The 72089-nt window shown below is 35.5% G+C and overlaps 5 protein-coding genes across 7 annotated transcripts; 2 read left to right on the top strand and 3 right to left on the bottom strand.

Annotated features, from left to right (window-relative positions):
• The first annotated feature begins 242 nt into the window (after window positions 1-242).
• On the top strand, window positions 243-953 carry LOC137966054 (eukaryotic translation initiation factor 1A-like). Its single transcript, XM_068812514.1, has one exon. The coding sequence runs from the start codon at window positions 405-407 to the stop codon at window positions 840-842; it is 438 nt and encodes a 145-aa protein (XP_068668615.1). The 5' UTR covers window positions 243-404; the 3' UTR covers window positions 843-953.
• A 15265-nt stretch (window positions 954-16218) lies between these two features.
• On the top strand, window positions 16219-18826 carry LOC137965792 (small ribosomal subunit protein eS26x). Its single transcript, XM_068812139.1, has 5 exons — window positions 16219-16332; window positions 16427-16519; window positions 16945-17029; window positions 17109-17239; window positions 18520-18826. Exons 1-5 carry the CDS (start codon window positions 16330-16332, stop codon window positions 18583-18585), a joined length of 378 nt encoding a protein of 125 aa, XP_068668240.1. The 5' UTR covers window positions 16219-16329; the 3' UTR covers window positions 18586-18826.
• A 10480-nt stretch (window positions 18827-29306) lies between these two features.
• LOC137966617 (uncharacterized) lies at window positions 29307-32697 on the bottom strand. Of its 2 annotated transcripts, none has more exons than XM_068813296.1 (3): window positions 32393-32697; window positions 31236-31409; window positions 29307-29882 (listed from the first exon to the last, which is right to left on the bottom strand). In XM_068813296.1, exons 2-3 carry the CDS (start codon window positions 31341-31343, stop codon window positions 29430-29432), a joined length of 561 nt encoding a protein of 186 aa, XP_068669397.1. In that variant the 5' UTR covers window positions 31344-31409; window positions 32393-32697; the 3' UTR covers window positions 29307-29429. The 2 variants fall into 2 exon arrangements, with proteins under 2 accessions (XP_068669397.1, XP_068669398.1); XM_068813297.1 differs by having other exon boundaries at window positions 32398-32697.
• Window positions 32698-42886: 10189 nt separating this feature from the next.
• LOC137966427 (uncharacterized) lies at window positions 42887-46150 on the bottom strand. 2 transcript variants are annotated; one of them, XM_068813030.1, is made up of 6 exons: window positions 45512-46150; window positions 44601-44798; window positions 44420-44519; window positions 43984-44196; window positions 43746-43808; window positions 42887-43123 (listed from the first exon to the last, which is right to left on the bottom strand). In XM_068813030.1, exons 1-6 carry the CDS (start codon window positions 46123-46125, stop codon window positions 43019-43021), a joined length of 1293 nt encoding a protein of 430 aa, XP_068669131.1. In that variant the 5' UTR covers window positions 46126-46150; the 3' UTR covers window positions 42887-43018. The 2 variants fall into 2 exon arrangements, with proteins under 2 accessions (XP_068669131.1, XP_068669132.1); XM_068813031.1 differs by having other exon boundaries at window positions 42887-43119.
• A 5385-nt stretch (window positions 46151-51535) lies between these two features.
• LOC137966261 (uncharacterized) lies at window positions 51536-67380 on the bottom strand. The gene is made up of 9 exons (XM_068812832.1): window positions 66671-67380; window positions 55709-55894; window positions 55315-55407; window positions 54938-55120; window positions 54753-54855; window positions 54493-54678; window positions 52999-54275; window positions 52397-52866; window positions 51536-52022 (listed from the first exon to the last, which is right to left on the bottom strand). Exons 1-9 carry the CDS (start codon window positions 66926-66928, stop codon window positions 51965-51967), a joined length of 2814 nt encoding a protein of 937 aa, XP_068668933.1. The 5' UTR covers window positions 66929-67380; the 3' UTR covers window positions 51536-51964.
• Between the last annotated feature and the right edge of the window lie 4709 nt (window positions 67381-72089).

The raw sequence follows: 72089 nt of genomic DNA, 5'->3' as shown, positions 1-72089 counted from the left end.
GATCAACTCTGACTGAGACCAGTCTCATCAAATTCATCTGGAGCTTCTTTGTGATTGAATTCATGAGTCCTGACCTGGGTTTTTGGCCTTTGGGTCTACAAATTTGCCAGCTTCTCATATGATTCTCACTTTAGTGTTTCTCACCAGATTGCATCCGATATTTGGTGTGGCAGCAGTGCATCTCCCACGGAATCCCCCCAACTCAAAAAGAAAACGATAAATACTCCCGATTCGTCACTGTGGGACATCTGATCAACATCGCCCACAGTCGAAGCATTTCGAGAGGGTTAGGGTTTTTTTTCATTATTCTACCTCATTTCCTACATAGCGGTGGAGGAAAGAGGAACAAGTAATCGCACAGGAAAGGGAAAGACTTAGGGTTACGGTTCTTATCTTCTTTTGCCATGCCGAAGAATAAGGGAAAGGGAGGTAAGAACCGGAAGAGGGGAAAGAATGAGGCCGACGATGAAAAGAGAGAGCTAGTCTTTAAAGAAGACGGGCAAGAGTACGCCCAGGTCCTTCGGATGCTCGGTAACGGACGCTGCGAGTCGATGTGCATCGACGGTGTCAAGCGCCTCTGCCACATCCGTGGGAAGATGCACAAGAAGGTCTGGATCGCCGCCGGGGACATCATTCTTGTTGGTCTACGGGATTACCAGGACGATAAGGCTGATGTCATTTTGAAGTACATGCCGGACGAGGCGAGGTTGCTCAAAGCCTACGGGGAGCTGCCGGAGAACACGAGGCTGAACGAGGGTATTGCAGGAGGGCTGGACGAGGAGGACGACGGGGCCAGTGACGATTATATTGAGTTTGAGGACGAGGATATTGACAAAATCTAGGGGTTTGATTTTCATTAATCTCTCTTTTATTTTGACAAACTCGGAAAGAAGAAATTTTATCTTTGGGAAATGCTCGGATTTCATCATGAAATAATCACGAATTCTATCAAACTCTTGCTTTTTCTTGCAGATTATGTGTTGATTTGGTGTAGTAATTGTACCGATTGTGGGATACCAAGTAATTAGAAATATCCAATTTGGATAGAAAACAGTAAACGTTTTGTTGATGCTAGGTCTGCTTCTGTTCCTGCTGTCTTTGGAGAATTAGGATTAGGGTCTAGGTTTTGGGAGTTGTTAGATTCTAGGCTTGGGAGATTAACTATCGAAAACGGATTTTTTCTTTGGTTGGGCGTTTGAAATACGTTTATTTTTACAGTCCAAATTTGGGTTTTTGGGCTCTAACGGGATTGAGTTTAATTGAATGACAGTTGAGGACTTTGCATTTGATTTGACTGAATCGATGGAAATGTATGATTTATCATCTAAAAAGAAAAAAAACTGTTAACTTTTTCACTCTACATCCTCCTCCTTTTTCTCCTCTCCTCCCCTACAAGTGAGTTTTGCCTTAACTCTTTCTATGTTTAACCGAACCAGGTTAGTTGGTGTCATAGAGATAGCAAGAGGTTCAGAAGTCTCCTATCTCATGAAAAGCATAGAACTCAAGTTTATCCTCTGACATTTTCGAATTAAAGAAATTTAGAGAACGGAAGAGACAATTTAAAGGATGACTGTTTCCCTCGCCGTTCTTTTGACATTTTGTGAAGAGGGTAGGGGCTCTTTCCCTGTTGGCACCAAAAACCACTCTTTTTAGTCTTTATGGAGAAGCCATATTTCCTGAGACATAAGATTGACAGGGGAGGAGGAGGGGCCATATTTGTTATTCAGAAAGATAGTAGCTAGGGCAAAATCAAGCTCCTCCCCCATCCTTTCCAGGGGGAATCATCCCCACCCTCCCATCAAATATAAAGAGGTACATGGCCAAGGTTCTTCCTATGCTTAACACTTTCGTCTATGAGCCGCAGTGGGGCTTTGGATTATTCTATTTATGGATTTTTCTTAAAAAACATTTCTCATATGGGAGTAATAACTATGTTACATGCACTTGAATTAAAGAATGAAAAGACAGCTCACATCAATCAATCCCCTCTCTCTCCTCCTAAGCTCTCACAAAACATTATTTGCTCTCGAATGGTTAAGATAAAAAGGACAAAATGTTAAAGTATATCATATGTAATAAATTAATTAATAACTTAATTTATTATATTTGTTAATGTTATTTTAAATGTTATTTATTTATTTTTTATAATTAATCATGTGCACAGTTAATTGGCTCACATAATTACTGTATTAACAAACAATAAATTGTAATAATTAAATAATATAATATCTAATTTAATTAATTAGTATATTAATATATTTTAATTATACATTAAATTATTTATTCATGTAGTAATCATGTTTGTTTTACCTAATTTGGGGTTTGGGTATTATGTTTTAATTAAGTATATCATTACAAATTATTCATTCTCTTGGTTTTTATATTTTTCTCATTTTGGGGTGCTCAGAGGCGCCCAGGTCGTGCAGGCGCCTTTGAAACCCCACTTCGCGCGCCTCAGGATGCACTTGGGCGCAACCCCGCTTTGCGCGCCTACGGATGCGCCTGGAGTCCTGGTCGCGCGCACGCTTGGAGTTCTGGCCGCATGCAACCCCATTTTCGACCCACTTGCGTGCCTGCTAGCCGCAACCCCATTTCAACCCACTTGGGTGCTTGTTGGTCGGGCTGCTGGGGTAGTTGCACATTTTGCTGCTTAGCCATCCGTCTGGCAAGCTAAAGTATGTTTTCTTCCTCAGCAACTGTTGCCGAGCTGGCCATATGCGTGCGCCCCTCTGGGTTGTGCCACTACATTTGGCCTTGGTCGTCGCTGTTATTGTTGTGTACTGAACTTGCACAGTTTTCGGCCTTGATGTCTGGCCACACCATGGCTTCATCCTTTGTCTCATACTCTCACCGCCATTCTGTGTCCGCTGGTGATAGTGGGCCACCTCCTTCTCGAACTACCACAACTCGGCAGCGTCTTGCCATGTTGCCTCGCTTTTCGGGTGACCCTGCCATTTTGCCAAGTATTGCGTTCTCCGGGGTTTGCCCCTTTAGCACTCCTCTCGGCCTTTATGCGCTCTGTTTGGCTGTCAGTCTGAGGATGAAAACTAGTGGAAAATTTAGAGTAATTCCCAATAGTTGAAATAACTCGGTCCAAAATTTTCCAATAAACTTGGGCTCTTGATCACTTATGATCGTTGTGGGCATGCCCTAATGCTTCACCACCTGTGCCATGAATGCTCGAGTAGCCTCCTCTGCTGTACAATCACTTGGCATTGTTAATGTTCCATACTTCGTAACTGGTCCACCACTACCATGATAGACCCTAGCCCGTATTTCTTGCGCACCCCAGAAAGGAAGTCCATTGAACTAGACTCCCACAGCCGTTTTGGAATGGGCCAAGGCTATAACAAGCCTCTCGGCTTTCTTTGTTCGATCTTATCTTGTTGACAGATAAAACATGTACGCACAAATTCCTCCACATCGCTCTCCAATTTTGGTCAATAATACTGGCCAGAGAGCAAGGCCAACGTCCTTCTTTGACCTGGATGTCTTGCCCACAAGGTGTCATGGCATTCCCTCAAGAAGTCACGTCGTAGGTTATCATACTTAGGCACATAAAGTCGATTACCTTTGGTCTTGAGCAATCCGTCCTCAAACCAGAATCTTCTCGTCTCGCCCAAGGTTGCAGCTTGCACAATGTTGTAAGCCTGGGCGTCTTGGCGAAGACCAATGCCAAACCTGTCTAGCAACGAAACACTGACCTGTGTAATTGTTGCTGAGGCTCGTAATAGTAAAGTCGCATTTTCTGTTTCTGTGCCAAGATGGTCCTCTATGTGCACGCACACGCCTTGCGCAAAGCGCACATCTCCTACGCCTACGCACGCAATGCGCGCCTCTGCTTGTTCTGCTGCTACCGCACCGCTCGTGGTGCACGTGAAGCAAGTGTCGGCGTGTGCGCCGAGCGTATATCCGTCTCGCGCAGCCGCTACCTCATCGCGTGTGATGCGCGTGAAGGGTCTGCCGCTTGCCGCATCACACGTTGAGGTTGCTGAGCGTTGTTCGCATAGCGCCACGTGTGCCTCTGCCTCTGCCGTGCGTACACGTTCCATTTTTTAGCGTGTTTCAACAATGCATTCTGGTGTCGTGCGTTGTATGTGCGCCAATACCCTTTTGCCCTTTTCTCCATCAAAAGGCGTAGTAGAATCCATCTTTCTACTTAAGGCATCAGCAGTAGCATAGGCTTTCCCCACCTGTACATCTTCTCAAAGTCAAACTCGGCCAAGAAAACTTGCCACCAAGCTTGCTTCGGGCTGAGCTTGCTAGTGTGGAAGTATTGTTCCACTTGCCATAGAAAATTATCTATGACCTTCGCGTCTCTCTTTCCGTTAAAAGACTTTGGTTCAGACACTTTGATCTTTTCTTTTGCGTGAACAACCCTTCCATTTGCCAAGGCTTGTTCGCACAAGGAGAGTCTTGCACGCAACTCCCCAGAGAGGTCTTTGATATCCTTCCCCAATTGTTCCAACTCCACCCTCATGACGGCCATGGTTGAATGGACGTTTTCCTCAAATCCTCTCAGCTAATTCGGAGTTGGCTGGTGCTCCTCAATCGTCCTCTAAACGAACTCCTCCCAATTCGTACAAGATTTTCAACGTTGTCCAAACGATGCTCAAGAGTTATAAAACGAAAGTAAACATCAGTTACTTGTTCTTTGCCTCTTGAAGCATTTTCTCCACTTCCCCCCGGAAAAAAAAATCATGGTATAGACCCAAAATTGCATATTTTGCATTCATTAAGATCACTTGATTTCAAATACATTCTTTTATACTCTTAATAGGATTTTCTTTAAAAGAAAAACTTGGAATTTGGAGAAATTCTTTAACTTATAAATTTTATGTGGTCTTAAATTTGTATAATATAGTTAATCAATCTATGAAAGAATATAGGGGGGTTAGTCCACAATGAACTTGAATTGAAGTGAAGAATTGAATTAAACTGAAATGAATTGATTCAACTTCAACTCATGTTTGGGTGTTAGTGTAAACGAGTTCAAGTGGGGGGAAAACAAATTCCAATGTTAGTGCCCCCAAATGAAAAGTATGATATAAAGAAGAGAATGAGTAACCTTTTATAATATACTTAAATAGAACATATACCTTAACATATAATTAACCAAAATAAATATGGTTACTATACTTATAAGTGATTTAACGTGTAGTATTAGAGTATATTAATATCTTAATTAATAAAAAATAATATTATATTACTTAATGATTATAGTTTATTATAAATTAAAATAATAATTACATGCAACTAGAATAAATTATTTAAAATAAATAATTAAATTTTAAAATAATATTAGTGAATATAATAAATAAATAAATTATTTTTAATAACATAAGATATAGTTTAACATTAAAACTCACTATTTTAATACAAAATAAAAATACATAATAAATAAATAAATATATTAATTTATCAATAACATAATATATATTTTACATATTATTAATTAATAATATATTAACAAAAAATAAAAAACTAATGGTTTAATTAATTGGATAATTAAACCAATTATGACGATGGTTTAATTTTTCCTAACTTAGGAAAAATTAAAACATCGTCTTCCTTAGCGTGCGTCGTCTTCCTCAACAGCGGGGCGGGCAACGTCGACTCTCCGACGATACGCCGAGAGGGAGAAAAGAGGGAGGCCGAGAGAGAAGAGAAGTCGGGAGGCCAAGAGGCTTTATGTGCTCTGCGATGGAGGTCGAGAGGGAGAGGAGAGGGAGGAAGGCCGATGGGGGGGGGGGGGGGGAGAGAGAGTGGGAGGCTGAGAGAGAAGAGAAGTTGGGAGGTTGAGAGGCTCTGCGACAGAGGGTCGGCCTCCTGTGCTCTGCGACGGAGGTCGAGAGGGAGTAGAGAGAGCAAAGACGAGAGGAAGAAGATGGGGCGAAAAATCGTCGCGAGACGAAGGCCGAGGGAGAAAGAGAGGAAGAGGAGAACAACTAATGAAGAGAACTTTTTCCTTTCAGGGGGGGGGGGGGGGGGGAGAAGCAACGTGCGTCACGCGAGAAAAGTTGATGATTCACAAAATAGGTAGGAATCAACTTTCCCCTATTTTTGCCTGAGCGAATGAAACGGTGTAATCTCACTTCAATTCAATTTTTTCTACACTAACGCCATTTTTTTATGAACTAGGTAATGCGGGGGGAATTCATTCCACTTCATTGTGGACTAATCCCCCCTATAGTAATACTCAATGTGTTCATTAGAATTTACATTAATAACGATATGGCAATTCCAATAGTACATTATATGGAGAAATCACTCCCCTCCCCCGCCTCACACACACACACACTACTTTGTAATAGAGAGTCAAACAATAACTAAGATCTCTTGAAAAAACTTCCTCCTTGTTGTGAAAATGGATAAAAAAAAGAGACAAAACGCAAGATAAAACAATACATGTTGTTTTTTAATGTTCCCTAATCCATTCAATGAATACCTAGATTGACAGTTTGATATATTGAACAATAGTACAACTATACCATTGGGTTCTAACTAGTTCGGTCATGTTTACTATACAAATAAACCCAACCAATGTCCCACATATTGACATGGGTTGGGTAACTGATATATCAAAAGAAATATTTGTAAGTCTATTTTCTTATCGATTCAACCAATTCTCAATCTGAGGTTTTTGGTTGGAGATATCGATCACGAAATAGTCAATGGTCATGCTGGCCAAAGAAGAAAGAGTACTCAGTTCTGCCAGATTACAGAGTCTAAAATCTATCAAATTATTTATCTCAAAATAATTATTTTATAAAGATAATTTATACTTATATGAAATTTATTTAAGTCTAGTTTCAGAAGGAGAAAATTTCATATCAATCTGATTTATATTTAAGGAAATATTCATATTGGAAGAATAAAAGGTCAAGCTGGAATCACGTTGCATGCGAAGATTCGAATATCCGAATTTAAGCTGAAGTTTTTGCTTCATTTTTGAGTGGCTATTATTGATCAATAATATCAAGAAAGTATCTCATGATCTACCCTTGGAAAGTTTATGTTTGTTAACTAACAATATCTGGTTAAAATCTTTACAAGATCATCTTATTTTAAAAAAAAATCCTTTATTTATTTTTCAAAGAAAAGAAGTGTTTTTATTATGAATTATGGCAACTTCCAAAAAATGTAGTTACTTGATTTAATGATACAAATTATTGAAGTATCTATATAAGGAGATTCTGATCTAGGATCATATTAAAAACATGTGTTTCTTCTCTGGTTATGAGAAATCCTTGTAGTATATTAAAAGAATGTTGGAGAAACACTTAGTGTACTTATCCCCTTATGAAATGAGCAGCCTCACTCAGCTTATCACTCGGTGAAATCATTTCAAGTTATAACTGATCTAGCCTCAAGTTTTGCCATCGATTTTTTTATCTTGCCTTTCAAAATTGGTTTCATTTTGTAATTACATATCTAAGTGTGGACTATATTCAGAAATAGGACACTTATGTCATTAGCTACTAATTAGTTGGTTTAATATGGCTAGCCCTCAGTTTGGTGTCAGAATTAATCATTGATGTAGTAAGCATGGAAGCAACATGCATTACTATTTTATTGACTCTTCTCTATTTTTTAGAAGATCTTGTAGTTGCTCTTGGAACCAACAACACTCAGTTCAATTATTCTTTTTGAGAAGATTAACAACACTTGGTTCAACTTGGTTCAACTTATTGGCAACTTATTACTCAGTTTTGGCTTATTATTTGGTGCACATCTTCCTTATTCAAGGAGGGAGTTGTTATAGATTATCTCATGCGTCCTTATTACTTTTAAGGACTTTTACTATTTATCGATTATATGCTGCTATATAACAACATATTTGGTATGTGTTATTTGGGCTTTGGCTCATTACCTCAACTGTTATTGTGTTTCTTTGATTGAGACATTATTATTTAAGAATAACTCGGTTGCTTGCCTTTGGTTCATTATTTGCTGATGGTTGTCGGCATTGGTTCATATGGTGAAGAATTTGTATTAATTAAAAAAAAACACATGATGACGTCAAATTTTTCATCTTATCTTCCTATTGGTTGCCCATTACCCTTTTATTTGGTAGCCTTTTTACCATCCTTTATTTGACTCTCGTTTATCCCCTTTGGCCAACCCTTTCGGAGCGTTGCTATGGTTGGTCCTTTTTTATATATGGGTGTTTTTAAGTTCATTGAGACTTTTTCATTGGTACCTTCTTGTGAGTGACTAGTATTACCTGCTTTAGTGATTATTATCACTATACTTGTTTGAAATCATTTGACGTTGCTTTCGACTTATGTTTTTTTACCCATTCTACCATTTGAGAGTTTGTGCCCAGTTTCATACTTATCCTTGGGACACCGTGATGGAGGAGATTCTTACTGTATCTATGTTATTTGTTTCAAGTAGGGATCACTGCTATTACCTCCCAACTTGAGAGGGGAGTGTTGGAAGATATGAATATGTTATAGTATCATTGATATAATTCGTTTATGTTTTTTCTCTTCTTCACTCTTACTAGGGTGAAGGGTGTAATTGTAATATTGGTACTTTTTATCATTTATAAATAGAGCTTAATGAGGAGGGTTTGACTAAGCCCATTACTCCATTCTTCCTCCTCTATTCTCCAAATCCGTCACTCTTCCTCTTCTCCTCGTAAAACCTTTTCTCCAAAACTCTTTTTCTTCTCATCCCTTAATTCTCTTCTACTGTGATTATACATCATGGAATCCTAAGTTTCAACAACCTAACAAACTTCAAAAATTTTATGACATATTTTAGTAGATATGTAGGACAAACCATGAAGGAAATCTTCATAATTCTTTTTCCAAGTTCCGAGGTCAACTTCTAGAATGGATAGTTGCTCAGCCATATTCAACTAACATTGTAAATCAAACAAAATACATAGCAGATTTTGTATCTGCCATATGCCTTGCTAAATTGCAATCTAACTTAAAAACATAGGTACTCAGCTCTTCCGCCAGACCCTCCGTTAATGATGTGTGTGCAACAATGCTTAGGATACCATTTATGAATTTTACTCCTCCAGTTGATTAAGTTGAGAATTCAATATTGTTCTCCCAAGGGTGAGAGAGTAACAATTCTGGTGGAGGAAAAGGAAGAGGTGGCAGGTCATATGGTGAGATAGAGGAAGAGGAGATTGTGAAACCTGCCCTAACTCCTCTACCATTGGCCAACAAAGAAACTGTACTTTTTTTGGAGTTTACATGGAAAACCTGATTATTTTAAGGCCAATCAGGCCCCTACCACATCAACTCCCAGTGAAGTGTCTAGTGAACCCTCAAAAGGGAAGACACTGCTAGAAAAAGACTTTGTTTTATTTCAGAAGTTCAAGAATATGATAGTAGCCCCTCAGAATGCTACTACAACTATTGTAGCCACTACAAGTGCTTTCTCTTTGGATTCAAATTCTAGTGGTAACTCTTCATCTTGGATTATTAATTCCAGTGCCTCTGAACACCTCATTGGTCACATACATAAGTTATCAAATGTGTCTCCATGTGATATGAACTAGTTTGTACCCATTTTAGATGTTTCCCAAACCAAAATTCAAGGCACTGGTACATCAACTTTGTCTCCATCTCTATCACTTACTGGTGTTTTATTTGTACTTGTGTCTGTTAGTCAATTAACGAAATAACTTAATTGCTTTTCATCTCATTGTCTTTTTTGGGACATCAAGACGAAGTAGGTGATTCGTGGATGCCGTGAGAGAGGAGGTCTTTATTTATGGATTCTCCAAGCTTGATAGTGGTAGCTGCTACAAACACAGAGGTAACCAAATGACACAACAAGCTAGACCATCCTTCTTTCCCTTAATTCTCTTTCTACATTGTCATGTGACTTTTTGTGAGCTTGGAAAACATCACAGGACTACATTCCAACCCAAGAAAAACAATGTTGTTTCTAGTCCATTTGCTTTAATTCATTGTGATGTGCATGGGCTAGTTGATATCGCAAATATTTCTCAAACTAAGTATTTTGTGATTTTTGTTGATGACCATAAAAGAGTAACTTGATGAAAGATAGGTTTGAAGTATTCACTATATTTGATATGTTTTGTACTATGGTGGAAACTTAGTTTCATATAAAGGTCTGATAATGCAAAAGAGTATTTCTCCTCTCAGGTCCAATCCCTCTGAGAATTATCCACCAATCCTTATGTGATTACACCCTAAAATAGAATTAGGGGTGGCATCGAACCGAGCCGGTTCACGAGTAGCTCAAGCTTGACTCGATTTTGGCTCGATTTATCTCGATCTCAAATCAATTCCAGGTCAAGATCGGGCTCGTTTAAGTTAACGAGCTACGCTTGAGCGAACCATGGTTCAGTTCAGAAGCTCGCTAGCCGGCTCGTTACTTAATGAGGGCCCGAGGCTTCAGAGTAGTCAATATTTGGCAGCGGCAACAGGGAGTTCAAGGGATAAAAAAAATGGGGATTTGGGGCTCGGGAAGATCAAAAGAAAATCGGTTATTGGCAAGAAAAATTGGATTGCAATATGCTCCTTTAGGTAAGTGTTGGTTTTTATTTGATTTCATCTTCTTTTTCTTCAATGTTCCTCTCCGATCTTCGTCCCTCAATCAATCTTTGTAACAAAGCGTCGCTGAGTGAAGTGATGGAGCAAAGGTAAGTTCTTTGTCTTCTGGTATTCATGTTATATTTTTTTTTGTCATCGATGGAAAAATCGAATAGAGGTAAGCTAATCAATTTTTTGCATTTTTATTTGCTAGGTTTTGGATATGTTGTATTCCATTCTTCTTTTATCTCGCATTAAAATTTCTATGGACAAATGCCTCATGCTGTGTCAAGAGCTTATTCCTACTCATTTCTCGTAGGTAATGGCTTATCTCTTACCGTTCTATAGTTTTTTCAAATCTAATACTTGAAGCTTCATTTGAAGCCCATCCATAGTAAGAAGGAAAGGCCATTTACTTTGTTTCATTTGGAACATAACGTAAAAAAGATTCCTTGAATATTTGGAGTCATATAAGTGAATATTAGTTTCTTATCATTCAATGAGCATCTTGAATTTCATAGAAGTTGTGGGTAGATCCATTTTTTATTTCATAAATCTGTATATGTATGCTATCTTTTTTTAACTCACTTCATTCACAAAATTCACAAAGCATTTTGGTAGATATACCATATATTCAGAAATAGACCTATATCTATATCTATCTAGCTACATATCTACCTGGTTGACACAAATATAGAAGTCATGTTATAATGTTGAATAACAAGCCCTCCATTAGACTATCTATATATCCATTAATAGGTAATATGTGTGCTTGAAAGTCCCTGATAATTGAATAAACCAAGATTTTACCATGACTGCAATTTTAGAGAGATGCGAAAACATGTTCTTCTAGTTTTGACTCCATTTTTGAAAAAAAAATCTTTCATGGAGCTGATGTTGTTGCATAAAGCAAAATTTTGTCATTGGTATCATTGTTTATTGACTTGCTTTTTAAAATCCAAGAAACATGACAATTTTTTTGTTTTGATGGTGATGTTTTAGCTTTGGAGATATCAGGGCAGAGGTGGCGAAAGGCCGAAGTTTTAGTGTGTTTGAATTTGTTGGTTGAAGCTTCGAAGCTGAATTACCACTCACTTGAAGGTATTGATTAACTTTTTAAAAGGATCCTCATTTTGGTGATCAAGAATCAAGATTTAGGATCATGTGCACTTATGAATTTAAACCTTATGAATTTAAATTAGGAAGAATATTGAGTAGTTTTCAATACTGATTGATTTTTTTGTTTGTATCCGATTCAACTGGGGCTTAAACCCAGTTTGCATGGAACCACCCATCGTAGTCTATGACATTAAACCATTGGTGGATAAGTTCTTAATAATTTGGAGAAAAATAAACAACCAATTGGTGGATAAGTTCTTTAAAATTTGCATGGAGAAAAATAAGCATTGGACTAATGAACCAATGTTTCACTCCCTCTATATATTTTACATAATAGAAATTAGAAATTGTTTCTATATACTCTATCATCTATGTGTCTACATTTATTTGTTAATCTTTATTTTTTTTGGATAGCTTTTTTTTCTTTAAGTTTTTAATTTGTAATTTTTTTAATGGTCTCATGTATGGTTGGAATTCAAATGAGTCTCACTTATAAATGGTACACAAAAAGCTCAATGTATTCATTGTAAAACCAATTTGAGTAATATTAGCAGTGGAGTAACCATGCATATGAGTTGACATTTGAAATGTTGTCCTAGTAGAAAAGTGGTAATAAGAAAATAAAAAAACATAAACCTTTAACTAGTGGGGTCTAATGTTGATGAGAGTCCTCCTGGCCTTCCTTTATGGATTTTGGAGGTAAATATGATCAAGTTAGAAAGAGAGTACTCATTGTTCATTGTATTCTTATGGATGAATATCCATTCATGATAATAGAAGAGGAAGGATTTATTTTTTTAATGAAGATGGCAAATGTGAATTATGAAAAAATATCCCGTAAGACCATTAAGAAGGAATGCATGGAGGTGTACGAGGCAAAGAAAAATAAATTAAAAACTTTATTAAAATAAATTAACAAGATTAGTCTTACCATAAATCTTTGGAAGTCCCAAAATTAAAAGATTGAATACATGGTTATTACTGGGCATTCTATTAATTGTAGTTGAAAGCTACAAAAATGAGTCTTGAGTTTTGTGCATATTCCTCCTCCTCCTCATGGTGTTGACTTAGCAGATGTTATTTACAAGTGTTTGAAAATTTGAGAAATAAAAAATAAGTATTTAGTATCTCAATTGATAATGCTGCATATAATGATGTTTGTCTGAGAATTTTGAAAGATGATTTTTTTAAGAAATAGGAAATTAGTTTGTGGTGGAAAGTTATTTCATGTGCATTGTTGTGCTCATATTCTGAACTTATTAGTCCAAGATGATCTTGTTCAAATTAAAAATATCATTGAGAATGTATGTGAGAGTGTCAAATTCATAAATTTGTCTGAGGCTAGGTTTCTTACTTTTTTCTGAAATTTTACAACAACTACAACTAGGTAAAAAAAAATTGTTTATTAATTATCCAACCTATTGGAACTCCACTTATGACATGTTATCTTCAACATTAAAATTCAAATATGTATTTCCTAGATTGCAAGATAGAGAACCAACTTATGATTGTTTGTCAAGTCTTGATGAATGGGAAAAAGGTAGAAATGGTGTGTAGTCACTAATATAAATTTTGGGAGTGACTACCCTATTTCTAATTTGTACCTTAGTGAGGTATATAGGGTAAAAGAAGTTTTGAATTTTCATTAGGACAATGATTAAAAGAATGAATGAGAAATTTGAGAAGTATTGAGGAGAATGCAATTTGTTGATGTTGTTGCTTCAGTTTTGGATCTAAGGGTCAAATTAAGATTGATTGAAATATGTTTTCCAAATATATATTCTAAGGAGGAAGCTACAACGAATACAAACTTAGTTCAATAGACCTTATGTGAGATTTATGATGAATGTGTATCCATATATAATGTGGACATTAGTAATGAAGAGATTGCTTTCAAGTATTAGCTCTACTGGTGTTTCAACAAATCGTAGGTCACATTTTATCAAGTTCAGGTTGGTCAAAGTTAATGACTTATGTGAAACAAGTGGAAGTAGTGAATTCACCAAAGTCAGAATTGAAAAATTATCTTGAACAAAGTGTGTATATTTGTGAGAAAACTTCATAATATGATTTTGATGTTTTAGAATGGTGGAAAGTTAATAATTTAAAATTTTGGGTATTTTCTAAGATGGAAACAAATATTCTTATAATTCCCATATCCACAGTAGCTAAAGAGTTTACCTTTATTGTTGGTGGTAAAGTAATAGATCCATATCATTCTTCATTGCACCAAATACAATTCAAGCTTTGATTTGTGGCGGTGATTGGGTTCAGGCTCTTCACGGTGTCAAAAAAAATCAAAAGATGAACTACTTTTGAATAAATATTTATAATGATATTTTTTGAGTAATTATTTTAGTTTTATTTATTAAACTTTTGTTTGATAATTTCAACTTGAGAAGAAGATTGTAGAGATAATGCTACCAGTTACTTGATTTTTCGTCCTTTTCTCATCTTGGTAATTTTAATATTTTTCATTATATTTAGTAATTAGTAGTGGAAGAGTATTTTTTTATCAAACAATAAAAAAAATTATTCTTTTGTTTTTGTCATAGGTAGAGATTTTGCTCATTCAAACGGGGACTTGTTATATTGTTTTGTAGCACGAAGTGAAAAACCTAGAGTTTATAAATTTATTTTATATGTATTGTTTTTATTTGGGTGATTGTAAATTGATATTGATACTTCAATGATGTTTTTGTGTTTGATTATTAAATAAAGTTTATGCATAATATTATGCATGTCTATGAACATTTTTAGGCAGATTGTATTGACAATTTTATGCAGGGTTTATGTACATTTTATGCATATTTTTATATATATTTGACATGTATTGTATGCAAAGTTTTAAATATAGGATGGAGCTCAAACTCGGCTCGAGCTTGAACTCAATTTAAATTATTGGTCTCAAGCTTGAGCTCGATTAAAATTTTAGGCCTGAGACTGAGCTCGTCTCGAGCTTGAGTTCAAAATATTTAAATCAAAGCTAACTCGAACATAGGCAAGTTTGAGCTCGACTCGGTTAGATGCCACCCCTAAGCAGAATGGTGTGTCTGAAAGAAAAAAAAAACATCTGGTTGAAGTTGGTCGAACAATCATGCTCTCTATCAATGTCCCACAATTTTATTGGTCTAATACAAGTCTTACCCCGTCTTTTCTAATTAAGTAGATGTCCTCTAGTGTCCTACATGGTTAGACCCCTTTCTCTAAATTATTTCATGATGCATCGCCATTTTAATTGACACCACATGTGTTTGAGTTTACCTATAGAGCCTCACCAGAATAAATTTTCTCCTAGAACTATTAAGTGTGTTTTCTTGGGATACTCAAAAACTCAGAAAGGGTGTATGTTACTCACCACTAAAGAAAACATTCATTTTTTCTGATGTCACGCTCTTGGAGGACCAGTCATACTTCTCGGCTAGTTCTCCTCCCGGTTTTACACCTTCTATAGGTATGCCCAAGCCAAGTGTGCCTGTTGATCACCAACTTCTGCAAGATGAGCAGCCACATGAGGATATTCTCTCCCCTCCTGCCGACCTCTCACCTATACAATCTCCTAATGCTCCTAAGATAAGTTCTCCTCCATCCTCTCCATTTTGATTGAAAAATCTCACATGAAAAATTATACGATATTCTTGGTAAGAATTTTTAGCTAGAAAAATGTTTTCAAGAAACATGAGGTATTAATAGTCCTTGAAAACGTATTTTTACTAGAAATGCATTTTCAACGTTTCTTGGAAAAGTCACTAACAAAACCTTAATAGGAAGGAAGGTACAGGAAAATAAACAAAAAATCCCTAAATTGGTTTTTGTTCACTTTTCTCTTAATTTAATCTTATTTTTTATTATTTATAAAAAATAAATTTATTTCTAGTATAAACATATTTATCTCCTAATTTTTCCATTATTTTTTTTCAATGAAAAAATAAATTCCCACCTCAATTACCATCCACGAGGGAAGCTGTTTTTTTTTTTTTTGTCATACAGAGAGACAATTTTCCAACATCACTGTGAACCAACCGATCGAATTGAGTCATTATTGATTATTAGTTTTAAAATGAAACAAAATAAATTTCAAAGGAAGAAAAATGAAATGGCAAAAACGTAAAATAACTAAAAATTAAATCATGGAGAATTATAGCCTATCACTTTATAAGGTTAGTGCTTGGGTTGGGTTTAATAAAATTTATTTGGAAATTATAATAAAATTTATTAAAAGTAAATTTATTTTATTTCTCTTCACAATTTAATACCCAAATTTCATTCTAAATAATAAATAATTTCTTTTCTTATCTCTTTTAAATTTTATGAAATAATTAAAATTAGGGTAAAATTTTGCCTATCCTAAAACTTAAAAAACACCTGGAGATATTTATATTTTCTGTTTATTATTAGAATAAATTGCACCCTAGAAATAAAAAAAAGTTGGGCATAACTCAAATTTGATTAAGACCGAGGATTATTCTGTAAATTACCTATAAGTACAGAGTCCGACCCACCCTTCGAGTAAATCGCAATCGATCGGAATTGGCTGCAGTGGTCTGACCCCTATATATAAATCATCGCAGTCGACTCCTTTTGTTTCCCGCAAACCCTAGAAAGTTGAAGGCTTGAGGCAACCCCTTCGCACTAGGGTTAGGGTTTCGAAGCACAGTTCAGATTTCAGAAGCTAGCTCCAATGGTGATATTACTGTACTGAAGGCTGATCTCCATGTCTTTGGTTGTTGCCTTCTCTTTCTCCCTTACTGATTGATTTGTCGTATACTTGTGCGCAGACTTTCAAGCGCAGGAATGGTGGTCGCAACAAGCATGGCCGTGGCCATGTGAAGTTCATACGCTGCTCCAACTGCGGGAAATGCTGCCCGAAGGCATGGTTCTGATTTTTCGGGTTCAGTTTTTTTGTTTTCCTTTTTTTTTTTTTTTTAAGGAATTCTGCGTTGCTAGATCCGTCTATATTGAAATACTGTGACATGGGGAGAGCTTCATCTCGTATTTGCCAGAATTGTGGTTATCACCCTTGGGTTAAGTAGTTTTTTCGTCATGTTTTGGATCTATCATGTTTGCACTTCTGCTTTGGTTTTGAGTGGATAAGATTTGGAAGAAAGTTCTATTTGCGTATTCTCTTAGTCGCACCGCTCTCCCTCAATCTTGCTTCAGCTTCTTACCGTCATAATAGTATCCTAGTATTTTGTTTGAAGTCTCCTTTGTTTTTGTTTTCTGAATGAGGAAAAATGTATCATATCTGAGTTTTCCTTTTTTAGACTCCCTAAAATTTTCTTTTCTTGATTGATAGGACAAGGCTATCAAGAGATTCCTTGTCAGGAACATTGTTGAGCAAGCTGCAGTGAGAGATGTGCAGGAAGCCAGTGTTTATGATGGTAATTGTTTCTTTTTCTTTTATTGTTCCGTTTATAATTTCATTCCATGAGTCATCTGCTAACAAGCTGCGCATTGTAGGTTATACGCTTCCCAAGCTGTATGCTAAGATGCAATACTGCGTTTCATGTGCAATCCACTCTCATGTGGTGAGGGTCCGATCTCGTGAGGCTAGGAGGAACCGTGAGCCCCCTCAGAGATTCAGACGCAGGGTATTTCCTCAACTTTGTATCTCTTGATGTTTTTCTTTGCGTTCTGTGTGTTTTTTACTTTTGCAAGTTACCATGTGTAATAATATCCTAATTGATTGTTTAGCTGCCTATTCAAGCATTGGTTGTTTTCTTCACTTGTTATGTCTTAGAGTTTCTCAAACAGTGTCTTGTGAAATGTTTTATGTTAGGAAGTACTGTATTGTGATAAACTGTTTTAATATTTTTCTTTTTCACAATGGAATAGAACTATCCATGTACAATACACCTATAGCTGTCTTTCAAGTGGTAATTGAGGATATGGAATATGATAAAAAGATTACAAGGATTTCATAATAGAGTTAATTTAAATATAGATCCCAAATAAAAGATAACAAGTACTTCAATGTGGAAGTCTGACAAAGTTGGTTTCAAATTCACTAGACTTTATGAAAAATTGAATCTTTTTCCTCAGAACATTTAATGTTCAGGTTGTATTTCACCTTAATGTATATTGGTGTTGCATTTTTTCTTTATTCTTTTGCAGCCCTGACTAGTATAGCATTCCACTAATTAAGTGTAATATCAACATTCTTTTGGGTGATGAGAGGGAGGGCTCTAGGTGGAGTAGCTGTCGGGAAAATTCTATGCCTAACAGTCCATATGTCTGAAAATCAGAACCGTTCCTTAAAATTTGTTCTTTGAATTCTAGTGGACAAAAAACCCATATTTCATTTTTTTTTTTTTTTTTGTTTCTGTTAGATGTGGATGCATCTAGTGATAGTCTTATTGTATCTGAATTTGCAGGGTAGCCTTTGTCTCCTCTATTTAAGTGCTTTTTCCATGAAAAGCATTGTTAATCATCTACTATATACCTTAAAACAAAATGTCCATGTCTCTGAAAACTAGAACTGTGGCTTAAAGTTTGGTTTTTGAATTCTACTGGACAAGAAATCCATAGTTCTTTGATTTTTTTTTTATTTCAGTTAGATGTGGGTGCATCTAGTGATAGTCTCAGACACCTTGCAATATCTGGATAGTTGTTTTCCTTACATGCTCTATGAAAAATGTCCCTGTCTCTGAAAATCAGAACTGTGGCTTAAATTTTTTTTTTTTGAATTCAATTGGACAAAGAAACCCGTATTTCTTTGATTTTTTTTATTTTTTATTTGTTTCAGTTGGATGTGGATGCATCTAGTGATAGTCTCTTTTTTTTTTTTTTTTTATGAAAATTAGTAGTTCAAGTCTGGATGCTTTTCAAGCCAGTGTGGCAATTATTGAATATCATGTTTTTGTTACCGCAGGATGATATGCCCAAGCCTGGACAAGGACCCCGCCCAGCTGGAGCTGCGAATCCTGTGCGCCCATGATAATGGCTGTGCCACACTAATCTATCTTTATTTTGAAGTCAAAGTCTTCCTTAAAATTCTCTTCGGAGATTTTGTTTTTAACTCCAGTATTCTAAAGAAACTGAGCTTTTTGTTCAGCTTTTGTGCTCATACTCTTATGAATTTCTTTAGTCTGATAGAGAAGAATTGCTTATGCGTGGCATGTACGTATTACTCCCTTGCTATTTCATTTTACTTTTTACGAAGGTCAGGATTTGCTAAATTTCAGTTGCATCTCTACTTCTTTAGTTTTGTTCGTGCTGCAAGTCATACACAAAATGATGGAATTTGGAACGAGAACTAGATAGAGATGGACCATAGCAAACTTGTATGACTTTATACTTTTGTATTAAAAAGATATCTTTGAGATGATATACCTTGGTTGAGCAGAGCAATGACAACAATTCTAGAAAAGAGTAATGAGGCTACATTGGATTTCGGTTTGGAAATAATCTTGGTTGGATTTAGCCAAGTGATGCATTATGGAGACGACTTTGAGATGATACACCTTCGTTGAGCGGAGTACATACAAAAATTCTGGAAAAGACTATGTGGCTATATTGGATGTAGTTAGGAAGTAATTTGGGTTGGATTTACTAAAGTGATGTATTGCATTGTAAAGTTCAAGAATTTGCTTGACAATACTAATGGATATGAGAGAGATAATACACTTGTGTTTAAGAAAGAAAGAAGAGGTTCAGCTCAAATATAGGAGAAAAAAGAAGAAGCTCAATTTAAAGAGAGCCATTATTCTTATCTAGGTTCAGATTTCTAGAAAAAAAAGTCTTAGAAGCCAACTAGACACTCTAGCTTAGATCCTAACGAGGTTTATCAACAACCATTCAACAACCACAATAATTCTTTTTAACAAAGTGAGATGAAGGGAGGAGGTATTGCCTACACAAGATTTGACCAAACACTAGAAAATATTTTCATGCTTACACTAGCCTTAATTGCTTTGATTTATAAATTCACGGCTCAAAATAAATTTTGGATTGGTTGTCGAATGCAAGGGCATACTCAAAGTATATCAATTTAAAGAATGATTTCAAAATTTTTGCCCACAAGACATAATCTAAACTTTGTAAATGATTTCAAAATAGAAAATCCCTTGTTCAGTTCTCTTAACCGGGTTCAATCAAATTATTTCAAAGTAAATGAATATAGAACCTTCGATTCTAAATATGCAGCTCCGAATCATGAACAACTATTCAAATCCCACATCAATTTTTTTTTTCTAAAATGATTGATATGATTTCACAGTATTGACAAAAAGGTTCTAGGAAGGATAAAGCCATAATAAAATAAAATTTTCAAAGCAATAGTATACTCAGCTTCAAAGGAAAGTGGCTTGTAAGCTACCAAAATTTGAACTCTAAGTTGACTTAAAAGTGTTGGTGTATTTAGGAGTGGTCGATAAAGCCTTACAAATCAAGATCCATGTTCTCTGGGGGGGTGGGTGAAAACAATCTAAATAGACAAGTTCTCCATACCTTAAAAATGAATTGAGTTCAAAAAAGGACATTTTGTCTATTAACTTCGCGTTCCATAGCGTAACACCTTTAAGATCTTCTACTTTTACGTGTGAATGAAAGAAGGAAAGAAGATAAGAGAAGAGTTGATGAGAGAGGGGATGTGTTAGAACATAGGGGAGAAAGAGGGAAGAGTGGGAGAGAATGTGTGAGGGATGAGGGTTTGATTCTTAACTCGTCTCTTTCATCATAATTGTTTTTTATACTTCTCCACCTTCAAATTACAAGAATGCGCTTAGCATGGGCTAAAGTGAAGTATAGGTAAAAGCTTGAACATAGAGTTAGTAAGTGATCCCTACCAAGATTATCCTAATACTACCCCTCAAGTTGGTGCTATACACCATAAACTCCCAACTTGGAGCATGTAACATGAAGAGGACTAGCCGCAACAACCTTTGTCAAAATATCTACAACTTGACTTTTAATGGAGACATATTCCAAACTTAGGATTCTAGCTTGCAATTTTTTCAAACAAAATGACAATCCATTTCAATATGTTTTATTCTCTCATAGAAGATTGGATTTAAATAAATATGTATCACTGCTTGTTTTCACAATCAAAATTTAGAGGGTTGGTCATAGAGAAAGAGAGTTTAGACACTAGGGATTTTACCCATAATATTTCATTCACTGCCTATGTCATTGCACTACATCCTGCCAATGTACTAGACCGAACAACAATATTTTGATTCTTATCCAAGTGACAAGATCACCACCAACTTGGTACAATAGCATGAGGTAGACTTCCTTTTACTTGGTGAACTAACCTGATTAGCATCAACAAAACCTTCATATGTCCATGGCACTTATATAAAAGATCTTCTCTTAGGGCCTTCTTACGATACCTAACAATTCTTTCCAAGAAAAAAAAATTTAGCGACCTAAATGTGAGAAGAAACATGTTTCATGCTTATAATAATAATAACCCTTAATTTTTTTCGAATAAAATGACAATCAATCTCAATGTGCTTTGTTCTTGCATGAAATACTAAATTAGAGGCGATATAAATAGCTACTTTGTTGTTGAATTGGAGCTTCATAGGTGATTCCGTGAGGAACCCAAGTTCTAAAAGAAGAGACTGCACCCATAACAATTTTCTAACTACATGTGCCATAGCTTTGTACTCTACTTCTGCATTGGACATAGTAACCATATTGTGTTTTTTTTTATTTCCCCAAGTTACTAGATTGCCGCCTACTAAGGCACAATAGCATTTTTTGAGAGCCAACCCAATCCGCATAAAAAACTTCAATATCAATATACCCATGGCTTTTATACAAGAGATCTTGTCCAAGTGATTTCTTCAAATACTGAATTATTCTTTTCAAAACTTTCTGGTGAGAGACTTGAGGTCTATCATATGTTGTCAAACACTAAAGCAAATGAAATGTCAAGTTTGGTCACAGTGAGGTAAGTTAACTTAACCTACCAACGTCTCAAGCTTCCCAACATCCACTTCTTGTCCCAAACCAACACATAACATAAGTATCCATTGGAGTATCTACAAGTTGACATCCAAACATACTTATCACTTTGAGCAAATCAAGTATATACTTCCTTTAGATCATTCTAACGAGCCCTAATCTCACCCACCTTCTCCTCTATGTTCTCCTCCTCCCACACAAATTTGCATAAAATACCTTTAGGTGGTGAGAAACAAACCCTTTTTTTTAGCGTTTGGGACGAAGGGAAATGAAAAAAATAGTAGGAAGGGGTTTTGGGAGCAAAGATACTTAGGCAAGGCTTTGATAAGAGTTTGAAGGAGAAGAAATGAGGGAAAATCGCTTAAAACCATTCATATTCTTGTTTTTTGTCGTGAATGATCGATTAGTCTATTTTGATTAATCAATCAATCGCTTAAGTTGATTGATCAATCCCACGTATTGATCAAATATGATATTTAAGTTAACTGATTATTGCCAGGTAATGATCGATCATGCCTTATACAAAGTGAGTCAAAAGTGATCGTTTGGCTTTCATGTCACTCTCATAACATGAATTTATTATCAACTTATTTAGACGAAGGTGGGCAGCACATGCCTAATTGTCCTCGAAACTTAGATATCTGACAAAATCTGAATGGCTGTGTGAAAATATCTGCCAATTGATTTTCGGTAGAAACAAATTCGATTCTAATTACTTTGGTTTGAACAAATTTTTGGATGAAGTGCTGTTTGAATTCAATGTGTTTGAATCAAGAGTGGTGAACTGGGTTCTTACTTAGACTTATGGCACTCATGTTGTCACAATGGACTGGAATTTTGTTTTGCATTAAACCATAATCTTCTAGTTGTTGTTACATCCACATAAGTTGTACACAATAACTTCTAACCGCTATGTATTCAGCCTTGGTGGTAGAAAGGGCACTGCATGTTGCTTCTTGGAAAACCAAGAGACAAGCATATTTCCAAGTAATTGACAACTACCACTCATGCTATTTTTGTCAATTTTGCATCCGAAAAAATTGGCATTGGAGTAACCTTATAGATCTATGGTGGAAGAGCTTGAGGACTGAAGTCCTAAGTTCAGTGTTCCAAGTATATATCTGAAAATTCTTTTCACAACCTCTAAGTGAGATTCTCTAGGACCATATTAAAATCTAGCAGATAAGCATACAAAAAATATAATGTCTGGTCTTCTAGTCGATAAATAAGGTAGCAAGCGAATCATACTTCTATAAAGTTTATGATTTATGGCCTTACTTGAGTTGTTCGAGTCAAGTTTTTAAGATGAACTCATGGGTGTGGTAATTAACTTAAGATTTTCAATATTGAATCTCTTAAGCAATCCTCTAGTATACTTGGACTGATTTGTGAAAGTTCTATTTTCAGTTTGCATAACTTGAAGTCCAAGGAAAAATGTGAGTTCATCCATTAAACTCATTTCAAATTCATTCTTCATGACATTAGTAAATTCTTGATACGGTGATGGGTTTGGAGAATCGAAAATGATATCGTTCACATAAATTTGGACAATGATTAGGTTTTGATCATGGTTTTTGCTAAATAGATTTATCAACACCTCCTCTTTTATATCCATTTTTTTGTGAGAATTCACTGAGTCGTTCATACCATGCTCTAGGAGCTTGCTTTAATCTATATGATGATTTTTTAAATTTTTATACATGGTCAAGCTTACTCATGTCTTTAAAACCTTCGGGTTGCTCAACATACACTTCTTCCTCAAGTTACTTATTCAAAAATACACTCTTGACATTCATTTGGTACAATTTAATTTTCATGTGATAGGCATAGGCTAATAGGATTATAATTGCCTCTAGTGTTGCCACAGGTGCATAGGTTTCCTCAAAGTCAATACCTTCTTCTTGGTTGTAACCTTCAGAAACTAACCTAGCTTTGTTCTCAGATTCTGATTTTCCTCATTGGCTTTGTTCCTAAAACCCCATTTTATTCCTATCACTTGCTGGTTTTGGGGCCTAGGTACTAGAGTCCAAACTTTTTCCTTTCAAACTGATTTAGTTCTTCTTGCATTGCCATGATCCAAAAGTCATATTTTTTTAGCTTCGATAACACATCTGGACTCTATTTGAGAAATAAATACGCTATTCGCCATAGCTTCATGGATTATCCTTCTAGTTAAAATTTTGGCTCAAGGGTCACCAATTATTTGTTCTAGGGGTTAATCAGCTAATGAGTCTAAATTTATTTGGCTCCATAGGAGGTCCTTGTTGGTTATTCATGTCATTTAGTTTCTCATCAAGATTTTGGTCTTGGGGTTGTGATCCTCGGTTTGAATCGAAGGGGTTTCCCTCTTCTTCATAAAAAATCGAATTTGCGGTTGGATTTGGCAAGTTGGACTCATCAAATTCAACATGTACTGACTCCTCCTCAACTCTCATAGATGTTTTATTATAGATTCTATATTCCTTGCTATGAGATGAATAACCTAGAGATATTCCTATATTAGACCTAAAGTCAAACTTCTCTAATTTCTCCTTTGGTTTTTTTAATAAAAATACCTTGCATCCAAAGATTTGAAAATAGGTTATGTTGGGAAGGGTGCCCATATACAACTCATAAGGAGTATTGTTGAGAAGGGGCTTATGCTTACTCAGTCTATGATATAGCAAGCAATGTTTAAGGCTTCGACCCAAAATATGTGTAGCAAATTGTATGCATGTAGTAGAGTTCTTGCTATTTCAATTAATGTTTTATTTCTTCTCTTAATAACACCATTTTTTTGAGGAGTTTGAGGAGTTGAAAAGGTATGGTCTATGCCATGTCATGTAGAATATTCCTCGAAGTGTGAATTTTTAAATTCTCCTCCATGGTCATTCCTAATTTTGATAATGCTATACCCTTATTCTTTTGAACTTTCTCACATAGCTTTGTAAAGGCTGGAAAGCATCATTCTTGTGCATTAGGAAGATACCCATGTGAACCTGTATTAATCATCTACAAACACTAAGGTGAGAGGATTTCTATTTAAGCTTAAGGTTTGAGTAGGTCCAACTAAATCTATGTGGAGGTTGAGAGGTTGAAACTAAATTCTTAGCCTTGAATGAGCTTTTGTGTTGCTTTCCAAGTTGGCAAGTATCACAAGGTTTCTCTCTTACAATTTTTTGGTTAAGTAGTCCTTTCACTAGGTTTTTCTTCACTAATTTGTTTAAGGAATCTATTTTCTATATGTCTTAGCCTCTTATGCCATAACCAAGATTCTTCGTTATTTGCTCCAAATAGATGGCACTAGTTGAGGGTAAATCAACTATGTTCACAACATAGAGGTTTCTATTTATATGTCCCTCTAGAACTAGTTCATAATTTTCATTCTTCACTAAACATTTTTCCTTTTCAAATGAGACTTTGTTTCCTTTGTCAAAAAATTGACTAATGCTAAGTAAATCATGCATTGACCATTCAAAATAATAGACATCAGATATAAAAGAGTTGGAGGTACCTATTTTGCCAATTCCTTTGATGGTACCTTTGCTATTGTCTCCAAATGTTACATGACCATTGTCTTTCAGGTTAAGTTCAACAAACTTCTTCTTATCATTGGTCATGTTGCCTTGAGCACCCACTATCCAAAATCCATACATTCTTTGGTGCCTCGGCTCGGAGACAAACCTACATTATAAAAAGATCAACCCTTAGAGATCTCATTTAAGTTTGATCCCTTTGTGATAACATTTGACTCGCTAGGTGATTTGGGCGTCCAAATTTGTTTGCATGTGGTTTTGTGGGTTACCACAACCATATTGTTGCTTTGGGTACTGTTAAGAGACACTCATATGTGTAGGGTTGGCATGACTAGTAAATAAGGAAAACTTTCATAGAGTTGACATAGAATTGTATTTATACAAGCAATGTTGGGTATGTCCTCTTATGTCTTTTTTCTTGCAAAGCATGCAGCTCTAAGAGCAATGTCGTCATTGTAAACACCTTCACGCAAGTATAAATACAACCTCAAGGCATGTGTAGAGCATTAAAACCTCTTTCTCTTGGTTCAAATTCGTCCATATACCTCTCTCTCTTTTCTTCCTCTTTCTCTCCCTTGGTTTCTTCTTTCCTTTTTTCAAATGCTAGAATTCCTCTCTTCTCTCCTTCCCTTGAGAGCTTAGCGTTTATGTCTGGTCCCTAGAAATCAACACGGTATCAGAGTGGGGAAAGATCTGAGATGGAGAATGAGAAGAAAATGGAGAAGAAGGGGAAGAAGAAGAATTAAAAAAAAACAGAAAAGGGGAGCTTCTCGTTTTTCCTTAAGTTGTTCTTTCGAAATTCCTATTTTCCATTAGATGTTTTACCCTCTTACCATATATCTCATATAGAAAAATATATACCTTTAGAAAGATATTTGAGTCTAGTTTCCAAATCAAAATGAATCGTTGAAATCAGATTTTTATAGAAAGAGAAATTGACATATGAAGCAACAAAGGTTAAGCAGCAAAAAAGTTTCGTGTAGCTATAGAGAGCTTCAACTTTTTTAACCGGTCTATACCAATATGAATGAAAATTTATATTGAATATTATATCTCAAAAGAAATATAGGTGAGTCTACTTTCTATCCCAATAAATTGTTTTTTAATATGATCTTTTTAGATGGAGATACCCACATTGGAAGAATCAAAGGTCATGTTGGTATCTTGTTGCATGTGAGGTTCTGAATTTAAGCCAAATTTTTTGCTTCACTTTTTTAGTTGCTAATGTTGGATAAGTTTTCTATTTGTTTTCAAAATATGGTCAAGATTTTACCAACTTGAGTATATTTCCTTCCTTAAAATTTTCTTTTGTTTGATCTCACATTACATTAATTTCCTGAAGAGAAGTCTTTCCCATTTTGAGTTTAATTTCCTTTTTGACAAAGTTTGAAAATTTTGAATTAGAAAGTCTTTTTTTTTTATATTCTAAATTCCAAATACTAGTGTCCTAAATCTCCCTTATTCCAGAAATTATCTCTTGAATATTTTCTTTACAAATTGGTCAAGTTGTGCTAAGAAGTAATTGCCTTATATGAAAACGTTTAAAAAGTTTCCATTATCACGTTCCATCTAAAAACTTTCTTATTCGGTTTTTTTTAAAGATTCTGTCATCATCATGTTCATAGAGGAATTATTTTTTACCTCCCTCTTGAGTAAAACCTGGTCAATTTTTATCCATCTATTGGTATAAAAACGCATCCTTCTTACTTAGAAGTCTGAAGAACTACATTGTGCACCTCCATCATTTTGAAAGTATAAGAGATGTTATCTTTTTATTCACACCCTTAATTCCACAAAGTACTTTCTTTAATTTAGTTTTTTTAAATTTACTTCTGAGCAATGCCTATAGACCCACTATCTCAAGAAGTATAGGAGTGTGCCCAATATCCAGCTTAAGTCAACTATTTATATTCTTCACCCAAGAGGTGTTTTCTATTTAATCTACCCTTAGAAAGTGAATAATCTCTTTGTTGTGCCCTAAAGTTGGGCTATTTTTTCCACCTTTGAAATTAAGCGGAGTGTTTTACACTATGCCCATTTTAAATTGTGTACAGAGCTTTGTCGTACGGCTAGGAGTGATTTTTCTTCTCTCACCATTATGTTGTGCAAGTTAGGTCTCTTGGTAAAGAATAAAGAGACCCTAGCCTAAGGGGGAGAAGTAAAAGAAATAAAAGAAAGATCCAACAATGAAGAATTCCACATGTTGTGTAATCAAGTTTTATGTGGCTAGAATATCCAAGTAAGGGGGAGACAAGATGAGAACAAGATGAAGATTACAAGCAAGATGTGAACAATAATAAGATGAGTCAAAGCAAGGCAATCAAAATTTATTTTTCAAACACACAAGTTTCTTGACCAAGATTATTTGCAAGTGAAGTTACAAACACCACTTTGAGAGGAAGTGTTAAAAGACACCCACGTGTGTAGGGGTGGCATGGCTAGTAAATAAGGAGAACTTTCATAGAGATGGTATATACTTTTAATTATACAAACTGGTGTATGTCCTTTTTATGTTTTTTTTTATTTTGAATCATACAACCTTAAGGGCATTGTAGTCATTGTAAATATCTTCACACAAGTATAAATATTGCATCAAGGCATGGAATAGAGCATTCAAGCCTCTTCCTCTTGGCTCAAATTCGTCCATACACCTCTCTCTCTATATCTCTTTTCCTCCTCTTTCTCTCCCTTGGTTTTTTCTCCCATCTCTCCCTCCCTTGAGATCTCTTGTGTTTATGTCTAGTCCTTAGAAATCAATAGGTACCCAACTTTGTTTGATGCCTTTTGAATTTTTAACTTGACAAATGTGGGCATAATGTCTCGCCTTATTGCAGTGATGGCATTTGATGTCTAGAATGGGAGTGAGCCATTTTTTTTTCTGGTCCTTCCAAACTTTCATCACGGGTGTATTCTTACCGTGATAAAGCTTTGAGTTGTTGCTCATGTTCAATGCTCTTCTTCTCAAAGGTTAGTCTATCACACCACTTTGCCTTGAAGCATTAACCACATGCCTTTCATTTTCTTCCTTCAAGGCAACAAACTCACTCTTGAGCTTTGTGGTAAAAGACACCCAGGTGTGTAGGGGTAGTGTGGCTAGCAAATAAGGAGAACTTTCATAGAGATGACGTAAAATTATAATTATGCAAGTTGGTGAATGTCCTCTTCTATTTTTTTTTCTTTTGAATCATGTAGCCCTATGGGCATTGTAGTCATTGTAAACATTTCCACACAACTATAAATACAACCTCAAGGCTTAGGGTAGAGTATTCAAGCTTCTTCCTCTTGACTCAAATTCGTCCATTCACTTCTCTCTCTTTTCTTCTTATTTCTCTCCCATAGTTATTCTCTTCTCTCTCCTAAGAGCTAGAATTTCTCTCTTCTCTCCTTCCCTTGAGATATCTTGTGTTTATGTCTTGTCCCTAGAAATCAATACTTTTCAATTTCATGTCTTTGAGCATTGTTGTTTAGACTATGAATGATTTTTTCCACAAACAATTCTAATTCGCTTTCATATTCTGAGTCACTTACCTCTTCCAAAGTGGTGGACTCATCATCGTCTTTAATTATCTTGAGTTCTACATCACTTTTTTCCTCCTCAAAATGGTTGGATTCTTCTTCCATATCATCTCAAACAGTGATCAAAACTTTCTTCCTTTTGATCTTTGGATCCTTGTTTGTGGATGAGGTTTGCTGATTTCTGAGTCACTTACCTCTTCCTCCTTGTTTGGATCCTTACCCTTTCACAAAAATCTCGAAAAAACAACTAGTTTAAATACATGTTGTAACTTGGTTGACATAACTAGATGAAAGTATTTTAGCTCTGTAACTATTAATTTTGTAGTTGTGCTTTGACATACATCCATATCATGTAGGTGGAAGATTCATTGTAGAACACACGGACATAATTGAGCCTGGAGGCACACCCAGACATTCTTGACGAGTAATTACACATTATTTTCTACTTTGGCTGAGACATTCTATTCATGATTGTAATATTACAACCCTTATTATGAGCTGGACAAGTTTACTTTGCTCACCTTCCTCGTCTTAAGCTCAGCTTGTTTGGCTTTGAAGATGGGCAAAAACATGCTCTGGAGGTTGGGATCTTTTGTATATGTATTGGGGTGGAAAATATCATAAAGTTGATGGTGAATCTGTTGAAAGTTTATTCATGAAGCTTCTTGTAAAAAATTATGACATAGCTGAGGCCAGCTTAGCCAAAGAGAACAAATAATAAAAAATCTACTAGCACTGCATTTTGCCTATATTTTGTCCAACTGTGAGAGGCATCACAGAATCTGAGAACCTGAGATATACATCATCAGAACATGTAATACGTTCAAGCACAATAGCATCAATCAAGATAAACTTTGATATCTATCCCACTATCTATAAGGGACTGCACTACTGCTCTTATCTTGCCTTCAAACTTGTCTCGGTCTCTTGGCGTATAACTAGCAGTGTAAACATCTGCTTCTTGAGCCCTGTCCGCCAGTATCCGTCCGACCGCCATACAAGCAGGTATATCTGAACGGGACTTGAGAGCAGCTTTTATGTCTTTTGAGTTAGTACCAGCTACAGCCACTTGCTTACTTGTAACTCGATGTGTTATGGATGCTGAAACGAAACGTTTTGAGATAAATACATCTAGTGTGAAGGGTTCCATGTAGGCGATTGTCCGTTGCTTGAAGGATATGTGCTTATGGGGATTTTTTGATTTCTTCCCCTTTAAATAGGTGTAAGGCCGTTGCTCCTCGTCATCCACAAAATCCTCTGCTTCAAAGAAGCTTCTTGGATCAAGAAGAGCCTGGAATGTTAACCCAAATTCTAGTTTTAGAGAATACATGATAACTCAGGGTAAGAACATGTCATTTTTATCCGAGGAGAATGACAGTGAACCATACAGTAATGAATGCTGAATGCTGCCTATCAACAAAGTGAAATCAATCACTCAATCACTGCTATAGAAAGAGTTAAGCTTAAACATTATCTAAGCCAGCTTTATACTTGATATGTATCATATTTATAAAATATGTAATTTAAGCAGTACATGAAGTTGAGACAATTACATCTTTATTATAACTATTCATGAAAATTATTGAAAAGACTGCAATAAATACAGACAATAACATAAGAGTGAAAAAGACACATGACGCCGGAGAGATGGAGAAGTAGGCAGAACAAAACTTTAGGGAGAGATGGAGAATTCAATAGAAAAGAATCTTTAGCAATTGCACACATTCACAAAGGGCATTAGCTAGATCTGCCTCGAAAGGGGTCACAAGCCACTAACAGAAAACATTTAAACAAGAAAAACATGTGAAAATTGGGAAAATTGAAAAACTATATATACTTGCATGTATGAATATAAAACTCTAGATGTCCTAGTACAGAGAGTCATGCAAACAGAATCACTAAAGAAAATTAAAATTTCAGGTTTAGCATGTTTAGAAGAAGAAGAATTAATAAAATAAAATAAGACTTTGTCGGCCAGACATGCTCCTAGCAGATAATAAAGCATTTAACTATGGAAATCATGGAAATATAAAAAATTCTATATGCTGAGATGTATTAAACATGAAATATCCTAATACACATAGCCATGCAAACAAAACTTAGAAACTTTTTTAAACTTTATCAGTTTATAGCATCCTCCAAAGGGAATTAAAAGAACTCTGTAGGCCAGCTGTTTATTGTAACAGTCCCAGAATTTCAAACAATTATTTTTTTCTGAAACAACTTGAAAGGAAATCAACTAATTACAAGTTACTGCAACAGTTCTACCTGCTTAGTAGTGCATATAAAGACGAATAAATATACATTTTGCCACTAATTTCCAACAGAATTCTGCAAAACTTTTACAATCAAATTTTACAAAAATTCTATAACCTCAAAAGCTAGAAATTCCATTATTCAGTAATTTGATGTAACCAGCTCCCTTTTAGTTTCTGTGACGCCAATCAGTTCTAACTAAAAGAACTATAAAAATCTTATGCAGGTATAACTAATAACCTTAATCATTTTTTTTTTAAATAACAGTAATCAGTCTTTGACAACTATTAATTCTCAATGAAGTAAAAAGAATACAATGTCACCACAACAACTTAATAATTCTATCTAAATGAATAAAATATATCATGATTCAAGATTAGTGTTTCACCTTCCCGCAATGGAAGCCACTTCTAAGAAAAAACAAAGATGGGGAAAACTTATGTGGTGAGGCATAACTGGCTCCTTTCCATGCATTGCTAATGGCACTTCTGAACATTTTCCAGGCTGAAGTACCTTATAAAATAGATTACTTAGATATCTCCCAGTAATATCAACATGAACTCTGTAAAATCCAAAATGTAATCAGTTTGAGTAGTTAAAGTTAAAAAATGTATAACTAAATTTAGAAATGCAATCGTAAAAAAGAGAATGCACTGTATGAAAGAGTGCAGAAGTGAAATAAAACACTCATTAACAAAAGAAGATCTCTTTGAAAAAACAATGACAACAACAACAAACTGCACATAATCAATCTTAGAGAATATAATAAATCAGGGGGTCAATTTGAATCATTCTCCAGACCACATTATGAATAGATTTCATCACTAATACATGTCACAAGGCCTAGAGAAACCATCATCTTTTAGGTAGTCATTTCACTAGCCACCCATCTCTCTTCACATGCACATGCACCCTTACTCCTGTCAAGACTTGAACCTAAGACCTTACACTAGAAAGCCCCTCATGTGACCATTGAGCCAAAGGCCCAAGTCAGATCCCTCTTTCTTTTTTTACAACATCAAAACTGATTGTTACGATGAAAAGTGAAATACAACTTACAAATGAAAGCAAAATAATGTAAACGACACAGGGCATCTTAACGCTTGCATCAATAATTCAAAATCAGGATTAAAGTATTCACATAAGGCATGAATTCATCCCTCTCTGATAAATCTGAAAACATGACTCCTTGAAGCCCCCATTATTATGCAATTAAGATGACAGTAGTTGGATCACATTAGGGCCATTACACCAAGCATAAGAGCCCTGCCCAAATCTTTTGGAAGAAATTGAGTTAAACTCCAATCCCTCAATACCTCAACAACCGCACTTACCGTGATTATGCACTCAACAAATTTTCAAATTTCAGGTATCAGAAATGAAGCACAAGACCAGAAAACAAGAGAGAGATAAGCAACGATAAGCAGTTCATTGTTCAAACAACAGAAACAAGCAGTAAGTAACAACATCACCCACATCACAAAACGAAAAAGAGAACCAGAAAAAAAAAAAAAATCAAAGTACAGGGAGGACAAGTGCACAAACCTCACATGCAGCTCATTTTTTACAGAAACATGTCGATAGCATCTGTACGGAATCCCCCACCCCGCAATTTCCGGGGGGAGAAAGCTCTTTGCTTTTCAATAAGAAACCCGAAAACAGAGAACAGTTTCCCTCGATTTGGAGGGAATCTGGCTTCTGATTTGATACTACAGACGTCGGCTGTTTCAGAAACGGAATAAATAGTCGACCGAAAGGGGAGAGCAGAAAACCGTGAAAAGAGGAGAAGGGGGTGAGTGGGAGGCCTTAGATGCAAATGACACCAATCAGGGTGTCGGGACTCGAGTGGGAACGACGCATCGCAGGAGTCCCATTGGAAAGGGAAGGGTCGGAAAAAGATACTGATACATTTATGTTTTCCATTAGGACTATCCGATACATCCGATACTTCTTAAATTTTATGGTTAATAATAAAATATGATAATATTTAAGAATTAATTATAGTTCTTGTAACATATGTTGTAAATTAAATTTGGACAAATCTGATATTGATACTGAAATCCAAGAGATTTGGCCAAAATAGAAGATTCAATTCCCTCCCTGTAACTTGACTTGTTCAATCTAAAATCTGATCTAACTCGTCCAAATCATGAATCGACTTATATGCCACAAGAAGGGTAATATTGTAATTAACTTCATTGCATATAAATTACAAAGTCTGTCTTTATTGGATATGTGATTTTTTTTTTATTAAATTCGGTTATAGTCATTGCTTGTAATATTGAATTAATTAGATTTTGAGTGGATGATACCTAAATAGTCATTTATTATATTTAATATTTTTAATTTTTTATTAATAAAAATATATATTGATAAATATTATTAAAACCGAACAAATCATCTCACTAGAAAGATGGCCAACTTTGGTTGAAACTAGCTAGACTAGATTCAACTAGTGGTAGAACCAAAAATGGGATATTGTTTCATAGACGGGTGATCCAATAAAAAAAACCATTTGGTGTGAAACATACAAAACGGCTATCTCAACCATTCAATCATGATAGGATGATTGAGATAGCTGTTTGATCGAACAGTTGAGATAATAATTGATCATGATCAGACGTTTGAGATAGTTGAACTCCTTCTTTTACAAACTTCTTGGATAGATTTCATAACTACTTCATCAAATAAGATCCTAAACTCATTGCTCTGATACCATATAGAATTTAGGATCCTATGAGAAGAACTTTAAATCAATGAAGAAGAAAAAAAAATAAAAATAAAAAGAGGAGAAGAAGAAGAACGTAGAAGGAGAGAGTTTGGATTAAGGGAAAAAGGGTTTGCGTCAAATAAGAAAGAGGAAGGCCGGACGAATTTGTGGAAGAAAAAGAGAGAGCTTCAATGTTCTACCTCTTAGCCAATGCCTTTATTTATAGTTTTACAATGCCCTTAGGATTACAACTTGATAAAATAAAAGACATAAAAGGAACACATATTTACACCTCTATGTCATCTTTATGGAAAGTAACATATTTTACACATATGCCTCTCCTTTGACATGTGGGCTTCTTCTTGAGCTTGTGGGCTTGAGCCCATCTTCCAACATTGTCCTTCAATCTTGCATGATCAAAGATAAATCTAGCACTAGAGTTTCATAAATCATATAAAACTCAATTTCCTATCTAATTTGAAGAAGAATCTCATGTATCAATCAATCTTTCAAGACTCAAGAATGATAAAATATTTCATCAATGAGAGTAGAAATTTTTTATCTTTGTGCAAGACGGAGTTCTTGCTTCACTTAACAAGAGATCCACTTGAAGCTTGATAATCCACATGCACTAAACACCATTGTATCTTTGGGATTTTAAATCCATTGCTCTGATAACATGTTTGATTTTGGATCTCGTGATAAAGAACCTCGATCAAGGTGATGAAGGAAGAGAGGAGGAAGAAGAGGAGAAGAAAAGAGAGGAAGAAAGAAGAAGAGAGGAGAAGGAGAGAGATGGCTAGAGAGAGAATTTAGGAAAAGTGAGAATAAGAAAGGGGCAAATTCATGAGAAAAGGAGAGACTCAATGCTCTACCTAAGGGTGGCTTCGAACCGAGCCAGCTCGCGAGCCGCTCGAGTTCGGCTCGGTTTCGGTTCGTTATATTTCGAGCTTGAACTCAGAAATGGGCTCGTTTAGCTTAACGAGTCAAGCTCGAGCAGAGCCAGGTTCGGCTCGCGAGCCGACTCGTTAATTTAACGAGCGATACGGGGATCGGGGGATTTGGAAATTTTTGGGGAAACCGTCTCTTTGTTTCGTCTTGCCGCCTGCGAAACCCATGCTTCTCTCTGCCATTTCCATGCCGCTGTCCGTCAGCAGGTATTCAGGGGAAATGGGGGATTTGGTCTTCAAATCCCTCGTTCTCCCTCTTCCTCTTCGATTCCTCAATTTCTTCCTCTGCGATTTCTTTCTCTTCTTCCTTTGCGATTTCTTTCTCTTCTTCCTCTTCGATTTCTTCATCCAAAGTTTTTCCTCACCGACGAGATGAAATCAACGGTCTGACGGAAGGAGGTAAGATTTTTATTTAATCTTATGTTTTTTTTCATGGCCGACCTAACCCTACAAAATCTCTAACTCTTGCTTCGTTTCAGCAGTGCTCTTTCATTCTTGGAAAGTCTTTTTGGATATCCGAATGGCGAACACTTTGTTTCTGTAAGTGAAATGTTTTGTATTAGAATGCAGTTATGCCTAAGCAAAGATAACTATTCGTTTTTTTTTTTTCAGATATTTGCAGCTGACAGTTTTCTTGAACTTACGAAGTACACTCGGGAAGAAATCCTTGGAAGAAACTGCCGGTATGAATTTTATTTTATGATTTTGAGTGTTGAATTTTATTTCATGATTTTGAGTGTTGATACTGTTTGATTTTTTGAACAGTGAATTCTTGATTTAAGGGTAGAAGGAAATGCACTGTCACAACGTACTGGGAAGATCATTTTATACAGATTGTATAAGGATGTTTCCTTTTCCTCTATAACTTAAAGAAAAAGAGCTTTGGGGGATGGATTTTCCAACAGAGATGGTCATAATTATTCTCTTTGTTCTCATGTCTTATTTCAAGTCTCATCTGCTCAACCTCCACTGTTTCAAGGAAATCTCCTTTACAATTCCAATCCTAATGTTAATGTTAAAGTTAGTTTTAAATGATTTTGGTGGGTGAGGGGCGAATTATGACTTATTTAAAATTTTTATATCAACAAATAAAAACAGTTATACCCCTCTATTAAAGCTTGGTTATATATTTGGGATTTGAAAATAATGACAAGTAAACTTTAAGTATCATTTTTGTTTAATAACGGGGTATAGGCCTCTCTTCCTTTCACCCCTTCTCGGCTGAAGTGTACAACTTCTTCTTCTTGAAGGGAAGCAGCAAAGACATCTAGTAAAGTTGTTCGAGCTATATTATTTTTGCTATTCTGCAGAAGATATTGTTCGCGTGGGTTAGCAGAACAACATTTATTGCCAAAAGCTCTACCAGAAAACACTCCAACGGGGTTCTCTTATGAGCTTCTTGCCAATTCAAGTAAGTTACTGCCTTCTTTCTAAAATTCTACTTTTTAAACACATATTTTCTAGATTCTGTTGATTTCATTAGTATGTTTTCCCATCATCTTTCTTCGTTCCCTCCGACTGACTCAAAAGTGCTTAATGGTTATATCCACTCAAAGATAGTTCCTTGGAACTCTTAATAGGGGATACCGATTGATGGAAAGAATAATACAAAGGGTGTCCATTTCTAATGCAAAAGGTCACAAAATTCACTGTGGACTTTATCTGAGGCAGTAGTTCCCAGTGGGGATGACCGTAAAACAAGAGGTAGTGTTTGTGAAGGCATACATATATGCCTGTTGTAGTGAGTGCAAACAAGGTTACAAGTCAAGGTGAAAATGGTTGTCAATGTTTAGGTGACTTTTAGTTTGGAAGTAAATATTATGAAGCTTGATGAAGGAATTAGCTTGGTGAATTGGTAAACTGGACAATCAAACAATCAGTTGAAAGACACTTAAAAAAGAATATTGATAAATTTAATTAGGAAAATATCTGTATGGGGCATTCAAATTCTGGCAGTTGGTATTGTAATATAGGTTCCTCCACTAGATGAGTTTTTGGTATACTCTCTTTTTCTTGCTACTGTTTGCATCTCAAATAGTTCAATGGTGCTTCAGTGACACCTGTTCTTACTAGAGGTTGACCTATTTTATTCTCTTAATTTTTTTTTCATTTTTTTTTATTTTTTGCTTGAGTGTGCCATCAATTGCATTCTAGCTGGCTGAGATCCAAGAAACTTCATACTGAGTTATGACATTCAAGAAGGAAAGGAAGGGTGGGGGAGAAAAATCCCCCACCTTGTCATTTGTTATGTTTTTGTATATCTCAGAATGACTTACTAAGCTCAAGTGCTATAATGTTTGGAAAATAGTTGGTTATCAATGATTTTTTTGTTCAAATTCCACTGTTCTTCATAAATGAAGTTATTATTCTAGACTTTCAAATATTTTTATGTTTTGGGATCTTGTTTCTTTTTTGCCTTCTTATTTTTAGGTGTCTGACCTCTTATAAAATTTTGTACGTTTATCATACATTTCAGCAATAAACAGCAATGGTATTCAAATTGTTACTTGATATATTTTAGCAATGGAATTTTATTTCATGATTTTTGAGTGTTGATAACATATTCTGTTCAATAATACTCTATTATAGTTAATGGAATCAGGAGCTTTCTTAATTGCATCCAACTTCTCTTTATTGTAAAATAAAATAAAAAATGTTAGTGTTGATAACATATTCTGTTCAATAATACTCTATTATAGTTAATGGAATCAGGAGTTTTCTTAATTACATCCAACTTCTCTTTATTATAAAAAAGAATAAAAAATGTTAGTTTTTGTCATTCTTTCTTAATTCTCATTGAACTTATATCTGTTGTTGTTCTAAAATGTTATATGGTTTGATGTATTAGCAAAAGTGATTTGATAGTTCCTTTTCTATCTTTTGGAAATTGAGATCTTGTGTGTGAACCTTTGATGTCTTAAATTCAATCATTGGATGATATATGATGCCTAAACCTTGTTAAATGTTCATAGGTCTCTTCAAGGTCCCGACAGAGATCAAGTAGGAATGTCAACACCTCCTCAATTGACATCAATAATTAACACTAGTACTAGTGTGACCATAAATAGTGACTCAACTCCACCAGAGTCACTACCCTCTCTCATAGAAGTGGGCCCAGATGAAATTACCATAAATGAGGATGAAGGTGATTCTACCCATACTTCAAAAAGACAAAAAAAATCTCATGTGTTGTTGGAATTCAAAGAAGTATCACTTAATGGTACAAAAAAGGCTCAGTGTGTTCATTGTAAAATCAATTTGAGTATTATTAATAGTGGAGTGACCACACATATGAGTCGACATTTGAAACGTTGCACTAGTAGAAAAGTGGCAATGAGAAAACAAAAAACCTTAAACTTTCAACCAATGGGAGCGGGGTCTAATGTTGATCAGAATCCATCTGGACTTCCTTTAATGGATTTTGGAGGAAAATATGATCAAGCTAAAATGAGAGTACTCATTGCTCATTGGATTCTTATGCATGAGCATCCATTCATGATAGTAGAAGAAGAGGGATTTAATTTTGTAATGAAGATGGCAAATACGAATTATGAGAAAATATCCTGTAAGACAAGAAGGAGTGTATGGAGGTGTATGAGGCAGAAAAAAAGAAATTGAAAATTTTGTTAAAAGAGATTAACAAGATTAGTCTTACCACGGATCTTTAGAAGTCCCAAAATAAAAAAATTGAATACATGGTTATTATTGGGCATTTTATTGACAGTAATTGGAAGCTACAAAAACGAGTCTTGAGTTTTGTGCATGTTCCTCCTCCTCCTCGTGGCGTTGATATAGCAGATGTTATTTACAAGTGTTTGAAAGAGTAGGAGATCGAAAATAAAGTTTTTAGTATTTTAGTTAATAATGTTGTATATAATTATATTTGTATCAGAGTTTTGAAACAAGATTTTTCAAGGAAAAAAAATTTGGTGTGTGGTGGAAAGTTGTTTCATGTGCGTTGTTGTGCTCATATTTTGAACTTATTAGTCCAAGATGGTCTTATTTAGATTAAGGATATCATTGATAATGTGCGTGAAAGTGTCAAGTTCATAAATCTGTCTGAGGCTAGACTTCGCACTTTTTCTCAAATTGTACAACAATTAGAACTTGGTGAAAAGAGGTTGGTTATTGATTGTCCGACTCGTTGGAACTCCGCTTATGACATGTTGTCTTCTGCATTAAAATTCAAAGATGCATTCTCTAAATTTAAAGTTAGAGAACCAACTTATGATTGTTTGCCAAGTTTTGATGAATGGAAAAAGGTTGACATGGTGTGTGCGATTCTAGAAGTTTTTAATGCAGTTACTAATATAATTTCTTGGAGTGACTACTCTACTTCTAATTTGTACCGTAGTGAGGTATATAGGGTAAAAGAAGTTTTGGATTTTCATTCTACAAATGAAAATGTTTTCATTAGGACAATGGTTAGTAGAATGAAAGAGAAATTTGAAAAGTACTAGGGTGAATGCAATTTATTGATGGTTGTTGCTTCAGTTTTGGATCCAAGGGTCAAATTAAAGTTGATCAAAATGTGTTTTCCAGTGATATATTCTAAGGAGGAAGCTACAATGAATATAAATTTAGTTCGACACACCTTATATGAGATCTACGATGAATATGTATCCTTATATAATGTGGATATTAGAAATGAAGAGATTGTTTCAAGTACTAGCTCTATGGGTGTTTCCACAAGTCGTAGGCCTTCATCAAGTTCAGGTTGGTCAAAGTTAATGAGTTATATGAAACAAAAGGATATAGTTAATTCACCAACGTCAAAATTGGAAATTTATCTTGAAGAAAGTGTATATAGTTGTGAGGAAACTTCACAATAAGATTTTGATGTTTTAGAATGGTGGAAAGTGAATCATATGAAATTTCGAGTATTATCTAATATGGCAACAGACATCCTTATAATTCTCATATCCACAGTAGCTTCAGAGTCCACATTTAGTACTGGTGGTACAGTAATAGACTCATATCGTTCTTCCTTGGCACCAAATACAGTTCAAGCTTTGATTTGTAGCAGTGATTGGGTTCGAGTTCTTCACGATGTAAAGAAAAATCAAAAGGTGAATTTCTTTGATTAATTATTTATTATGATATTTTTTAGTATATTTTTTAGTTTTATTTATTAAAATTTTGTTTTATGATTACAGCATGAGAAGAAGAGTGTAGAGATAATGCTACCAGTTATATGATTTTTCATGTTTCTCTCATCATGGTAATTTTAATATTTTTAACGACATTAAGTAACTAGTAGTGGAAGAGTATTTTTTTATCTAGCAATAACTAATTTTATTTTTTTGTTTTTGTCATAGGTGGAGATTTTGCTCATACAGGGATGTATATTATTTTCTAACATTAAGAGAAACAACTATAGTTTGTAATTTTATAATGGATTTATAGTTTTTATTTGGGTGATTGTAAATTGATAGTGATATTTCATTTAATTTTTTTGTGTTTGATTATTGTATGGAGTTTATTTATAATGTTATGCAGTGTATGGAGTGTTTAGACTATTTTATGGAGTGTATAAACAATTTCATGGAGTGTTTATGGAATGTATAGATAATTTTATGGAGTGTTTATGTAGGTATTATGTATATTGATTATGCCCAATTTTAAGTAGAGGTCATGCTGAATTTTATACAGGTATTATATACATAGATTATGCTCAATTTTAAGAAGAGGTTATGCCCAATCTTATACATGTATTATATATATAGGTTATGTATAATTTTATATACAATTTATATATTTTTTGAAAATTTTTAAATGTATGTTGAGGCTCGAGCTCGGTTAAAATTTTGGGGCTCGAGCTCGATAACAATTTTAAGCTCGGCTCGAAGCTTGGCTCAAAATATTTAAATCAAGCTCGGCTCGAACATAGGCAGGTTCGGGCTCGGCTCGGCTCGGCTCGATGCCACCTCTAGCTCTACCCCATGTCTTGAGTCTCTTATTTATATATGTGGAATCAGGTTTATAATGACTACAATGCCCTTAGGGCTACAAGCTTTGTAAAAAAAAATGTCATAAGTAAACATACATCATCTTACTTAATAACACCCTTGTGTCATCCTTATGAAAAAAATATTTATTTACCTCCTTTGCCACGTCTTGACATGGGAGAGGAGTTCTCTCTCAATTTACATTTGTGCCACTTAAGTTGTATCTTCCAACAATGTTCAATCAATTAAAGCTATTATTACGATGTGTGCAACTCTTTCTCTCCTTGGTGTCAAAATCGGTCACCTTATTAGGATTTGTTTCACAAAAAAACAATATTCAAGTTTCAATTTAATGGTAGGATGTGAAACCTCTAGTAGTACTTCCTTGACTAGTTTTGTTTTTATCATTTTAGAGCAATCCTTTCAAACCCATTACTCATGGCAACCTTTTGTGACATGTTTTTTGTAAAGAATTGAAGAATGTACACGTGTTTTTGCTATTTAGAAGTATGTCTAACCAGAGTCGATGAACATGATCTTCTTCCTTGGCTTTGGTCATTGTCATTGCAAGAGGCTATGGTGAGTTAAGAAATCAATAAGAGTTCCTGTGTCAGTACTTGGTAGATATCAATCTACGTGTTTCTTAGAATCTGGGATTTGTTGTATGGCTAGGAATTTTTTTTCTCTCATATATGTTATTAGCAAGCTAGATCTCATGGATCCCTAGATTGAGTGGGAGAAGTAGAAAGAGTACAAAAAAAGGAAATATTTGGAAGAACTTACAATGAAATATTTTAAGAGCAATCAAGTTTTCTCCAGATTTTCAAGGAGGAGATTTGAAAATACAGATTAAGAGAATTGGCCAAATGCAAACTAAAAATTTGAGAGTTCATTGCTTCATTGAAGACATCAAAGATTAGTAGCAAAAAAAAATTAATTCTTTTTTATTTTTATATTGATATATTATGTAACAAAAAGTAGTAAACTCTAACTTGAGCAGAAGTTTTAGAAAATGCAATTTGTATTTACTTAGGTTGTAGGAAAATATGTTAGTAAATGTAACAAGAGTAGCAGTATTAGTGTGTTTTATCATCATTTTATACTATAAATAGAAGAGAAGGGGGAGCCCTAATTAATCCTCTTCTAGAATTTCAATATGAAATACTCTTTTCTATATATCTCTCTCCTCCCATGTTTCTTTCTTTTTTTTCTTATAATATCATGGAATTTCACAAACGTCATCTTCCCAAGGTTGGATCTAAAATTGGTATTGAATCGAGATCCACTGAAAAAGTATGGTTGAGAGCTTTTAAAAGAGAGACTTTTCATTCATAGGAAGAGGAGTAAACTCTCACTTTGTTTTATTTCAGAGAATCTCACTACTCTAGTGGCAAGTTCTTGCAAAACATCTTCACGTCATTTCTCCAATAAGAAATTGAACCTAGAGTGATCACTCAATTATTGCTGCCTGATCACGTGTAGAACTCTTGTTCTATAGATTTATATATGTGGAGTTAGTAAAATCCTCTCTTTTGTAAGAGGTGGAAATTGAACCTTGGACAGGTATGTGAATCAACCTGTTAAGAAAAAAAAAGACTAAAGATAGACAAGTTTAACCATATGCTGACATTCTCCATTTTGAGTCGATTAGGTAAATCTTATTCAAGCTACACAAATTTGATTAATAAAACCTCGTTTTGAAAGGTCTGAAGTTTCAGTGAGATCCTATCTATCAATAGATGGGGGTTCACATTACAGTAATTATCCCTCTAATTGGCTTATGTCAAAAGTTTGTAGATGAACCAGTGGAAACAGAGTTTGTACAATAATAACATTATGGGGAACAATAAATAATGCAGAATTGCAGACTAAGGTTAATTGGTAATTCCAATGCATAACATCATCATTCAGTATATTCACTAAAAGTGGGTATATAGTTGATAGAAAGTCCTTGTTATATAGCATGCTACTTGGATCCATAGACCAGGTACCACATTGTTCTTACAATTTAACCATTCTTAATTTTGTTGTAAAGAAAATTCTTTTCAATTTAGCCATAAAAACAACTTTACACATAATACTAGCCAAACTACATTTCCTTCTTACAATAGTGAAGTAGTCTTTGCTACAAACATTGCCCTGCCTGTCTTGCTATCATTGTTTTTTTACTAGAGCCAGATCAACTTCAGATTTGGAAAGGGGCAAATCAGGTTAGATCAGGGAGTCAGACTAGCTTTTCTATTCTGGGCAAGTTAGGAAATCCAGCTCCTGGACCCAGGTGAACCAACCGACTTTTTCAGGTGCTCAACTCAATTCCCCTATTCTATGTCAGGAAACCTTGCTTCCAACATAGCAATTATAGGCCACAACCGACGACCTCAAAATAACAGCAGAAAGTTGGGTGTTCCAACTCAAAATGCACAGCTCCGTATTCATGCAATATGCAAGTTTGCCACAAATTTGTTTTCTCATACTAGTTTTCTACTCATACAAGAAGCTTTCTCAACATTGTTAACACCATGTACAGCAATAAAAAAAAAATTAAAAGCCACAAATTAAAGTCTCACCGCTTTTGCAATTCCGTTACTATTTGAACTAACGTTGTCATGGGGCAGTTTGTCTTGATTGCATTAGTGGCAATATGTGATCTACATGCTGCAAATCCTGTCTGAAGCAAACATTCAATGGTTAAGCTTTTTCTGGTGCACTTGATTCACAAGAAAAATAGACAGTATTATCTTTTTGGAGTGAAGATCAGAAATCCATGGTATTTTTCTCTCTGAGGCAAGTAGATCAAGAAATTGAAGAATAGTCAACTCCTGACTTTTCAATTCTTATGCACCACCAAATTAATGGGCCCGATGTTTGAGGCGTAAAGTGGCATCAGAGACTCTTTGTTAGTTGTCAACTTTTCAGTTTAGCACTAGTAAACTTTCAAAGATTAGCCGAGTAATTTGTGAGCAGTTTTGTGTCATCAAAATTATATAGGAGCGAGAGGAGCTCAGGTGGTCTATGGTGAAAATAAAACAGGATTTCTCTTTTAGAGAACCAAAATAAAACAGAGTGAACAGGAGGCCCTAACTGAGATTCAATGGAAATGCTTATGCTACACTCTAGAATATGATGGCTCACCAATCATATTCCTAAAGTTAAAGCGGAGTCAACCATGTATTGTACTCGTAAGTTATTCTTTTTGAACAAAAAAAAAGCCAACTTATGTGAGGTTTCTGCTCTATGGATGTTGTGCACTGATGTGCATGCAACCTGAGGAACAGAAGCAATGAAGATACCTTGCGTAAGATACCTATCACAGTATCAAGTGGAGGAGAATTCACTTTTGCTCGGCTAGCTACCTGCAGCACAAGCAAACAAGTGTTTTAACAGATATTTAACTACTGTGTATATCTGTTTTACCTTCTTTTCCTTTTGGCTGAAAATTGCTGAGTATATTAAAAAGATAATGGACAGATGACCACCGAAAGAAACAAAGAATGGAACATAATATCAAGAAAAAGGAATATGAAAAACCTCATCTAGCTTTATGTAGCCGAATGTTAATTGAGGATCGCTTTCATCTATAATTGTCTTCAGAAGTTTTTCTAAATCCGCATTTTCAGTGCCTTTTGAGCCAGTGCACGCCCATCCCCATTTTTGTGCCAAGCTTAACATGTCAGTCATAAAATCAGTATCATGGAGTGGTCCAGTCCAGAGAGGACCACACACAACCAGTGACTTAGATACCTGCAAGGATCGGATGATAATAAGGTGAAAAAAGATTATCAATATTCAAATAGGAGATCGCTTTCAAAATAGAGTTAGGATTCTGTACATAAATCATTAGTGAAGAATAGCATTTTTATAAGTTAACTTTAAAAAATAAAAGCATAATTTTTTTGTAAAAATCGAAAATCATAATGGTAGGACAACGTTCTTTAGCTATTTAACACAAGGAGCAGTTTCTAACCTCTCCATTGCCACATGGACAGCAGATTAGCCCAAGTTTGTTCCAAGAAAATTCATGAGAATCTCCACATTTGTTACAGTAACTGATGAAACCATAATGTCTGCCAACATGAAAATATCAAAGAATCTTTTCACCAAAGTGTAACTAAATAGAGAGACTTGAATAAGATGATGAAACCTACTTCTGCAGAAGCTTCCCACGATTCACTCTAAGCAAGACTCTGAAAACAGGCCCGTGATAAGAGTAATACGAGAAAAGTGGAGACACAGAATAGCCTAAAGCAGCTGCATCCCGTACGGCCCCACCTATGAGCATTCGCAAACCAACCTCATTTGCATATGGCACAGGGCGAACATATGCTCCATAAGAAGCTAAAGAACTATAAAAGGAAGTTCTGAATGTCATAATAGAGTTAAACAACATGTGCAGAAGTAAGGAAAAATTTCCCTTCCCAAACTCTACTTTATGTAAGGCTACAAGGGCACATTGATTCAGCCGGAACAAAAATAATCAACAAAGGGTTACAATGCCGGTTACAAAGTCACATGCAGTTGTTGATAATCACGAAATAGGAAGGAGAGAAGAAGAAGGGAAAGACAATGAGAGAAAGCTGCTTGATGAGAGACAGCAATTGTTAGGGGGAAAGTCGACCCCTGACTCTTTCTATGTACTCACTTAAAAACATTACATAAATAATCCAAAATATCCTTCATTCCTACACACCTCATAACTCAATAATTACAACTCAGATTTCAATAAAAAGAGTACCAAACTGAATCTAAAAAGTACATAAAGACATTACACAGTAAAAAGACCAATATTCCCCTACTCAAATTACAACATGCAGCACAGTTATTTCTTCTAATAAATCCACGCAAGAGAGTGCAAAGTCGAGGTAGAAATGTACATTACTACAGATTCAAGGAAGTTAAAAATAAGAACACATTTTCTCTTGATGCTAGCCTCATAGAGGTTGCAGAGGTACAGAAATTATCATTAAGGTCATGAACCTTGTACTCATGATCTGATAAAAGTTGAAATTTGAATAACGGAAATAGAAAAGTCAGATATGGACTTCGGCAAAATACTCACTGATAAGGTCTATGTCCACCCGACGAATACCCATCGGTCGATGTGACGTATAGCAACCCTCCGAGCGTCACTGCCTCAAAAGCTGGCCTCAAAAACGAAGAGTCGCTCCCAAAGGAATCCACATCAATAAAATCAAAAAATTCTCTGTGAATATAAGTCTCCAACAAGACTTTCCTGGCATCAGAATGAGTCACCACCCACCTCCTACTCCTACTCTCCGAAAACCTGCTTTCCACACCAAGATTCATCAAAATGGTTTTCCGATAATCGTCGTTGGCGTCGTTTGCCCATACAAAATCGGCTCCAGATTGTACGAGGTAACGAAGAGAACGGACCCCACAACCGCACAAAGCGTCGAGGACGCGGAGACGGCCCGTTGATTTCCTATGTAGAGATGCAGCAAGAACACCGAGATCACGGCCGATGGCGCTCTCTGACCGGAAAAAGGATTCTCCAATCTCGAATTGGAGCCCTCTTTCGGATTTTTTACTTTGGTCAGGGGAGACGTCGACTGCTACGCTCAGAGGTGGTCTAGCCACAAATTTGGGTTTCGTAACTCCGGGAGAGAGAGGATGAGGAGAGAAAGAGAACGGTTTGGATAGGGTGAAGCGCATGGCGGTCCGTACGGGATATTTCAAATTTGCTGCTGAAGTCGGAATTAGTGGAGACCACGCCTTTTGATAAGCTGTTTTAAGCAGCGGGAGCGGGAGCGGCCGGAGGATACCTCGGGAAGGGTTTTTCGACTTTTCCCTCGTGTTACGGAATCAGGTGTGTAAATGGTATATTATTTTGATTACTATTTCAGTATATTATATCCATTTTATCTGATTATTTGTTAAGGCATTCTCATTTCGTTTATTTACTAGGTTAACCAAAGTAAAGAGATGAAAATTAAAAAATGATAAAAATATATAAAATTATTAAAAAATAAAAAATATATAACAATATTTTCTATAACAACATATATAACCAGGCCACCCTACAAAGATACATAAAAAAATTATAATAATATCATTACATAATTGATAAATAGGTATTATCCATTTTAATTCCGTTTAATTAACAGTAAAAACGTAAATTGATAAAATTTGAAGATAGTAAAAAATCATATAATAATATATATAACAAGGTCTCAAATTATAATGATTCGTGACTCCACCTTACTAGTTTCTTTATTATGAGACTCATTTATAATGAAAGTCACATAAGACTCCTTCATTTTTGTTTCTTCAACACTTTACCTCAAGCTAGAGTTACTAATTTCAGCTTACATGAAATTTTCTTGGTAACTTTCTTTTAACCTTCAGTTTTCAACCTTCCTTCAAGATGCAAAATCTTCATGAAAATTCTTCATTGCTAGTTATAGATAAAAAGTTTGGCACTACTCGTGGAATTTTTCATTGTAGACCCTACTAAATGACACTAAATACATTTTTCTTTGTAGTTCCTCTACTTCTCCCCCTTCAAGTTGGGGATCACTATTTCTTCGCCCATGAGGCTTAGCTTGCACAAAACAAATATGAGAGAAGAAAACATCACTCTAGCCAAATGACAAGTCTCCATACACAGTTAAAACAATCTAAGTTTGAAAAACAAAAACTTCACTCAATTTTATATTGAATTTTTGGATAAGAAAATAATTAATTGATTAATGTAAATTGAGAACATTGAGTTTCTATTTATAATAGAGAAAATATATAGAATAATTAAATAGAAATCTTAGTTATACCCAAAATACTACTCGTAGAGATAAGATCTAATAATAATTAACAATCGTAACATAAACAGAAAACTAATAATACTAAAATTCCTCCTTGGCTGAAACTTCCTTGTGAGAGTCTTTTCCATGAGATTTATGTAAGACTCTTCCTTATTTATTCTTCAAAACTCCCTCTTAAGTTGGAGTTCGTAACTTCAACTTGCAAAAAAAAAAAATTTTGGTCTTCAATCTTGTGTGTGTTAGAGCTAGGTGGTTCCGTCCACCACTGATGGGTTAGGTATTTAGCTTTCCGCACTTAACAGATCGGTCTATTGGATAGTATTGGTTAGGCGTTTGACATGGTATCAGAGTTTGGCACCACGTTCCGAGTTTGAATCCCGGAAGGGGCGATCTAGTTTCCAGACTACTAGTGTGTGCCGCTAACGTGGGCCGTCGTGGATATCGACCGGGGGGGACAATGGGTGTCAGAGGTGGTCCTGGGTTAAGTACTTTGTTTTCCGCACTTAACAGACCGGTCTTTTGGGTTGTATTGGCTAGGCGATTGACAGTGTGACTCAAAAAATACTTCATAGATGTAAATTCTTCATCTTTTGTTTTTCCCTTTACTTGGATATGTTGGTCATGTAAAATATTATTACAACTTGTGGAGTAAAATACTTCTTTGTTTGTACTTCTTTTTCTACTTAACCCCCTTAGTTGAGGAAGACTCTTTCTTTTGTAAGAGGGCCCAACTTGTACAAATAAATATTGGAGAAGAAAAATCATTCTTGACCATAAGACAAAACCTAGTACACTAGTCTTGAAAAGGTTGCTCAATTTCAAAGGCAAATCTAGCCAATTTTTGGGCAAAAACTAAAAGAGTCTATTCACTTTATAAGGTAACTCAAAGATACCACTTAGGTAAAAAGAATAAAAGAATTTATTTAAGTTGAACGTTGGGTGAATTCTTGTTCCTTGCATTTAGTTGGTCTATATGCATTACTTTGAAGTGATTAGAATAAAAGATGATAAATTGAAGAAATATTAAAGGAACACAAAATAGTATCGCCCATACTTCAAATGGAAGGAGGTGACAATGCAATACTCATAGTTCCAAAATGATTTTCTAAAATTTAGAAATTACATATACAAGGAAGCAACAATGCAACACACTACTTCCAATTGAGCTTCTAAACTTAAAGAAAATAAGAAGAAGACGTCCATCAAATCAATAGAGTAATGAGAGTTACCTTTTTTTTTGTTGAAAAAATTAGGAGAGCTATAAAATTAACAAACAAATTGGACTAACTATGACCTCAAAGAAATTTCTGGGGTGTGAGCTAAATTTATCGAAGAAACGACACAAGAGATAGGACAAGTAAACCAACACCAAAAGGAGACCCCAAGCCAAATCACTTTATGCAATCTCCCCTAAAAACCAAAATAAGGTTTTTATGACTTGGAGCTGAATCGTCATGACCAGATGAATGTGACCTAGACTAAGACTTGAACCTGGACCTAGATCTAGACCAAGTTTTGTTTTCTAAAGTCGTTGAGCTTGTTGAAATAGATGAAGACCAATATCGTCTTCATTAACACCAAAACAACATGTGCAATAACCTCACCCACAACAATGAGGATTGGTAGTAACTTCTAAGCACCATTTAGTAGGACAGATCCTCACAAACACTATTGTCAACTTCAATTATCTTAGAACCTACCAAAAGTCACAAAATGCAAGTTTCATGACACTCCCACAATTCGATACAAGAATAACGCACATTTATTACAGGGGACTAGCTCATGTTGTTGAATGCAAACCATACAAAGGAAGCTAACTGGAGAGAAGGAGGATAAAAAGAGAAATCACATTATTGATATCCTTCTCTTTGAAGGGACCTCTTCTTTTGATAGATTGTACCTCGGGCAAATAGAACGAAAATGTCTAACAAAATGAGGAAATCAAAATCCTCCACCCATTTTTGTTTTGTCAGATTATTCTTAACTTTGATAGATTTGGGATGGATTTGGGAAGAAATAGGTATTTCAAGAATGACCACGATAGAAACCCAACGACAATATTTCCCTGTGTTTGATCGTAATTCCATTCCCATAATACATATCAACAACCTAGAGGATCTTGAAGTAGAGAACTTTGTGACTCCTATAATATTGAGGAGTCCTATTTGGAGTTGGATTGTGGTCGAATGCAGAGTCATAACCGGAGGAGGATTCCTCCATTGATGCTTCTTTACTTCTTTTTGTCCAATCATCTCCTATTGAATGAATTTGTTCCCTTTACTCCAAGGAAACTAGAAAAATTCAAGTAGCAAAACTTTCAAAATAAAACTTTCTTTTCTACTTTCGGTGTGTTCCATTTCAACTTTGGATTCCAATATAAATGACATCATCTTCTTTTAAACTTTGGATGACAAAGGATACAACAAAATCCATAACAAAAAACAACAACCAACAAAGGCATTTTAACAAAGTTGAACCATCCATCAAATGTGAAAAACCTAACCTCTATACCATTATTAATTGCATTGTGTGGCTTTCAACAATTTAAAAAAACAACGGAAAATAAACAACTTCAACCAACACTTGCAAGCTAGCAAAGAAAATAAGAAAGACAAACAACGAACTAGTTACATTTATGTTTCATAGCAACAACGAGTTGTAATAGAGCAATAGAAGGAAACAACAAACATAGGTACATAAATGAGATTACATGTCCATCCAGTAGAGGTTGAAATGATAAAAACACATGCAAGAGACACAAGTGCCAAAAAAAAAAAAAAAACATGCTAGAATCAAGTTTATAAAATCCATTTTTGAAAACTTGGACAGTTGTAAATACTCATGGCATAACTCAAAAACAAACTAACTAGATATAAATGCATAATTCAGCTAGTGAATAAGATTATGCACACAGTTCTAGCATAGATGATTGTGACTATGTTATCAAAACATCAACCTATGATAGCATCCATATATACGTACCATCAAAGAGATTATATTCCTTATCTAAAAAAAAAAAAAATTGTCTTTGCTCTTGTCTTGACCAATGAGGCTCCAACACAACTATGAAATTTTCAAAGAGGAACTTTAGGGAAGGATAAGTAATTTAACCAATTTAATATATATATATATATGATGAGAAAACTTTGTTTCTATGAGTTGACTGCTATGATATCATATTGAATTTTTGGAAAAAAAATAATTCTTTAATTCATGTAAATTAAGAATACGGTCTCTATTTATAATACAGAGAATACATAGAATCTGAGTTAAATTTAAAATAACCATATCTCAGTTACACCCAAAATACAATTCCTAAAGACAAGTCATAGAATAATTAAACATCTATAACAAAAAAAAAAAAAGAGTAATAATACTAAATTCATCATTGGCTAAAGTTTTTTTCCCATGAGATTTCTTTCATGAGAGTTTTATAAAACTTTTTCATATTTGTTCCTCAATAATTTCAAAGGCGAAAAAACCCAATTTTATGCATTGAAAATAGTCCTCTCTAATTTAAGGTAACTAAATAAAAAACTTGACTCAAACTGGATAGTAGATGCACTCTTGTTATTTACCGATAGTATATCTATAGGCAGTGCTTTGAAGTCATAAAAAAAATAGTGACAAATTGAATAAATATTAGAGGTTTAACAACATACACTGGTAAAAATATGACTTTTACTCTAGAGAAGGGAGTGACCAAGTTTATTTCTTGACATTTGAAACTTTTTCAAAGAAGGGAAGAACATGACCAACAAACCAAAGTCCATTAGATTTGATGCTAAGTTCAATAAAAGAGAAGGGCTACCTGCTCTTCTAATTCTTGAGAAAGTATAAGCATATTTGTGTCTACCAGACTTAGCAATAATCAGGAGATCACTATTGGCAACAGTAGAAGCTGTCTTGGAGAATGCTGAGCTTAAGACTGGCTCATTAGAGAGCAAAGTGAGCTTAAGTCAGTAGGAATAGGGAGCAGGGAGTCTATTTTGTGAAACAAGAGGAGGTGAAGCAGCAGGGGACGATGACAAACAAATTCGTAGCCTATAGCCTCAACTCAGGATCAATTTTTATTTTACCTTTATATCTTTTATACACGATTTGTCTTTTTTCCCTAATGTGAAAACATAGACACATGTTACTAAAAGGGTGCGCAATGAGAGAAATTTCAAGCATGACAGACCTCTATTAGAACGTCCCTGTGGGAGCTCAAATTTCAGCCTCCTGTTTCTTTCCATTCCGGAAAGGTTTAGACTTTATCCATCATTTCAAACAACAATAGCAATACTTGTAAGAAACATAACTGACAAAGAAATAAAGAGTGAACCTAACCTTTGAAACATATATACAACAAGTTGAAAAGAGATAAACTGAACAAATCAACGAAAAGATCAGAGGTTTACATGTTTATATTGACTAGGACCAGACTAAGTTTAGTTTTCTATCACCCATCAAGGAAAAACTGGGTTGAAATAGCATTCGGCCAATCATCCTATATTTGTACCCCTCAGATGAAAAGGGGAAACTGGTCTCACTCATTATCTAAAAATGACAAAGAATTAGAACAATGTACAAAAAAGTATTTGGGACTAGAATCAAGAAAATCCTTTCCTCACAGCAACAATTCAAGGTTGTGCTAGCTAAGCTTGATTGTTAGCATGTTTACTGTCCTCTTGTCCTGTTTCTTCAATCCTTTTTCTCTATGTATAGCAACCCTTTTTCTCCTACCCAATTCAGACAGACAGAGGTGGGAAATCCTCTTCATCTTTCAGACGGTATGCTTGCGGAACCCTGGGTGTTGGAACCAAAGAAATGAATGGCTTCAGATTCTAACATTTTTACAATAAAATGCACAATCAAAAATACTTTCCAAATTAAGAATCACAATAATGGGGGCAGATAGGTATGTGATCTTATATAGACCACCCCAGTCCAATCTAGTTTTCTTAGGGCCACAATGTATCCAGCATCTGCAGTCATATCTAGTTTTCTTAGAGTAGGAAGGCCTCCTCTTGGCAACTAAACTTTCCAGTTAGTGAGAAAGACCAGAAATAAAGAAGGACCAAGGTGACATGCCAGATCAATTGCCCTGGTTGCATAGCCCCAAAAAACTACCAGTGAGCATAAATCAGGAAATGAGTACTATAGTGATTTGATGTTTATACCTCTCCTCCTTCATAACCAACTCCGGACTTGGCATTGCTGTCGTGGGCAGTGTTCCAGAGCCATGAGAGTACTTTACAGGACCAGAATCTACATGCCTTCCTTGTTCAGACGAGTGTCCGCCAAGCTGAACAGGTTTAAAAGTCCCAAACTCCAGCTGTTCAGGTGGAATTGTGAGGCCATTGGCATGAGAAAACCCTCTACCAGTGGACCGAAGGGCTGGAACAAACTCCACTGGGCTGTTCTTTCCACGTCCAGCCCCACCAATAGCCGAAAGCTGCAACGGTGGAGGTGGAAGTGGAGGTGGAGGTTCGTGGCTTCCTTTCTCTGGCAAGACCACTGAGTCAATTTGATTCCCAGCCCGGCCATTGTTGCGGGATCTTGGCAACTGGTTATTGTTGGCTGATGTAGGGGTAGGTATACTCCTCCCTCCTCTACTGGGAGACTGCCTCTCCTTGTACGAATGATGGTTCTGCAAAATTCAAATTTATTTAACTTTTTATAACATGGAGCTTTCCCAAACCAGACAATAAACAAGAAGAACCCAGTTGGCCGAAAGCCACATATATCTACTACAAATGAAACCCAAATGAAAATACTCAACCGTATTTGGAAAGTATGTGCCTGTCCCCCGTGTCTTTGGCATATCTTCCATATTGAAAGCACCAGAAATCAAGGGAGGGGTCACTGAATAATAAGCATGGCTAGGAGGAAACTGGGGCCCAGGGAGAATCCCATTGAGGCTCCCATGTGGGAATGCACCCCTCTTCAAGGCTGCTGAATGACGAGAAGGTTCCCGTGAGAGGTCCCAAGGTTTGGTCCGATACCCAGATGGAGAGAGAGGTGGAACAGGAAATACAGGTGCACTCCATACATATTCATGACAATAATTGCCATAAAGAAGACACTTGAGGTGACTATCAAAATCCCCACTCAGATCCGACAAGGTAGTCAAACCTTCAGAACTTTCACTTCGACTCTTTATCTCACTTGCACAGACAGTTGAATAATTACTTTTTCCATCATGCAATTCTTTGGATGCATCAGCATTTTGTCTCCAGAACATGAATGGTTCCGTTGTTGAGCTGGCAACACTTCTATTCAGACCCTGCCAACCTACCTCATCAAGTGGTTGCACCACAGCAGAAACTTCGGCTAGCACACTTGGCTTTGTCACCTTGGTTGAATCAAGTTTCTCATCTGCAAAAAGATGCTTCTTATCCGCAAGCTTCCCATCTTCAGAGAATTGGCTGGAGAAATACAGATGAGGTGCATGGTGGACCCTTGGCGTCGATGAACTATACACTTCAGTATTACCCAAAAGGGGAGATGATTTTGAAGCTTCATTGGTTGCCCTAAAGCCTGAAAGACGAGCTGTGGCCAAATCTTTTGCATCACCAACCAAACGACTGCCAGAAACAGAGCCCACTTCCTTAGAACTATCGGATTGTACAGCTGCTGACTCCCCATATTTAGTCCACCTCTGTATTTTATCTCCCATTCCAAATTTCTTTTCAGTACCTGAAATGTTAATACTTTTAATGTCCTCTATTAGTGCTCTCTTATAGTCCTTACTTTCTCGAGTTGTGGTAGCACTAGAACCAAGTGAAAGGGACCTCACAACTGCCTTTTCATTTTTCTCCTCCACAGATTTTTCTTCATCGACATTTTTAAATGAGATGGGACCAATCCAACTTGCATCATAAGGCATGGCAGAAATGAGATCTTGTACATCTGGCCTCTGCCCATTTCCATGTCTGTCTAAAGTGTTTTGAAAGAACTTCTTTAGTTCATCTCCAATACTTTCCGGTGGCAAAAGAAGGATCTGCCCAAGCTTTCGAGCTCCATAAGAAAATGCACTTCGTATTCTATAGAAATTACCTACATAAGAATAACCAATAAATAGGGTGAAAAAATGAGTTAAAAGTTTATAATAGTACTTAAATAAATAAGTCGCCTCCTCTTCAAGGGCAATTATCCTCAAGAAAAAAAGAATTAAGTGACCAAGAAAAAGCACCCAACTGACTCCTGTCCACAGCAGTCAACATGATTAACAAATAATCAAATTGATGAAAGTCTACAAGAGACAACCACATACCTTTACTTACACTCCGTCCAAGATTGTTGTTCTCTTTCATTGGATCAATTATGTTAAAATGCTTCTGGGGAAAAGCCCTGACATTTACCTCTACAACTCTGGGTGGGGTTGAAAACATTTCTACACAGCTTTTAAGGAACTCCTTGCTAAGTAACAACTCACCACCATCAGTCTCTGGTGTCTCGGCTGGGGGACCACACAAGTAAAAATTAATATGTTGATCAATTCAAGCAAATTGAAATGAGTGTTCAATTTCTTACCCACTATTTCTGGAAGCGAAGAAATTGCAACAGGACCATGTAGGCTGATGCAGTAGTTGTCCCAGTCGAATTTGCTAAAATAGTCCAAGAACCTGTACAAAACCTGGACACAAATATGATTTGTTTAATAGAAGCATATTGCCCATATTAGAAATACTGAACATAACAATATATCAAAGCCTCACCGCCAAAGGGCCATTCAGAGACAAATGGAAAAGGTGGAAAATGTACAGGACCAAGGTTTCCAGGGCATATGTAGAAATCAAACCATGGTGAGCACCAAGAATACGACTCTCATAATAGCACCAAGCTTTGATCAGTATAATACTTCGCTTAAAGAGATGATTCTTGCCAATTACATGGTCAACCTGAGAAAGGACAACCACAACAATTATGAGACATTTCAACTGGAGAAGTTTCTAGAACAAGGAGTCCTATTAAATCGATCTCCCAACAGGATTTCTCAATTCACCCTAATGCAAAAGGGAAATGGAATTAAAATGACCTAGGAGAGGAAATGAAAAGGGCATCAGTAGACTGGGACAAAAGAGTATACACTTACTTGCTCAAGAAAGCATAGTGTACAAAGTCCCCCTAATTGATTGAAGGAGATGTCTATCACAATATTCTGGACCAGGCACTTAACAAGCTTGACCTGACAACATAAATTTGAGATCTCAGAGTAATTGTGCAAGTATAAAAACCAGTGGAAACAGAAATCCTAGTATTTTTTATTGAACAATTAAAAAAAAGGTTTAAACTTTAGTTTTTAAGGAACAATGTAGCAAATTCTATCTAACACAAAAAAATGGCATCAATGATGCAAAACAAATAAAAAAAAGTACAAATGTTTGCAGCATTTAAACTACATGCAGAGTTTGAAATATAATAGTGATGTATCTTAAACATGTTCGATGTAGATAAAGAAGAAAACAGAAAAAAATAGAGAGAAGAACCTCAGCATGAATATACTGCACATCCTTTACTTCAAATTCACCACCTCGGTTCTGCTCTTCTCCTTCAAGGACTGCACGAACTTCATTTGCCAAAGCCTCTTCAACATTTAGACAACTAACTGTAGTCAAATCAATGTCGCCATCTGGCAGATATGTTTTCAGTGGTACTGACCCAAATGGAAAGACCTACAAATATTTGCCAGGAGATGTGATGAGAATCAATTATCATTAGGCAGCTCTGAGGACATTGTGGCTTTAACTGATCATAATCAGCACATAATCAGCCATCAACAGAAAAATTAAAAGTCATAGCTTCATCAACAAATTAAAGACATGAAAATCAGCATAAAGACCATCAAGGTGAACCAATTTTCCATCTTCTCCCCAAGAAACCACACTCAGCATGGCAACAAGCCATTATGATTAGATTGGCCACTTCACAATTCATACATGAGCAAAAAATAAAGGGTCTTTCGACATGTGATTGGTTAAAGAAATAGAAGAGCAGATGAGTCCATTTGACTGGAATTTGTTCCCACAAAAGTAAATAAAATAAATAAATAAATAAAATAAATAAAAAAACTAAATAAAATAAAATATATTGTTGAAAGTTTTAACACAATGCCCCTCAGCTACATGCTACTTCTCAAAAAAGAATCCTTAACCAAAGTCATTTTGACTCTCAACATCTCAGCCAGATAATTTTGTCAATAAAATTAAAGGCATTACAAAAAATAAAAACAAGGCAACAGATTAAACTGGACTTTCTCCTGAATGTACATCATACACAAGAAATATTATGCCTTCGATAAAAAATAAATAGAACAAAAGAAATCTACATCATACACAACAATTACTCACATTTTTCATAACATATACACGCTTACCCATAACTTAAAGTTCAAAGGTTTGAGGAGATCGATCATAGTTCACAACCCCAATAACAAAAACAAATTTGTCCATATTAGTCTAAATAATGTTTACGTGAAAAGATTTTTCATTTACTTTGGATCATATAGAATAATCTTTTTGTCAAATTAAAGAAAAAAATTGCATGAAGAAAACAGTAAATGCAGTTCTGCTTACTTTAATCTTATTTTAGTTAATATGAAATATTCTATGTGCACATATATCAATTCATAAGAAAGTACAACTTCAAAAAAAAAATTAATGCAAAAAGAACTTCAAAAAATTACTAACAAGAACCACAGAAATTTGAGAAAACCTTTTTTTCATGCAAAACAATCATTCCCTGATCAAAACAAGTAAAAATCAAGAATACATATGCTGCAACTTTTTATTACCATATAAGTCTTCAAACTCTATTTAAGGATATTTTTCAAACTCCATACCAGAAAATAAAAACAATGATTTTTCAAACTGAAAATTTTCTTTATGACATTTTCAGAATAACATACAGAAAAGCAAGAGGAACTTCATAACTTTATCATATAGTCGGTTTATTCCCCATGCTTACAGTAAGCCATCTCAGAGAAGTAATAACCAGCCAAACTGTGATGAAACTCCTAGGTGGCATCCAATGACAAGGAGCCAATGTCTACAGAAGACCATCTTTCTGTCTCAAGACATCTGGGAAACTCAAGTCTCCAAGATGAGATTTACTAGCAACACACTTGCAGGAAGCAAGAAAATGATGCCATGAGAAAAGCTTCAAACCAGCCCCTTTGCAAGGAGTTGAAAGTGTATATCCTAATGCATCTCCATAAAACTGTTTATGAATTAATTCCATAGCTACATGTTTCAGCCAAATCAATAGATGTATAACTTCCACCCCAGATGCACTATAACAAATAGAAGAATCTACTCAAAAGGAGAAATGGTTAGAATGAAAGCAATAGAAACTTCCTTATAATACATCCGCCATGCTAGACTTCCAAAACTAATAATAAAAGCCCCAAGGAAAACTTTAATATGATAATAGAATCTCCTCTAGCATGAAACTGATCCCAAATGTGAGCTAGTTAAAGTTGTTATCTCAAATAAGGATTCATCTATTTGTTCCATCATCTTTATCAAACAAATAAAACAGATGTTCCGCAAAAAAGGCAGTTCAAAAGACAAAAAGGCATGGTTATGGCTGAGACAACAATCATGCAGTTGTGTTTTTTCTCTTTTCTCATGTTTCTCCATGGCATAGAGCCAGAGAAAGCTGTATTGCAGTGCATGTCCTTTTGTTAGAAAATACATCCAGGGAGATATAAGGGGATTAAGGTTTATTAAGTGTATAGGGGCATTTTTGTAATTTGTAACTCAAAACACCTATTCAAGAAGTCTGAGAATTCGTGCACAGTTCGCAACAAAGCCTTTCAGGCTCATCAGAAATCTCTTCTTCTCCTTTCTCCTTTTTTTCTCTCAATTTTCTCCTCTTCCTTTCACCCAAATTTGGATTTTTACATGGTATCAAAGCAATAGATCATTGTTGGGAGAACTCTACCGCAAATTCTTGCCATTTTTGAAGAGGATGACCTGCTGGAAGGAGAAAAACTACAGGGTTTTGATGCTAGTTCATCAAAGTTAAGTTTTTTTTTTCTTTTTTCTGCCATAACCTTAGGATTACTGGTCATTATGAATCATTGAAGGATTCTCTACACTTTGATTGCCCTAATTGGGTTTTTTGAGATCTGCGTCGCTCAACCCAGTGTTGGATGCTTGCGTCATCACCCAATTGATGATGCTAGCCCTAATTATTTTAATTGGACTAAGCCTATCAAAATATATTTTAAGTATAGAAAGAAGTTGAAGTTTATCCGAGATGATCCTTCAGTGCCTCCAGATGATGATTGGGAGGCAGAGGGTAGTCAGGTTATGACCTGGATTGTCAATAGTACTGATTCTACTCTCGGAAATCAAGTTATGAATTGTGAGACAGCAAAGGCAATGTGATTATCTCTAAAATCTTTATATGCACGAGAGAGTAATCGCTCTCGAGTTTATGAGCTGTATACATACTTTTTTGGGTTGAAAAGAGGAAATCGAACTATTACAGAATATTATAGTGCATTCCTTGGCATATCGCTAGAGATCATTGTATATCGTTCGTTTACTACGGATGAAAATGAGTTGAGAAAACAACAAAATTAGTTGTTTGTTGCAAAAAATTTGTATGGTTTAGGTGCTGAATTGGATGTTATTAAAGCCCAGGTGTTAGCTTCTAATGAAATCTCTACTCTCTCTACCAATTTTAATCAAATTATGAGGGTTGAGAAGACTATTGTACCTAGAACAGGTTAAAGAGGTAAGATAATGGAAATCACTACTCTTAATGTTTCCAACACTACATCAGCCCCTACAGATTCCTCTAGAGGCAGAAGTAGAGATAGAGGCCAAGGTAGAGAGGGCCCAGGCAGAGGTAGAGGACATGATGATGGTAAGTCAGAAAGGAAGTGTGTTCACTGAGGCAAAAATAATCATTACTCTGACAGATACTGGATTAATTTTGGGACACCTGCATGGGCTAATTCTACAACTCCTGATAGTGGAAGTGGGAATTTAGATTCTTCTATGTCGGTTACACCGGGTGCTCCAGATGAGATGTAACAATTGATACAGCAACAGCAGCAGATTGCTCAGTGCATGACCCAAATCTTTGTTGCTTCGACCTCAACATATATAGCTCAAGCTTCTATTCCAGTTCTGAGTTCTACCAATGTTGACTCAAGCAAGGCTGCTTATATGTTCACTCGTCACCATTCTGGGTTCTTTATTCAGGAGCCTCCAGACATATGTCAAGTATGTTGTCATTGTTTTCCACTTTAAAAAAATCTCTGTGTGTCAAACATGTTAATCTTGCAGATGATTCTACGTCTCCTGTTCAAAGAGTAGGCAATGTTATTCCTGTTTTCTTTTTGTCTCCTCAGTTGTTCCCTCACATTTTATCCTACTCATTGTGTTTTTTAGGATCTTGCGACAAGGAAAATGATTGGTTCCGCTCATGAAAGAGATGGGCTATACTACCTGGAGAACCATCGATAAAATAGTATTCAGGTTTTACATACTGCAAATTCTCCTCTACAGTGGCACTTGCGGCTAAGTCATCTGTCTACAGCAAAACTGACTCAAGTATTTCCAAACTTTCCATCTAGTTCTTTTTATCAATGCAAGTCGTGTCAACTAGGCAAGCATCATAGAAGTTCATTTCAAGTCTCGTCTCATAAAACCAGCCATCTATTTGAGAATGTACACTTGAACATCTGGGGTCCTTGTCTTATGACTAGTCAGTTTGGTCATAGGTATTTTATTTCCTTTATCGATGATTTTAGTAGGTGTAGTTGGATTTACCTGCTTAAAGAAAAATCTAAGGCTTTTGATGTATTCAAATTTTTCTTCAATGAAATAAAAAATCAATTTGTTGTTGCGTTTTATATCTTGCGTACTGATAATGGCCTCAAGTTCATGAGTCATATATTTCAAGTCTTTTGTCAAGAATAGGGAATTATGCATCAGACGTCGTGTGTCTTTACCCCTCAACAAAATGGCATAGCTGAACTAAGAATCACCATTTACTAGAGGTAGCTAAGACAATGATGATACATATGCATGTGTCCAAGCCTAATTGGGGTGATGTTCTTCTTATAGCTTGTTTATTGGATAATAGAATACCTTCTTCTGTGTTAGAAGGAAAAATTCCTATGCAAGTTCTTTAGCCATTCCGCACCATTATTTGCTATTTCTCCCCGGGTGTTTGGATGTGTTTGGGTCTCATGTATTTGGGTCTTCCAGGGATAAGTTGTCTCCCCAAGCAATCACACACAAGGAGTACAAAAGTTTTTATCTATCCACTAGAAAAACATTTGTATCTGTTGATGTTACTTTCTTTGAGGATGTATCGTTCTTTTCATCTATGTCTTTACCTTCTAATCTTATTGTCTAACCTAAATCGACACCAGTTGTCCCTATACCAGTTGATGAACCCATTGGACTGTCACAAGTTGTCAGTGTTGAAAAACAAATGCCGGAAAGAAGTATCACCACCGGCCCATGACTCTACTTCGTCTCAAGATCCAGGAGATAATGATCTACATCTTCCTATTGCACTCAGAAACGGTGTCAGGGGAGGTAAAGGTATGCAGTATCCATTATCTCAGTATGTGTCTTTTTGTTCCTTATCTGACTCCTATAAAAATTTTGTTTTGGCCATTTTTACTTGCACTATCCCTTCTTTAGTGCAGGATGCCTTGAATCTCCTCATTGGAAGCAAGCTATGGATGTTGAAATGGATACTTTGATAGATCAAGACACTTGGCAACTGTGTGATCTACCATTTGGGGCCAAAGTTGTTGGCTATCGTTGGGTACTATCAAGTATTATGCAGACGGTTCTATTGAGCGATATAAAGCTCGGTTGGTTGCGAAAGGGTATACTCAAACTTTTGGTATTGATGTGTTTGAAACCTTTTTGCTTGTTACTCTCGTTCATCATTTGTCCGTATTTTGCTCTCGATTGCAGTGAATCAGGGGTGATCCCTACGTCAATTGGACATTAAAAACGCCTTCTTATATGGTGATATGGAAGAAGAAGTATATATGGAGCAACCTTCAGGATATGTTGGTTAGGGGGAGACATAAAATATGCAAACTTAAGAAGGCGATTTATGGGCTGAAGTAGAGTCCACGTGCTTGGTTTGAAAAAATCAGTTAATTTGTGGTATTTATAGGGTTCTCGATGAGTCATTGTGATCGCTCCTTGTTTGTGATGAAAAGGTCCTCTAGAATTGTGGAGCTTTTGGTTTATCTAAATGATATTATATTATCTAGGAGTGATATATAGAGGATATCAAGTCTCATTTGTCTGCACATTTTCAAACTAAAGACTTGAGACCATTGAATAATTTTTGGGCATTGAAGTGGGGAAAAATAAAGGTGTTGTTATGGCACAACATAAATATGTCACAGATATGCTTCAAGAGTATGGTTTGTTGGAAGCCTAGCCAATTGATACCCCAATCGAAGTGGGACATGATCTCTATGATGAGTAGAGTGATGAATTAAATGATAGAACACAGTATCGGAGGTCAATGGAAAAGTTAATTTATGCAACAATTATTAAAGCTGACATTTCTTTTGAAGTGTAGTGAGCCAGTTTATGGAACATCCTTAGAAAATACACTTAAAAGCTGCACAAAGAATTTTGAGGTATTTGAAAGGAGCACCAGGAAAAGGTCTTTTCTTTAAACTAACAATCATATGAAGATAGAGGCTTTCTCTGATGTAGACTATGCAAGGTCCAAACTGGACAGAAAATCAACCTTTGGATATTGCGTCTTCCTAGGAGAAAATTTGGTTTGATGGTGAAGTAAAAAGCAGAATGTTGTAGCACGGTCTAGTACAGAAGCTGAATACAGGGGGATGGCTCACACAGTGAGCGAGTTGATGTGGGTTAGGCCAGTCGCACGAGAGTTGGGTTTCAACCAGGATGAGCCGATGAGCATGTTTTGTGATAATCAGGCTGCAATCTTTATTGTAAGTAACCTAATTTTCCATGAGAGGACTAAACATATAGAAGTGGATTGTTGTGGTGATGACAAAGGAGGTAGTAACTCCATTTGTTCAGTCTGGAGATCAATTGGGAGATGTCTTCACCGTGGCTCTTGGCAAGCGAGAATTTATATCATTCTACAACAAGCTAGGACTCTTGGATATATATGCTCCAGCTTGGGGGGGAGTGTTAGAAAATACATCCAGGGGAATTTTGGTCATTTTACCCTCCAGGGGTATTTTGGTTATTTTACAACTTTAGTGGTTAATTTTCTTTATGTAATCTTGTTTTGCATGTTAAATTATATAAGTGGTTAACTTTTCATGTACATAAAATGTGTAGTTAGGGAGATATAAGGAGATTAAAGCTTATTAAGTGTATACGGGCACTTTTTTAATTTTTAACTCAAAACACCTATTTAAGAAGTCTGGAAATCCATGCATAGTTCCCAATGAAGCCTTTCAGACTCTTCAGAAACTTCTTCTTCTCCTTTCTCCTTTTTCTCCCAATTTTCTCCTCGTCCTTCACCCTAATCTGGATTTTTACAGTCATCTTTGTTTTCAGTGCAAAACTGAAAATACGCTTGCTAAACAAAAATTTATCCCCTCATGAAAGTGAGACAGGGTATGTATCGAACCCCTTGAAGTTATAGACCATGAGACAAATAGCAAAGGGGCTCAGAAACTCAGGGCCACTAAGCTGTTGGAAAAGCTCACAGGCACTCGCACAATAGGACCAACTAGTAGAGTTGCATCATGTAAGCACACAAAAAAATTAGGTAAGAAGAAAAGGACAGCAAAGGAAAGAAAGAAGAGTGGTATGGAAAGTGAGAGATAGTCAAATCTTGGATCAAACTCTCAGCTAAAGCCAAAAGTATTACTTTGCAACTAAATCGGGATATCCAACATTTCTTTTTTGAAGTGGCAAGGCAGGGTGGGGGGACAAGGTTTGCTCAGGAGATCAACATGAACAGTTACAGATGATGACTCTTTAAGACTTTCCTCCACTAGAAAAGTGGCAAATAAATTGAAATACCTCTTTATTGCTATTACTTTACTTCCAGCCATGCCAACAAATGATATCGTATTGCTTGATGTAATATGAGGCACTCCCAGGGTAATTCACTAAACCTTTTCAGCTAAAATTCATGAGGAAAAGCTGTTGCTCTGACAATGCATACAACCAAGAAATCCTGAATCATGCAGATGCCCCCATGATAGAAATTTTATGTTGTTTCCAACCACTGTATGCTCCATAACAAACACTTTTCCAGTTTCAAGTAACGGATGCATAATTCGGTAATTAGTCTTTTTAAGTAGATTGCATAAAGTCCTACAAGACTTTTGCATTCCCAGGAAGATTGTATAATGTACTATCACCCTATCAGGTCAGGTACAATATACCTCACTCTACAATGTGCATACTGGTAATAATGTAATTGGATGAAAACAGTAAACCAGAGAACCTGTTAACTGTTAAAGATATGAATCAAGTAAAACCTGATTCTACCTGATTAAACCAACCACACAGATAGCAAAGCAAATGTGCAAAGAGGAAAAACCAATACAGATTGTGAAAATCATACAGCCCACAACTCACTAGAAACATGATCTCCTTCCCTAACCACTAAAGTTATACTTCAGTTGTAGAGCCAAAGACTACTGTCGAGTGATCAGGCTGAGCCTGGTAAGGAAAAATATTCATACTTATAAACAATAGCCAGCTAACTTTTGAATCGGTCAAGGTTTTCCATTTCATATGATAATAGCAGAAGAGTGTCATTAAGAGAAGAAATATCAATGGAACAAGTAGTTGAAAAAAAAAAAAAAAAATAGAAGAAGAAAGGCCTATACAAGCTGTACAAATTCTTGGGTAAGATTAGAAAAGTTCATTTTGCACCACAAAATCATAAACAAAGAAATCTGGCTCCGTATTTGTTGCACATATGGAAGATCATAGATCTTGGATCCTATCAATAACAGAAACAACTACATTATATGGCCAAACCAGAGTGTCCACATTTGTTATGCTTGTTAATAAGATCAGATATTTGCTGCTTAGCAAAAAATTTGGCCCCTCTTTAGGAGGGATTAGAATGTCTGCCTCCACAGCATCAACGTAACTTAAGGGATAAAGGAACTCTTCCACATTCATCTGATTGGAATTCCCATGTGAACTGCCAATGAAATTTAACAAACCACCATTGCTGGCTTCTCTCACTGCCTAGCAACTAGAAGGCGAATTTTTTAGTGAATGAGTAGCCAAGCCCCAGAGTTGCACCTCTAGAAGCCCAGATGAGAGGTGTTTCATCATAGTTCTTTACAGTACTTCTGAGTGGGCTTGCTTCGTAGAACTGAGGCTGGTCCTCTCTCCAACCATCGAAGAAGTTGGGTTAGGGGGCTTGTATTGCACTTACCATTCTTTACCCTCTTCAGTCTCAGTGTAAAAGATCTTGGCACCAAAAACTCTACATCAGGTCATCTAAGACAGATATTGCATGATAACTGAGAGTCAATAGAAGTTGCATCTTCTTGACATCCAGAGTTTTAGCATGCACGGGTAGAGAGTGATTTATATCTTGTCATCAGCAGATCAGCCAATTGAAATGAAATAAAATTCAAATACATGCGTCTTAAAAAAAAGGGTAATATAACTACAATTACTATTATGGTTATCACATTACCCTTTATATTGGTCCTCTCTCTTTCTTGATACAATCAATGGTCTTTTTAAATAATTAAGGGTTCTCTTCTCAAAAAAATAACAATAATAATTATTACTTTTTTGTCTTAAAAAGTTACTCTATATCTTTTGAAGTTACTCTATATCTTTTGAAGTATTTGCTGATATAAAAGACTATAACAATAAGTGAAGATACCTTGAATACAAAAAATGATACCATATGAGAAGCATCATAAGGAAGAAGGTACAGCTTACTGCCCATGGCCTTTGTGGCCTTCATCGTCTTCAAAATCTCAACAGTCTCCATTTCTTTGTAACTGTCCCATTCTTATCTATTCCAGTTTCACATTATCTATTTTTGAAGCATGTTCCAAGAACTAATACAATTTCCAGATGATCTAGCAAAAGTGGGTGTTTCAACATCATGGTTTGTTGAGGCGGCTCTTCACCTCATGGGGATTGAAACATCTTTCTCCCCTTCCTTGTAATCATGTTTTTTCCCGTTTTATTTAAGCATATCACCATCATTTCAAAAAAAAAAAAAAGGAAGCAGGTACATCCCCATCAGAATGTCATACAAGAATTGCAAAAGAGGGTTCAGAATGCAAACAGCACATTTGATCAAGATCGAGTTAGAAGAATCTTTTCTGTTGGTAAAAATACGACAGATTACTTCCTGGAGAGCAGAAAGGTGACAAGCATCTTAAAATAGTAGTAAGTGAGATACTAGCTTTTGATATTTTTTTTAAATGATCAGATAAAAGGAGGAGATAGCCCTGGAATGAGGCACAAAAAAGAGAAGGAAGAAGGAAGCTATGGATCACACAGTTAAAAAAAAAAAAAAAAAAGGAAAAAAAAAGAAGGACGCATTTATCAGAGCAAACAATTCAAACTTTCCCGTCAACCACCTATTCTCAAATCACAAAATCACTCTCTGAGATGGCACAGACAAACAAATGTAATTGACGAACAAAGACATACCTAAAGAGATCAAATAAATGGATGATTTTTACACTGACACATGCATCAACAATATCTGTAATAGAGAAAATCAAATACCGAACGGAACAAACAACCATGAGAACGAAAAAAATGCATCAGCGAAAGAGCAATAGCAAACTGAAGCAATAAACAACTAACTCATAACGGTGAACGAAGACATGACAAAAAGATCATGCATGTCAATCCACTGTAATGGATCCAAACTTCAGCATGCACAATGAAAATAAAAAATAAAAATAAAAGATAATATGCGGCGGCAAACAGTAAATTAAACAAAGGAAAAACTGAAACTGTTGAAAAGCAGAAAGAGGTGTCAGACATGCATGCAGAGGACGGCTACATACAAATGGAATAAAGGACAAGAAGAAAGAAGGAACAAAAACTGCTTCAATACAACAGAATACTCATCAGTCAAGTAAGAGAAAAGTTTAAACTGATCAACATGCAGATAGACAAACTGCATATACAGGTCGCATTGGGGACGCAGTGCCACAATAACCATGGAAAAACTCTAAAAAAAAAAATTTATAACATATCTATAGCCGATAAAAAAAAAAAAAAAAAGAATCTTTCGAGACGTGTGATGAAACTGAAACCAGTTCATATACCCACAAAACAACAAGAAATTAAGTGACTGAAAAACCAAGGAGCAGCTCATTAAATGTCAAGAAAAAGAAAAACAAAAAAAGAAGAGGAAACAACGGAAAGAAGAAAAACGCACAGACGAGCACAGACAATAAGAACTCGAGAGACATGATAATTTTAAAACATAAGAAAACTCACCTCGCAGCCAACCCACCCTCTTATGAGCCTCTGAATGTACTCTACAACATCTTTTCTCCTCTGCTCAGAGACTAAAGTCGGTTGAATTCGATAAATAATCTCACGTATCGTTTCCTCACCTCTCTGTAAGCACTCTGCAGTAATGGACAACGGAGGGGGGTTGGATGAAGAAGATGAAGACGAAGATAATCGATGGGAAGAGGGCGGGCTGTTCAAGAAGCCACTCGGCTGCGGGGCCCAAACTTGGAGATCGCCCATGCAATCAAAAACTGGAATTCGACCACCCAAGTAAATTTTAAGAAAATTCTCAGAGGCCGACCATACCGTCCCGGCCCCTTAGATAAGCAAGGGCGTAAACATCGTTACTAATTGAATGGATTGAAGGGGATTCTAATAAAAACGGCGTCCAGATCGTTCAGAATCCATACAGGAGAACAAAAAACCAACGGAAAGCAAAAATATTTTTGTACAGGCCTGCCTGCAATCGATTAAACAACAACAACAAGATGATTGAGATAATGTAAAATAGGAACAATGAACAATGGACATTCGCTACAAAATAGAGACTTTAGAGAGATTTTGGAGAAAAAAGGCAGTGGTTTCAATTCGATCCGCGGCGTCCTCTCCCACGGATGTTTTTGCTCTCGCTCTCTGTTCTTTCTGTCCCTTTCCTCAGAATAAAAAGAGAAAACCAGAGCTCGCTCTCTTTCTCTCAGAATCTGTCGATAGAAAACGCAGTGAGAGACACCCTTGTTTTACTTTAACTGCGCTAATTGTCCGTTCCTTCTTTAAGGGCACGTATGTCCCATAGGATCACCTTCTCTCTCCAGACTTCCTCGGAAGAGTTCGCTGGGTATTCTTGGATTTCACTGGTACTATTTTTTTTTTTTTTAAATACTCAATGAAATCCCATTTTGTGTAGTTTTATGGCATGCGAAAAGGGAAACATAGAAATTTAGTTAATTAATTAATTAATTAATTAGTAATGAATCTCTTAGTGCTAAGTTTCACTAGCTCATTGGAGTTCAAACTTTTTTTTGTAAATCTTTTGCCAAACATTAGCTTGGCTAGTGAAGCCATGGTAGAGTCTAGTATAATTTATGTGAGATAGATGAAATTAAATTGGATAAGATAGATCGAGATCGACGCCAAGGCTTTATCCTGATAGGCTTAAATTTTGGAGCATCTCCTATTTGTCGTTTTTTTTCAAAAGACACATGATTGGTGTGCAGAAAATTTGATTTGTCTGAATTAGATCTACAGTTTAACCAACATTGGTCGTTACCGACAAAGATTTTCAACTGCAAGTGATCGTAACAATTAGGGTTTACGTGTCATATTTATAAGTCACATAATTATTACCTTGAAAAAAGTTGATAACGGTAAGTAATCAAACAATAATTTTTTGTTCTGTACGAGTCCCATTTTTTATATTTTGTCTATTGCTAAAAATTCTTTTAAACTCCTATAAAGGCGTATATCATTACACGTGCTAATTTACATGTGAATTAACATTACAATTCGATTTCTTATATCAGATAATAAATCTACAGATCCTATACCAAAATCAAGCAAACATATACATCTTTCTTATCATAATGAAACATTTTGATCATTGTCTATTTTAGTTTTCTTTCTATTTCATGCTTCAGAGACTATAGAAATGCATTGGCATATGTTGAACTTTATTAGATCATATGTTGACAGAACTAGCAAATCTAAGATAGTAGCTTTGTGCACAAAGATAGTAAATCCATACTTAGAAAAGAGAAACTAAACTTAAATTCCATGGTGAGGATTTTGTGAAAATTGTGATAAATGAAAGTATCTAGCGACTTTTTTTATTGACTACTGTGTTTCATAAGGTGTACGTTTTTTTTTTATGATTAAAATTTTTTCAAGAGAAAATAGCATTTTATGATTGATGTCATTAACCAATCTTCATGTAGAGTATTTGGGCACATGCATATGTATGATAAAAACACGATCATAAGAGACATACACAACATTATGTCAATCTATATAAAAATATTATTATTTGTCATTCTCCCAAAAATTCCCGAATGTGCAACTATAAATCAACAAAGGAAACCATGCAGAAGAAGTTTTGATGTTGGCCTAAAGCCTCCAATCTAAAGCAATTCATCTACACACCCAACATCTCTAAGAAAACACCTTCATTAAACATTAACTTTGCATCAAATACATCACTCTCAGTAAATTTGTGGAAGTAAATCGGATGTTTAAATATTACAGAAGACTTAAAGATAACATTGACAACAAACTATTCTTTTTAGAACTATAATTTGCATTGTAACCTAAAAGATGTAACAAGCTTTGACTATGTTTTAATGTAAGAAAATTTTAGCTTGATAGGGAAAATTGTCAAATTAAGTAAATGCTAGATATAATTTTAATAGATATAATTTGCATTCTAAGCCTAATACTATTGTCTTTTGTTCCCTAAAGGGAACATATAACAAGTAACTCTATAAAGTTAGACATAAGAGAAGCCATTATTAATTACGAAATTTGATTTATTAATTCCTTTTTAATAATACTTAAAAAAAATTAATAGTTCTCTAAAAGAAGCAGTAATGGAGATAAGTACTTAAAAACTACTTAATACTTACCAAAGAAGTTAATATTGACAACAAAGTAAACTTGTCTTTTTCCTTATAATCCTATAAGATGTGTTGGCAACTCATGTATGTTTGTTTTACTCTTCTTAATAATTAAATACATCATTAAATGTCATACATATCCTTTCAACGGCTAGTTGACCAGACCTTCTAGTATTTTCTACTCTATACAACTATGAAGTTAATACAGAATAGGCACGAGTGGTATTTTCCCTTTTTGTTTTGTCTCTATATTTATTATTTAGCTAATCCAACGAGCCTTGTTAAGAATCTCCAGCAAATCAAATTAAAAAGGTGACTCTTCAGAAGTGTTTGGTGTTGGCCATTTTACTTTCCCTCGAAATCTTCGTCTATTTCTATGTGAAACTTACATGTGGCAATGTTATACAACCAAGCCTCATAAAAGCGCCAACAAATTTTGTTTCTCACTAAAATCAAAAGTAGAAAGTGTTGAGAGGGCTCTTCATGGAGAGTAAATTTTATGTTCCACATGTAAATAAAACAAAGAGGTGGTCAAAGTTGAGTTTTGACTTTGATAGAGGAGAGAAAGAGAGAGAGAGAGAGAGGTCTTGTTGCTATAGGCCTCGAAGAGTTGACTACCCCTCATATTTGTGGGTCCCAAGCTTATAATTTTCAAACAAAAATAAAATATAAAACCATCCTAGTTTTTAGATTTTCTCTCTCTTTGAATCCTTTCTTAAAATCTTGCCCATATTGGTGGGTTGACTTGTTTGCAATTTTTGGATCTTATTAACAACTATTGTCATGTTTCACTTAAGTACATGAATACATGCTAAAAAGAGGTTGCACATAAGAAAAATCAAATACAGCCGAGAGAAAGTCAAATCATGAATGACTTCCTCATGTTTTACAATTGAAGATACTTGTGCCAAATATTTTTAAACATGTAAAATCAACAAGTTTAGCTTATTCACATAATTATTAAACAAAAATGTTTACGACCTCATAATATCCAAATCAAATCTAACAATTTTTTTTGTAGAATTATGTTGTACAACCACTCCTTAAATGTTAAATATTGGGTAATGATTAAATCTTCTTGCGTTTCGTTGGCATTACAAGAAAGCTCTTTTAGTATTTGCATTGACCTATATATTGATGTAAGACTATGAACCCAAAAAATTTTATAATTAATAAAGCAAAAAATTGTTAGGTTATTTCTTGTGGTTGTTCATATTTCCCATGAATATTTGGTTTTAGGTTGATAACAAAACCTTCAATAACTACTGCCAATTTAGTTAAAAGAATAGCAAATACTATACCGCTAAGTTGTTATAGTATTTTTGTAACTTGTTGGATTTTTTATGGAGATTATGGAAGGGTTGTGGAATTGTAGAAGAGAATTGATCTACTTCAAGGACGTTAGTCCTCCAAGGAAATTTGTTGACAATTTAAGATTGTTTGATGAATCACATTCTACTCACTCTTTAAACTTTCATCTAACTTCTAAAGGTATTACTTCATTATAATTGAGTTACTTCATCAATGGTTTCCTCTTTGCATGAGACAAAATCCAATTGATTCACTGTCACTTGGGTACATTATTTTATATAGATTTAGTCTATTTTACATCTCTTCTATGGATAACTAACATTTCTTTCCCTATATGACTTTCCCCTTGAGCATTGGACTTCTCCTATTAGTTCTCATCCCAACTCTTGGTTACACATGAATTCTGCCCCAAATGTTTCATGGCATTTCTTACTCCACTTTACTCTCCAAATCAAGCAAGGTGGTAACAACTAAAACATTTACACTGGTGTGAAAATTTTGAAAGCGAGTGTGCAAGAGAGAAGAAAAATGTGGATTTATAAAAGGAAAAAGGAGAGAAACATTAGATGGTCTCTCAAATTTCCTATTCATAATGTCTTATAACACTTAAAATCAAAATCAAACTAAACTATCCAAGTTCCAATTACACCAATTTAAACTTACTAAATCTAGACATAAAGAGACATAAAAATACTATAGTGTAAATGCCATCTTCCCCCTACTTCTTAAATTTGTCTTCTAATTTCCTTCTTTGAAAAACAAATTCTTGTGAGACTTTCTCCTCCATGAATATTTCACACTCCCTCTCAAGTTGGACTTTGTAACAGTAGGTTGTAAGGAAAAAGTTTCTCTATCTTCAATGGGCTTGCTTGATTATTGATTTAAACCGGTTCTCTATTCTTCATTCTCCTTCTTAATTGGATGCCAAACACTACACCACCACTCTTGGCAGGCTTGAACTAACTTTATTGTAGACCTTACTACCACTTAAGTACTTTGTGCTTCTCCTCCTCAAGCTGGTGAACCATGAAAGAAAAAATTCAACGTGAAATGACAAAACATGAAAGAGAGAGATGAAATCACTGCCCATAGCCAATTGACAAGATCCATAAACTAGTCAAACTAAGTCATAGACAAGTTAAGAGACATTACTCAAACCCAAAAGGGAAACCATTTTCAAGGGTAATAGTAACGATCTATCCATTTTTAAGGGTAGCACCAAATCCACTAATTTTTACGAGTGAAGAAGAACCTAACTTTACTCAACTCAAGTTGGATTTGAGCAAACTCTTTCTTTGTCAAGTAGTGGGTTTATACATGATGCTTTTGTTGAGGAACATATATAGAAGAGCCTTACATGACTCTCACAACAAGAAGTCTCATAGAGCCAAAATTAATACGGCGGAGTTTAAGAGGAGTCTCATAGAAAGGAGGCCTCATAGAAGTCTTAGTTAAAAATGTTTTAGTTATGTAAATCTTCTATT

Source organism: Aristolochia californica, unplaced genomic scaffold, assembly GCF_029961685.1.
Source record: "Aristolochia californica isolate CCGP_79_NKW_82.1479 unplaced genomic scaffold, dmAriCali1.0.hap1 SCAF_5, whole genome shotgun sequence".
NCBI classification, from domain to species: Eukaryota; Viridiplantae; Streptophyta; class Magnoliopsida; order Piperales; family Aristolochiaceae; genus Aristolochia; species Aristolochia californica.
This window is presented reverse-complemented; position numbering and strand designations above follow the sequence as displayed.

Bases quoted from the DNA above. Each gene is read 5' to 3' on its own strand.
- LOC137966261 (XM_068812832.1), bottom strand. From the start codon at position 66,928: ATGGGCGATCTCCAAGTTTGGGCCCCGCAGCCGAGTGGCTTCTTGAAC. The intron at 54,276-54,492 runs GTATGTGGTTGT...ATTCTTATGTAG, and splicing joins TGGACGGAGTGTAAGTAAAG to GTAATTTCTATAGAATACGA. The intron at 52,867-52,998 runs GTTGAGTATTTT...TGAATTTTGCAG, and splicing joins GCACATACTTTCCAAATACG to AACCATCATTCGTACAAGGA.
- LOC137965792 (XM_068812139.1), top strand. The intron at 16,520-16,944 runs GCATGGTTCTGA...CTTGATTGATAG, and splicing joins GCGGGAAATGCTGCCCGAAG to GACAAGGCTATCAAGAGATT. The intron at 17,030-17,108 runs GTAATTGTTTCT...TGCGCATTGTAG, and splicing joins GGAAGCCAGTGTTTATGATG to GTTATACGCTTCCCAAGCTG.
- LOC137966617 (XM_068813296.1), bottom strand. From the start codon at position 31,343: ATGTTCAGAAGTGCCATTAGCAATGCATGGAAAGGAGCCAGTTATGCC. The intron at 29,883-31,235 runs GTGAAACACTAA...TTAACATTCCAG, and splicing joins GTGGCTTCCATTGCGGGAAG to GCTCTTCTTGATCCAAGAAG.
- LOC137966054 (XM_068812514.1), top strand. From the start codon at position 405: ATGCCGAAGAATAAGGGAAAGGGAGGTAAGAACCGGAAGAGGGGAAAG.
- LOC137966427 (XM_068813030.1), bottom strand. From the start codon at position 46,125: ATGCGCTTCACCCTATCCAAACCGTTCTCTTTCTCTCCTCATCCTCTC. The intron at 44,520-44,600 runs GTAGGTTTCATC...TCATGTTGGCAG, and splicing joins CGTGGGAAGCTTCTGCAGAA to ACATTATGGTTTCATCAGTT. The intron at 43,124-43,745 runs GTATCTTCATTG...TGTTTGCTTCAG, and splicing joins TGATAGGTATCTTACGCAAG to ACAGGATTTGCAGCATGTAG.